General features: G+C 41.2%; 1 protein-coding gene across 1 annotated transcript; it reads left to right on the forward strand.

The window, feature by feature from the left end:
- The first annotated feature begins 2,512 nt into the window (after positions 1-2,512).
- On the forward strand, positions 2,513-35,432 carry Slamf1 (signaling lymphocytic activation molecule family member 1). Its single transcript, XM_048356884.1, has 7 exons — positions 2,513-2,885; positions 10,360-10,698; positions 13,167-13,457; positions 24,231-24,326; positions 27,797-27,870; positions 32,012-32,095; positions 34,429-35,432. Exons 1-7 carry the CDS (start codon positions 2,810-2,812, stop codon positions 34,474-34,476), a joined length of 1,008 nt encoding a protein of 335 aa, XP_048212841.1. The 5' UTR covers positions 2,513-2,809; the 3' UTR covers positions 34,477-35,432.
- Positions 35,433-71,057: the final 35,625 nt, after the last annotated feature.

Below are 71,057 nucleotides of genomic sequence, written 5' to 3' on the forward strand. Positions count from 1 at the left end.
CCTTTACTGAGTTTTAGGTTGAGCTGAATAATAAGTCCCTTAAGCGTAAGGCTCAGAAGCTATCAAGTGTAATGGAAATGACATACTGTTGTGTTTTTTGTTTTTGTTTTTTTTTTAACAGTACTGGAGTTTGAACTCAGAGCCTTGAATTTGGTAAGCTGATGCTCTATCACTTGAGCTCTACTTCTACCAGTGTTTTTCACTGATTATTTTTGAGATAGATTCTCTTGAATTTTTCTGCCTGGATTGGCCTCAAATTGTGATCTTCTTCTATCCAAGTAACTAGAATTATAAGTATGAGCCACCAGCACCTGGCTAAGTACACTGTTTTTTGTCTGTCATGGGGCTTGACCAGAGCCTGGGTGCTGTCCTTGACCTTTCCTGCTCAAGGCTAGCGCTGTACCATTTTGAGCCACAGTACCACTGGTTTTCTGGTGGTTAATTGGAGATAAGAGTCTCACAGAATTTCCTGCCTGGCAAGCTTTGAACTGTGATCCTCAGATTTCAGCCTCCTGAGTAGCTAGGATTACAGGCCTGAGCCACCAGTGCCAGGCAGGGTATAGCACACTTTTTTTTTTTTTTTTTTTTTTGGCCAGTCCTGGGCCTTGGACTCAGGGCCTGAGCACTGTCCCTGGCTTCTTCCCGCTCAAGGCTAGCACTCTGCCACTTGAGCCACAGCGCCGCTTCTGGCCGTTTTCTGTATATGTGGTGCTGGGGAATCGAACCTAGGGCCTCGTGTATCCGAGGCAGGCACTCTTGCCACTAGGCTATATCCCCAGCCTATAGCACACTTTTAAGTTTAATCTACATCAGTACGGGCTTTTGTTCATCACTTTTCCACATTCCAAGCAACCAAGAAAACAATCAATTACAGTTCTGATGTTCAAATTTCCATGCTGATTTAAAATTTCCATGGCTAGTTTCAGACTCCTAGTGCGATGCCACTGAATGTAGAAGTGTGACGAGAGGTGCCACAGCCTTGACAATCTTGTGTTTTATTTCTATCACAGAGATTCAATGATTTAAGAGCATGAGTCAGTAATGCCATCGTATAGTAAAAAATAATGAGATATGTAGTTTCATTTTCTTTTCTTTTGTTCTGGTCATGAAGTTTGAACTTTGTGCCTGGGAACTTTCCTTGAGCTCTTTTGCTCAAGGCTAGTGTTCTACCTCTTTGAGCCACAGCATCACTTCATGCTTTCTGGTAGTTAATTGATGATGAGAATCTCACAGACTTTCCTACCCAGACTGGCTGTAAACCAGGATCCTCAGCTCTCAGCTTCCTGAGTATTTAGGATTATAGGCAGGAGTCACCGGTACTCAACTCATTTTCTTATTTTTAAGTATAATTCAATTGTAATTTATATAAATGCATATAAGTTTAATTTGATATAAATTTATATAACTGAATAATGATACTGTTATTTGATCAGCTCAGAAGATTCTTCAAAATTAACAATTGGGGCTGGGAATATGGCCTAGTGGCAAGAGTGCCTGCCTCGGATACACGAGGCCCTGGGTTCGATTCCCCAGCACCACATATACAGAAAACGGCCAGAAGCGGCGCTGTGGCTCAAGTGGCAGAGTGCTAGCCTTGAGTGGGAAGAAGCCAGGGACAGTGCTCAGGCCCTGAGTCCAAGGCCCAGGACTGGCCAAAAAAAAAAAAAAATTAACAATTGGCTTACATGAGGTACATCCTACTGTGTTATAGTTGGCATGGGGGAGAAAAGAGGGAAACAGTGAGAAAAAAAAGTTCATTCATCTTTACTATCATCTTTATTATCCTAATGCCTTTGGAAAGGCCAAGAGAACGTGTTTGTGATTTGTTACATTGGATGAAAACACTATCCTGAGTTAGGCATGGCAGTGGACATACCTACAATCTCAGCATTTGGGAAACTAAGGCAAGAGGAACAGTGCATTCCATCTGCCTGGGCTATATAAGAGACACTGTCATAAACAAAACAACAAAATAAAAGCAAAAAACACTAGCCTGACCTTTCAAAGTTTCCTTGTGAGGAATAGTCATACATTTTAGCAGAGTCTTTCTTCTACTAACTTCTAACTCACGTTCCTCAATAAATAGATACTCTAAAATAAAAGTACCTCCTCAAAGCTCAGTAAGTGGCTTACACAGTTCTGCTACACTGTTCTTAGTAGGGAAATGGGGTTTTGACCAAGGGTCCTCATTTGCTCTTCCCTTCTCTCCGTGACTGTGTGGTAATAGAACCTGACTGTACATTATGGTATTCTCTGAAATCATAGAATCAATCTAAAGAAGGAGGTCAGGTCTACTATCTCATCAGAAGGTAGTGACCTAAATTCATATTTGAACTCCTAAATTTGTAGATTTCTCTGACTCAAATCCAGCTTTTCTTTAGCATTGTAAGAATAGTGAACAAAGAGAACTGACCAGAGAAGCCGTGACAACCATTTCCTGGAAACAGTTAAGAAAAGAAGGAAGGGAGCAACACTTTAGCACTTTTCTGCCCCAAATCAGAGTTTGACCGAGGTAACTGCACAGCCTCTTTCCCAGCTCTCACTCCTAAAAGCTCCCGGTGCGTAATCATTTCTTGAGAACAACAAAGTGACTGAAGGCTGAGGAGAAATGAGCAATCCTCAAGACACAGGCAGAAAAAGCCCCAGCGTGATAGGAAGCTGCTTCAGAAGTCTATTGGCTCCTGATGGGTAAACTCAACAGCAAAAGCAGCAGAGGCAGCACTGCCTGATCTGAGCTTGATTCTGTTGGTGGACCTGTGAGCAGCTGGCAGGTCCCTGGCCAGGCCCCCTTCCTTCTCCTTTCTGGCTGATGGATCCTAAGTGGCTCCTCTCCTTGAGCCTCTTGCTGTTATTTTCCCTGGGCTTTGAACTGAGCTACGGAACAGGTGAGTGTTGATCTGTCTGAGAGGCAGACTCTTGTGATTAGGTGCCAGGAATGAACATAGCCTCCCAGATGGAGAGAAGACACTGGAGCTGAGGATTAGGGGTCCATTGGCTATTCCTTGGGGACTGGTTCTGAGTTTCTTCTGTTTCTTGTGAAGAGGAAGGAACATTATGAGTTCCTGAGCCTGTGGGTTTCAAGGCTCAGTTCTTTCAATCCTAGTTCTCAAGGAAACTAGGAGTCACAGGCACCTGTTAGACCACCAAAGTATGTCACTAAAGTTCTTGTGGAATGGCTTTCTGGCAAATGGAACTCTAAAAGACTTGTTCTGTGTCCCTGGTCTGGAAGCAGACCCTCATGCACACACCAGATGACAAATCAGAACATTATCCAGTAAAAAGCCAGGGTGGCATTGGGAAGAGAAGGTAAGGGTAAAAACTTCAGGCCTTTGGCTGAGAACAGTCAATAGCTACAGTATGGTCATAGGAATGACTATTTTCTTGGAAGAAAAGGTTCTGAGGCTAAAAAAGGAGGGAGAGGTTGGGATTTCTAGAGCACCAGGTTGGCTACAGAATGTAAGAAATGCAAATCAGGAACTCCCAAGGCCAAAGCAGCTCCTGCATTGGAGCCCAACAGGCAGCAGTGGTTTGGGAGATAGGTTTTGCTCCTGTTTTTCTGGTTCATTTTTCTCCCATAGCAAACCACTGTTTTGATAAGTAATTTCAGAGCGATGAGAAAAAGTATTTGAATGAGAGCACCAAACGAGAAGTGGACATTGGGCTGACTGTGTGAGTAGAGCTAAAAGCTCTCTTGGCTTACATGTCTTGGAACTTTGGTTAGACGGTGGCAGGCAGAGTGGAGTTAAGAGCTGTCATGAAGGGGATGGGGGGAAATCCTGAGGCTCAGGGTGTTTTGGGCTTGGGGTTTTCAAGAGTGTAAATCCATTATGGACTTTTCTATATCTCGGTGAAGCCCTGCAATATGTCAGGGAAATGGTGGTTCTGTATATGGGGGTCTCTCTTTTGCCAGACTCTCAGATAAAGAGGCCCTTGCTCAGCCTCATTTTCCCTCCATCTCAGCAGGCTCATGGCTCTTATTTCCTGAGATCTAGGAGAAAAAGAACTGAATTCAGGGCTTAGAAAGCCAAACGGAACCAGTCAAGTGGTCACAGAGAAAGCTAAGCCTGCTTCTTGTACTGTAAGGTGTGATAGAACTGAAGTAAGAGCTAGGCTTTTTTCTGTCTCTCTGGCTCGCCTGCTGCCCAGCCTCGCTTCTGTCAGGTGCAGCTGACAGCGAGGCCTCAAAAGTATCTGGTTAAAAACAGCTCAGCCACAGAAGGTGTGTCTCCCCAGCTGGTGGCTGCTCCTTCCTCACATTCCATTTTCTGAAATAAGTTCAATTTTTTCAGTGTTTTTGTGTTTAAATACATGCTTCTTTTGTAAAAATCCAATAAAATCGAAATGGAAATGCTTTGTAAATGAGACAGGTCAACCATGACATGTCTGTCCAACCAAGAAGCTTGATGCTTGTGAAATCAGTGCCCACTTCCCTTCTGTCTCTACTCAGCTCAATTTCCAATTTCCAGTCAGAATTATAAAAGTTTAAAAGGCCATATATTCTTTCCCTTGATTCAGCGGATTTTCTATTGACCCTAATCTTAAAAAAACGCCAGGCTTTTAAAACACGTACGGCTATTATAAAGATGACATACAGAGGGTTTACAGTTTAGACTTTACATTTTAGAGCAATTTTAGGTTCATTGCAAAATGTAGTGGAAGGCACAGATATTTCCTATAATCTCTTACTGCCAAAGATGCATAGCCTCCTCCATTATCAATATCCCCTACTACAGCAATACATTTGCTATGATTAATGAGAATTTTTATTAATCCATGCACATCCTCTCCATTTCCTTCACAGAGTAGAGTGAAAGGGTCTAATCATGTATGTCTACTGATGTTGTGTATGACAAATGTCAATCCAGTCACCTCTAGTTCTCAAAAGTGTTGATACTGTGATATGATTCTCTCTAGACAACGAAGTGACACTGAACTGGAGTCAGAATATCAGGGCTCTTTGTTTTTAGTTCATACAATGACTTTTGAGGATTCTATTCAGGGAGAATCTATTAAGAACATACGGTATGGCAGGCACTATGAAAGATGTAGAGGAGGCAAAATGGACCAGTATAGCCTTTGCCCTGCCCCTGACACAGTGTCTGGTATGTGACAGCCCATCTTCACATGTTGGTTGAATGAATAATAGGAGTCTTACTGCATATTGATATAAACCTGGCACTGTACATGCTAAGTGCTTTGTGTGTAACTGTCATTTAATTTTCATGCCTCACATACTCATTTTACTATTATTACCATTACAACTTCATAAACGAGGAGAGGCAAGAGTAGTTTAGTAATTTCTTTGTGCTCCTATGGGTCATCTTTATCCAGTTCCATTTGTGAATCAATGTTCAAGGAGCAAGAGGAATAGTAAAGTCTGTAATAGACTCCATTATAAAAACTAAAGTATGTTGGCTATGATTGAAGTGTACAAATTGAAATTAAAGAACAGAAAATTTTAAAGGTCATACTCATGAAATCATAGAATGTAAAAAGCATGTAAGAAGTGTTTGATTTGAAATTTGGAAAGAAGTTAGAAACTTTGGTCATCAGGCAGGTTTACTCTTAAGCCTTTTATGAACTTATCTGTTTGTTGGAAAAGGATCCCATGTATGTCTCTAAAGCTTCTACAATACTGAAAGGAATGAGTGAAGACTAACCAGTCTTCCACAGCCTTTGCTAAAAGTAACCATTACTACCAGTTTCTTTGTATCTTTCAAATATCTGCAGGCATGCACACACACACACACACACACACACACACACACACACACACACACGTCTGGCAGAGTGAATTCTTATAGAAGCATAAATACAGAACTAACTAAAGTGTTGCAAGTGCTCAGGGAATGGCAAAGAGTATGTTGTACCTGAGATAGAGGGTTAATAGCTAAAGCGCTTCAATCTCTTAATCTGGAAAGTGGGACAGGTCCTCATCATTTCCCCCATATTATACTGTTTATGAATATTATGAAGATAAACTAAAGCAGAATACTTTCTGACTGTAAAAATTGAAAATTTTAGGCTCTGTGTTGTTATTTGTTCATTCACTCATTTGTTTATTCATCCTATTCTAATTTATTTATTTATTTGAGCGTTAAGGATTTCCTAAGTTCCTACCATGTCCCAGATGGGTGTTAGGGATACAACAATGAATTAAACAAAGTTCCTGCTTCTGGAACTTGATAAACTGAGTAAGAATGGCAGACAGTGAACCAGTTAGGAATGCATTAAGTGATACCAGGGAGAGATGCAAAGCCATTGAAAGCATGTGGTAGGAAAACCTAACCTAAGCTAGGAGCCAGTGAAGTCTTCCCTTAGCAAGAGATGCCACAGTGGAAGCATGAAGGAAAGAAGGAATTAGCCAGGCAAGCAAAAGGTGTTATAGGCTTAAAATTTGAGGAATGGCAAGTGCATATAGGCTAAGATACAAAGACCTAGCACTTTTAGTACTATCAAGGAAGAGGATCTTGACTGGTGGTTATGTTTAAAAAAACAACCTTAAATTATCATCCCTTTCTGAGCCAAAATTTACCACAAGAATCATAGGACCGATATGTTCTGCTTCTTATCTACCTGAAAAAATACTGTAGCAAGATGCTGAAAGTACATCAGAAATATCTGGACAAAAAGAAAAAGAGGTAAGGGGAAAAGAGAGAGAATAGGGAGAGGAAAGGAAAGGAAAAAAGGAAAAAGAAAGAGAAAATAAAAGAAGGAAAGAAAGGTTAGTAGATAGAATCCTATGTTGTGAAATGGTTGGCTAAATCCTACACATTCCAGGCTACTGTTAATGGCCCCTGTGAATCACTCTCGTTTCAAATTTGAATTACCCATAAAGGAAAGTGAGTTGGTGTTTGCAGTTCTAAATGTTTCCTCCTAGACTCTTTTGGTAAATAGGGCTGACTGAATCACAAGCCCCTTGGAAAACACTCATCAGAAGGTAGGATGTCTCAGGAGCTGGGACTCCACTTGAAGGGTTTTACAAACCACTTTAAAGCAGCACTCATGTTTCCACTTGTGCTTGGGTAGAATGATCTCAGACACCCCCTCCAGACTCAGTCGTTCACAGGCACTGGCATTACATCAGCATTCTTCATGTGGGTTGTGTTAGGGTCTCTTCCCAATGAAGTTTTGATTCCATTTCCCATTTGTGTAAACCACTCTGCCTGTCCTATCTGCCTCTTTTCTTTTCCTATGCCCCCTTATTTTGTTTTATTTTTTCTTTGATATTTTTTGTATGGCTGTCCCCTATCTTAAATCTCTTTCTCCTTCCCCACCAAGCCCACACTCTGAAAGGAACCACAATATAAATCACCTATAGGATTTATGTTGAGCGATGGGGCGTGTGGAGGCATTTGGGAGAGTAAAGGCTTATAGTCTTAGAATGGGAATACATTCCATTCTGTTTTTGGACTAAATCAGCAGTATCATAATGACTCTTAATTTTTAGATCCCAGAAAAATCTACATACCCTTATCTACATTCTTCTTGTAAGCAAGTTCAAGATCCCATACTTAAACTTAGATAGCTCTCAATTTTCTCTCATTCCTTTACATGTATGGAAGTTTTGGTTCAGAATTGAAGAGGTCACTGCTAGGTATTGTTCATTCCATCACTAGGGAATGAGACCATCAGGATAGTCAAGCATTTCTAAGTATGGCATGTGTTTGCATATATCAATGTACAAATCACCACCCAACAGCCACAATAGCAGGAACATCTCTCGTCTCATCAAGCAAATGGATGAACACCGTTTGGTTTAATACAGTAGCAATATTTAAAAAGAACAAATGTCTAATCACCTTTCTCATTTTCTATAATAAGTATGTTCCTGAACCACACTGATCTTGATTTTAATTTAGGGAGACCACTCAGTCACGGATCTCTAATATCAGTGGGGTATTTACTGGAGTGTGGGGACGGGGTAGATTTCAGGACATTTTTTGGTATCAAGAACATTTTAACCAATTTACCCCATTTTCTAAAAGGTCATCTTCACCTGAGCTGAACTATCTTTTCTAGGTCAACCCATGATTGAGGCAGATGATTTTTTTTTCTACTCTTCTAAATTTCTTATCAACTAGTATAATCTATGTTCTCTGAGGCACAGGCTTCTTTCATGAGCACTGGCTTATGGTTAAATTCAGTTACTTACATCTTAGGTAAAGCCATATAGGAGATTTGTGAAATACAGTATTCACATTTGTAAATTAAATAGGTATTTATTAAAAAATGTCCTATGTGCCAAATGTTTCGTTGAAACCTAGGCCCAGAACAGTAATGGACAAAGTTCTTCCTCTGGAGGGTGTTTGGGTTCCAGTGGGGCAGACAACACTAAAATAAACACCATAACATAAGGCAATGCTAAGAGCACAGAGGTGCTGTTTTACATACATGGGCAGAGACAGCATTTCCGAGGAGATTTTTTTTTTTTAGCAAGAGAGTGAGGGATTGAGGTACCTACTGGGAGAAATGGCAATGCAAATTCTGAGGCAGGCTTGTTCTTTGTGAGTTTAGGGCACCGCCAGAAGCTGATTCTCGGCGAGAGTGCCATGATTTCTGGAGAGAGGGCAGGAAATGGAATTGGAGTGATGCCAGGGATGCCTTAGGAAGAGTCTTGGACTCAATGAAGGAATGTGAGCATTGTTCTATGAGTGCTAGAAAGCCCCAGAAGCTTAGCAGTGGTGGAGACACAACATGGGACATCACTTTAAAGGACCATTCTGCACTGTACTGGATGCTAGGAGATTCATTGGGGATGGGGACATCAGGCCTGTGATCGTAGGGATGAAGAACTGAAGTGCTCAGATGTGAATGAAGCTTACTGTGAAACCAAAGCCAACAGAATTTTTTTTGTTAGGTTGATCGTGGAGTGTGAGAAAGAAACCAGTCAAGGATGTTTCAATGCTTCAATCTGAGAAACTGGGTGAAATGTGATGTTTGCCAAAGGAACTATGCAATGGAGAGCTGACTTCAGTTTGACCATGAACTGCTCTGTGTAGGTAGTTCAGTATGAGTACAGTAAAGGGGTTGCCTGTAAGATCTAGCTGTAAGCATTGCAGAAATAGGTCCAACTGCATAACTGGAAGAAGAGAAGGCAATGGAACACTGAGTACTAGGTACTACAATATTTAAATGTTCCAAAGAAGCCAAAGTTTCCCCAAGGAGATCATGAAGGATAAACCAATAAAATAGAAAGCAAAGTTTGGAAAACTATGGTGATCCAGAGACCAAATGTAGACGGTATTTCTAAAGCAGGGTGTGATGAACCATGAAAAGTGCTCCTTGAATCAAGTGAGATGCCACAGAGCTACAGGGACTTTGGCAAAGGTGGGTAGAGCAAACAATGGCTAAGAACGTGTTTGGAGTATTTGGAACATGTTTGGAAATATTGGGTCAGGGACAGGCACAGAAAACTTTAAAGGCCCTATTAAAAGACCTAGGGTAAAGGATGCTTGTGCATGTTGATGGAACTAATTCAGGTGACGCATAATGCTGGGAAAGAAGAGATTATGGAGGCAAAGCGAAGAAGGTGACACAAGGCACTGATCCAGGTAGGACGGCTGATTTGGGACCATAAGAAATGGACATTCCATTTCTATTTCTTCTATTTTTTTTCACTGAAACCAAAAACAAAGGCAGGAGGGAGAAAAAGCTTCCGTGAAACAAAATGCTAAGGCAAGAGGGAAGAAGGCAAGTTGTGGGTTTTAGCAGGGATGAGGTGTTAAATAGTCAGCAGTAAGATCACTTAAGTGGTTACAGTTATGAGGCTTTTGTGTTCTTTTTCTTATTGACTTAGCTTTTCTTTACAAAGAGAAAAAAAATTATATCATCCTTAACATTAATATGTTTCTCAGATACGTTTAGATGGGTCCGGCTTGAGCACTGGGTTTACTACTTCCCTGAAATCACATTTCTGAGATTGTGCTGTTTCTCATTCCCAGATGTATTCCTGTATGAACTCAGAATCAACTTATGTTGTTCATCACCCTTCATCCTATAAACCCAACAGTGGCAGGAACCCAGGCAGATAGATTCTAGTCCTAACCTGGCCACTTACTCATGTGACTTTAGAGAAGTTGTCTACCTTGTTTGACCTCTCTGTGCCTTAACTACACATCTAGTTGATAGAAACCCAGTGTTCTAGTTGGTCTGAACAGCTCTATTAAGTAATTTTGAGCATTCTGTTGGGATTTTTGAACTACTGGGGACATGGTGGGATCCCACATGGCTGTCCTTTCAGACCACTGAGGACTGCGGAAATAGCACAAGGAGAAGTGTTAGCCTGCCATTTGTAACACAACATGATGTGTTTTACCAAGACCTCTATGGTAAAGAACTCTCTTCTCTTTCCCACAGGTGGAGGTGATATGAACTGCCCGAAGATTTTCCGGGGGTTGGGAAGTAACACATTGCTGCCCCTAACACATGAACGGATAAACAAGAGCATGAACAAAAGCATCCGCATCGTTGTCACAATGGCAAAATCTCGTGAGAGCAGCACCAAGACTATTATTGTATCTCACCACACATCTGATAGGGAATCTCCACTTAACCCGAGAGATGGATATCAGTTTCACCTGGAAAACCTGACCCTGGAGATCTTGAGAAGTAGGAAGGAGAATGAGGGGTGGTACTTTATTACCCTGGAAGAAAGTGTGTCAGTCAAGCAATATTGTGTGGAGCTGAAGCTTTATGGTAATAATGGTGTATTTTTTTTAAGTTTTTTTTTTTTTTTTTGGCCAGTCCTGGGGCTTGGGGACTCAGGACCTGAGCACTGTCCCTGGCTTCTTTTTGCTCAAGGCTAGCACTCTGCCACTTGAGCCACAGCGCCCCTTCTGGCCATTTTCTGTATATGTGGTGCTGGGGAATCGAACCCAGGGCCTCATGTATATGAGGCAGGCACTCTTGCCACTAGGCCATATCCCCAGCCCCTAAGTTTTTCTTTTTTAATTGTTCTATTTATTTATTTTTTTTTCACCATTCCCGGGGGCTTGGACTCAGGCCTGAGCACTGTCCCTGGCTTCTTTTCTCAAGGCTAGCACTCTGCCTCTAAAGCCACAGCGCCACTTCTGGCCATTTTCTGTATATGTGGTGCTGGGGAATTGAACCCAGAACCTCATGTATATGAGGCAAGCACTCTTGCCACTAGGCCATATCCCCAGCCCCCATAATGGGTTTTTTTCTACTCCATACTACAAGGCCAACATGATCTCTTGCCTGGGAATTTAGTCCTTACTCATCAGCAAATGATATTTGGAACTGAAAGCAACTTGAAAGATCATCCAATCCAAGAAGTACTTAAACTATGCTTCATGGAAGGAGTCTTTTCCCCTTCAAGTTACACACTATGGTAGCTGATTAGCTCTAACTACTCATCCTTTCAAAGTAAAGAAGTACAGTTGCCTCACAGGCTGAAGGGAATTGAGCCCCAAGAGTCTCCACTTGAAAATGAGATTTCATTTGGGGGAAAAAGAGAAAAGTTTCCTTGTTTTTAAACAGTCTGAATACCACCTAACCTCTCTTTCATAGGCGAGGGGAGACTGAAATGCAGAGAGAAGTGGTTTGTGCATGTTTAGGCATGTACTTGTGGATGCACTTTTGTGCAGGTGATAGACTGCATTGGGGGTTCTGGGCAGAAAGACCTGAAATTCTACCCACACACCACTCACAAAGCCCCGAAACCTAGCCAAGAATCATACCTATTCAGTGGAAGAACATTTTTTTTTCTTTTTTGTCATTTAAACAAAGGCTCCAGTTACAGTTAGTTAGAATTAGAGTTCTTAGTTCTTAAACTAGAACCTATGTCTGCCTAAGTCCAAGGCCAATGCTTTGTTGAGCTTCTTTAACTGCCACTCCTCCTTGAATACACCCAGCATTTGTGCCTCAGGCCCCAAGGCTCATCTGAATTACCAGGTATTCTGGCAGCCTTATGGAGCTCTCCTGATTTTTCAACGTGACTTCCTTATGTATGGGAATAGAACAGGAAGTTCCATCCACCAGTATGTCTTTAAAATGCTTAGGTATCTACAGGAGGGACAGAAATAATCTCCATGTCCCTCTCCTGTCATAGCTTTTCTATTCCTGCAAATAGGACATACAGAATTCTCACAAACCTCTACCAGGTCCCTAGGAGTCTTGATCACTCTAAGAAACAAGGTTGCTATGAATGTGAAAGCCTCACACCATTTATTTTTTCGAAACAATGTATAAGTCATATATTCTGTCCTTTGGTTCCTACAAGTTTCCTGCCTTTGTCACACCTGTCACACTTTCAAAAGTGTGATGCACATAGCCACAGCTTTCTTCTCAAGTCAAAGAAAGAGGCAAGATTTTTTAGTCAGATGGACTCAGGTTCTGATCTCTGTTCAACCAACTTAGCAGTTATGTAAAACTATGGAAGAATCCCATCTCTCTGAAACTCAGTTTCTTGATCTATAAAGCAGGAATCATTATAACTTCTATTTTTCTGAGATACCAGGTACACAAGTCCAATACTGTGCTTGTCCTATTCAAGTTATAAATAAATAAGACTGTCCCTTTGGAGTTGGAGGAGTGGCTCAGTTAGTAGAGCACTAGCCAATGAGCAAAAGTGTCAAGTATAGAGTTAGAATCTGGGTGTTGGACCTAAAAAGAAATGAAGATTGTCCCTTTTAACTTGTTCATTTCATGACACTATAGTAGGATAGGTGGATGGGTCCTAAGACTATGACTGAAGTCTATCTCTAGAACTTTAAAAGTACACACACACACACACACACACACACACACACACACACACACACACACATTGTAGATGGAATCCTAACACTGAAAACTCTGGCTTTGGAGTCTAGGAGATCATATTTTAAGTCAGTTACAACCCACTTTGCTTCAATGGAATTGAGGAGAACTAGAATGACAACACCAGGAAGGGTAAAGGAGAGTCCTAACAGTACTGACAGAGGGGAAATAGAACATGGAATTTTCTGTGTTCCCTCTTAAGAGGGGCCTGGAAAGGCAGAAGTGAGAGATGGTATGAAACAACAGTTCCCAGCTAAAGATAATTTACATCCAAGCCCCTTCAGGAAGCCCCTTTGGCTGCACTTTGCTTTGGCAGAAAAGATCAAGTGTGAGTTCCACAGGGCACCTTTTGATAATGGCTCCTTTTCTCCTTCTCCTGACAGAGCAGGTCTCCACTCCAGAAATTAGAGTCCTAAATAGAACCTGGGAGAGTGAGAATGGGACCTGTCGCTTGAAGCTAGCCTGCATGGTGGAGAAGGGGGACCATGTGGTTTATAACTGGACTGATGAGGGAGGCACACACCTGGAGAGCCCCAACAACAATTCCCATTTCCTGTACATCACCATTGGCCCTCACCATGCTGACAATATCTACATCTGCAAGGCAAGCAACCCTGTCAGCAATGGCACCAAGGCCTTCAATCCATCGGGTTTGTGCAGGTCAGATTCTTCTGGTGAGTATCCTGGTGGCAGCTAGAGTGCCACACCAATGAGAAAGGGCTTCATCTCTATCCAAGACAATGGCTCTATTTCCATAGCCAATGTCTTCACCTGGGCAACAGCACTTTACATTTCCTTTACAATGCAAAAGTCTCTGGTGAGCATTCAGTGAGTGTGCACTCAGTGATTCTTGTGTTGGCTCTGGGAGGTTTTATATGTTCAGTTCAATTGAAGAACCAAGGGAGAAATGTAGAACCAGACCCAGAGCCCAGATCTCCAAGGTATGATCTTTCCTCTCTTTCCCTGGCTCCAACCTGCAAGAATAGCTGGGTGGAGGGAGTGCAGATGGCAGAACAGACTTCCAACTCCATGTTCTGTGAATGGTGAAATCCCTCTATACCACCAATAAGTATTTATTGATTACCTATGCTGTGTGGAGACTGGGAGTAGATGTGATATGCAATCTCTACTCTTGAGCAATACATAAATATGATAAAAATATGAAACATTTGCTAGATAATGAAACAGAGGAAATAACAAAGAGCTTCATTTTATAGAATCAGTTGTGAATCTCATAACAAGTTCAAGGCAAGAGGAGTCAGAGAGGTAAGACTAAGACTTGGGGTGTGAAATTGGGGGAATAGGGACTATTAATTGTGTCACACTTTATTGTTGGCAAAGCATTTCAAAGTGTGTAAGCTCTTTAGGTTCTCACAACTTTTTGCCACATGGGTGCTTTCATTAGATTCATCTTATAGTTGAGGAACTTGGAAGCTCATGTACTGGACCATGGTCCTCGAGCTTCTTTAACTTGTGGATGATGGAAGTAGCATGGAAGCCTTGATCTTCTCACTGGGATTTTTTTTACACAAAGAAAGTATCATAGTTCTGTTAGAACAGAACTTAAGTAACCGCATCTAACTAGTGAGGAACAGGACAGAACATTACCCACCTGTACCAAAGTTCCCAGTCCCTACTTCAGGCAGGTCTGAGGAAGGAAGGACCAGGGTGCTGAGTCCGTGAGGCATTGTTTATGCTCCAACATCCTCTTCTTTGTATCCACTGGCAAAAAAAATAAGTCACTCCAAGGAGATTTCTGCTCACAGTAGACTTGGTGTTTGTGAGAGACCTTTCTCAGATGACGAGGAATGGAGGAAGGAAGAATTTAGCTGGTTACACCTCAGCATAATGCCTCGTACAGGTGAAACTTTTGGAGGCTTCTCAGATGGGGAACACACCCCCCCCCCAGTTTTGGGCATGCACCTCAGAGTTCTTCTGTGAACCTAATGCATTGGATTAGGTTCCAGTCATTTTATGGCAAGAGTCAACCATTTATCCATTTTCTGAATATCTTGATGCTTACCACAAACCATTTTCAGAGGCTAATCCCAGTCCAGATGCCTCTCCCTGTCCACAAACATTCAGAAAATGCTGGTAGGACCCAGAAAGCGAAGTTGCAAGGTAGGAAAATTTTCAGAAGGCATCCCAGAAGCTTTAAGTCCAGTATTTCCCATTCTAGTCAAAAGGATAACTCATTTAATCTCTCAGACACAGTCTCTCAGAGTTGAATTCTTAGGTACTTATCTATAAATAAGCACACTGTCGGGTCTTGCCATACTGGGGCTTGAACTCAGGGTCCCATGTTTGCTAGACAGGCACTCTACCACTTGAGCTATACCCACAGCTCAAAAACTTGCAGGCCTTGATTGTATACTATATGCTAATTGTATCACATCTTATTTAATTCTCACAGCAGCCAAATGATGTTATTAATACCCTCCATTTTACAGATGAAGAAACAGAAATATAAAATTAAGTGAAAAAATTAAGTGAAAAAAAATTAAGTGAAAAAAAAAGACAGACAGAAAATATGTTATGAAGATCCTGGAATCTTTATAGGCATTAGTAGAAGAGAAAATGTATTTCAAATGCCTTATCAACCATAATGAAAATGTAATTGTTTCCTTCAGGGGAGGCAGAAGTAGCTGTTATCCTAGCATGGCCCTCTTTGTAGCAGCTCAATTAAAGACAAGATACTTAATGTTTTACCTTGGCCTATCCCCAAAATGGGAGGGAAGATTCTTTTTATCCTCCACAAGCATCTAATGTATAACAAGATTGACTCTCGGCATTCTAAGAGAGCACATGAAGACATTTCACCCATGTTATACTTTGAAGACTAAGCAGACACTAGTGTGAACCATACTACTGGGTATGAAGTAAACTCTTCTAAGTGTTGTGAGACAAGAAGCAAGAGAAAAATGATGCTATGGTTAGACCTATGTCAGGACCTCAACCAGTAAGAGAGCTGCTGGAAACCAGGAAGTCATTACCCCCTCTGGCCACTGTTTCATCAGCAACAAGCAAATAAGAGTGAACTATTAAGTTTCCTTCCAGAGGCAATACTGTACAATTCAGTTGATGTCTGTATCAGAAAGAACTTATTCATTAAGGTTGCCATGGAATCTTCATTTGCTAGCTTGCCTGTCAGAAGGCCACAGACAAGATGTCTTAAACTATTGAAGTTTATTGGAGGCTAGAAGTCCAAAATCAAGGTATTACAGATTTAGATTCCTTCCTCCTTCCTTCCCTTCCTTCCTTCCTTCCTTCCTCCCTCCCTTCCTTCTTGCCTGTCTGCCTGCCTTTCCTCCTTCCTTCTTTCTTTCTTTCCTTCTTTCTTTCCTTCCTTCCTTCCTTCCTTTCTTTCTTTTTTCCTTCCTTCCTTCCTTTCTTTTTTCCTTCCTTCCTTCCTTCCTTCCTTCCTTTCTTTCCTTTTTTTTTTTTTTAGCAGTACTGGTGTTTGAACTAAGGGTTAGGTAGGCACCCTACCACTTGAGTTACTTCCTGGCCCTTTCTGTTTTTGTAACTTTTTTGAAGAGGGTCTTACTTTTTGTCAGTACAGCTTAGACCAAGATCTTCCTGTTGATGCTCCCAAAAAGCAGAATGACAGGCATACCATTGTACCCATATTTTTATTAGTTGAGGTGGAGTCTTGCTAACTTTTTGCCTGGGTTGGCCTTTAAATGTGATCATCCCAATCTCAGCCTTTCAAGTAGCTAGGATTACAGGCATGAGCCACTGAGATCAGCACAGATTTAGACTCTTCTAAGTCCTCTCCTTGATTTGCCTAAGCTGCCTTCTCACCCTTTGCTTATGTGGTCTTTCCTTTCTCCATGCACATCCCTGATGTCTCCTTGTGAATCCAGATTTCCTCTTCTTAAAAGGACAGCAGTCAGATTAGATTAGGGCTCACACTAATGAGTTCATCTTAACTTAATTATCTCTAAAAAGACCTTTTCTCCAAATTCAGCCACATTCTGAGTTACTGAGAGTTAGGGCTTCAACATATGAGTTGGGGAGCAGTCACAATGAAACCCATTATACCACCCTGATTAAACTTACTGTAACTTAATTACCTCTGTAAAGACACTATCTCCAAAAGAAGTCCCATACTAGGGCTTTGACATATGGATTCTAAGGGAACACAATTCAATCCATAATACAAGTAGAGATCCTGCCATCTGCCACTCCCAGAGATGGAGGACCATGGCATATCTAAACCAGATCACACACAGCTGTTTGCAACATGTCCTTCCCACTACACCAGGCTGCCTAAATCACTGAAAACAGACAGTTACTTTATTTGTATTTGCAAATAAAGCTACTAATTTTCAAACCACTATGCTTAGTTTGACAAGACATTTACTTAAGTGTTAGTATGTTTCTACATTTCTACCAGATGCTAAATACACATGATCCTTGTTGGTAAGGAAAGCAGTAGTTAGCTCTACAGTTAAATAATTATCCTAGATTACATGGTGGTCTGAGTTGCAAAACAGAAGCATGTACAAGATAATGAAGAGCTAGGAATGAACAATACTATCTCAAGGAATCAGAGTGAGAGTATCACTAGAGTTTGAAGAATAGAAATTATCCAAGCCAACGAAAAACATTCCATATGAAGGGGAAGGAAGACACAGCTGGGGCTTATTCTATATTATCCTGGTGGGTGGTAGGAACAAATAGAAGTTTAGCTAGAAAGGTAAGGCCCTCTGTTTTGCATTTCAAAGGGAATATTCAGTGTTGTGGAGAATAAACTGGGGAAGGGTAGGGAGGAGGCAGAAGACAAAGAAACCAGCTGTGGGAGGGACATAACTACAGTAATCCATCAAGAGATGATTTGGTCTTAGTCAAAGCAGCAACTGTTCCCTTAACAAAGACTTGTTTCATTCTGTATAGAAAGAGAAATCTTAGCCTTGGGATGGAGTGGGGGGATCTGAGAACTCATTAGAGGTTGCTAATAAGCTAGGACATTGACAGCATTGGCTGTCAGTGTAAGAGTCATTAAGGCTAACCCACTCAGGAATATATGTGTATTTTGAAAAAAAAAAGTATAATGGCATTTGTCCAGGCTTTCAGTCATATATTTATCCTTACTTCCACAGCTATTTCAGTGTCTTATAGTAAGCTCCCTTCCATGCCTATCATAATGAAGCATTTATTCCAAAAAGTATCAATTCTTGGGTGCCACAAAATTCTCTATGTAGGTCATGGGAAGCATGTTCATGTAGCTTAATGGTAGACAGTGTATGACCCACAGCTGTCCTTAATTGCTGTTATAAAATAGTCATATTTGTGCTAAGAGAGTTGATAGAAAACCTTAAATTATTCATGTGCTCTGGAAGCTTCTCTTGAAAAGGTGGCCATTTTTAGGAAAATACTGGCTCTGCAAGTCTACCCTGGCTCAATGGAAGAAAAAGCTGATAATTGCCAGACAACTCCGGAGGGTCCCCCTGTCTAACAAGACCATTTCCTCAAACTGTCAGTACCCATTTTTCTAGTCACTTACAAGTTCCACTCTGTGGTCTTTCCAGTTTTGTAATTTTGCCACTCTTTTGTCAGTGGATAGATGCTAGGCACTTTTTGTGGACTTTAGAGCTTTCTCACATGGCCATGCTTGCCACAAGGAAAGCTGAGCAGTATAGTTCTTGGCTGAGAAGCCACGTGACTTGATTGGTATTGTCAAGAAAGAAAGAGAAATGGCCCTTGGTGGGGGTGGGGGGGAGACACAACCAGTGTTCTCTGCAATTCCATCTGTATGGGAAAGGCAGGTACAAAGGTTTGTCCTGAAGCCAAAGATTCTGTAAAAATGTTTATACTAGGATGGTCCCAGTCCTGACATGAATATACCATTTGTAAGTATTCTTTCCTGCCCCTGGGTTTGAGTGGAAACCACCACCACCAAGTAGGTGTCTCTTGTAGCTCGTTGGCATCTTCAAGGAGCTGTGTTCCATGCAGCAATGTTACAAACCACATGAAAGGCAGGAAAGAGATCCGGTATTCTCAGACCGTTATGTGAGCACCTCAGTGTCTCTTGGGGTCAGCTGCATTTGTTTCTCAGATTCTTTTTTATTTTCTTTTTCAAAATCTTTAAAAAAAACTTGACTTTTTAAATGTGGGTTAGGGATTTGAGCAGAGAGCGAAAGAAGCTGTTTTTGTTTCTATGACAACAGTCTTTCAAAGACCAAGAAAAGAGGGGGGAGGGGAAGGGAAGCATCTGACATTTTCCTTGGAGGTCTGGCTATGTGCCATGTTCTCTTGATTAAACCACAAGCAGTAGTGGAGAGAACCACAGGGTGGAGACGCTTCATAAATGGTGCAGGAGTTCTCAGCCCATCTGCTCAGCTACCTCCAAGAGATTCCAGAAAAAGAATCCTAGAACCTTTCACTCAAGTGCATTTGGGTAGCATTTCTTTGTGAATGGAGGGCTTGTGGACCTAAATTCTGAGAATTGCAGTCCTGAGAGGCTTCACTATATAACTGGGCAAAAAAGAGGGAGAACTGAAGCTTCAGTTTGAAAACAGGAGCACAGGTGTGGTATTACACACTTTCCTTCTGGCTCCACTTCCTTGTTACAAAGCGTACACCAAGTAGGTCATTGCTCCTTCCCTTTAACTGCTGCCTTGGGATATTGAGAAGGTAATCCTGCATTCCTTCTGAGACCTTCTTATAATGTAGCAACTGTTAATTTTTAACAAAAGAGTTCATAGCAGACTTCTCCAAGACCCATTCATATGACCTTTAATTTAATTCAAGTTCAGTTACTTTATCAAATATGTATGGAATGTCTTCCTACCCAACATTAGATCATATGGAACAAAGATGCAAAAAAGGAACAAGGCATGGGGCTCCCTTTACAGAACATAATTCCAAGCAGGACTTCTATACTTTATAAGATGGAAAAACATTGTCATATTAAGGAGACTTCTACTAAAATATCTCTTTGACAACCAACAGTAATTATTTCGAATAGTATTTGAATAAATGCTGTAAGGCAGAAAATGAGAGTCCAAGTGAGGATTGGATGGTTGTGAATGAGAAAGGAAGAAGATGTTTCTGACACAGAAATAAGAAGAGAAGGCAGGCAAGGTAGTGCGTTTTTCTAATCTCTACACTTGGGAGATTGAGGCAGGAGGATCACAAATTCAAGACCATCCTGAACTGCATAGTTAGTACCAAGAAGACAAGATAAGACAAAACAAAGTATGAAAAAACATGGGGGTGGGGGAATAGCCTGAGCTCATCAGATGGTAAAGGCTGCCTAACACCCAATAGAGTTGACTCCTTGCCACATAAAGGATCAAAGCTCACAAAATTCTTGGTGGAGGTTTTTTATTTGTTTTTGTTTGCTGTGGAAACCAATGAGGGGACAGAACCTTGTACCCAAGGCAGTACAGGGGAGAGATATGATGATGATGAGGCAAAGACTTAGAGAACCCTGAAGGCATTATTTCCAAAAGTTACAGAATTCACATGCAGCCTGACCCAACAAGCTAGAAAAGCAGCAGCTTGTCCATGCTTATCTCAATTCCTAAGGACACCAAGTCTCTAACATGTAATTCCCACTTAAATACTCAAATTAGAAAATAGTACCAAATGGATAAACAGTATAGAAATATTTGGACCTGATATACAGAGAGGGAGACTAAATTATAAGCAAAGAATAGGATAGGATATGACCATCACATGTCTGGATATCAATAAGGAAACACCTTTGGTATTTGGCATGGGTCCCATCTTCTAGTCCTTCTAATAAACTACCAAGAATTTACCAAAGATCTTTATTTATGTGCCAAAAATTATATGCTAAAATTGCTGCAAAAGGAGCAGTGCCTAAGAGATGGTTTTTGGTCTTCAAGAACTTAGCAACTGTTTGGGGGAATTGAGGAAGTTACGTTTATTGACCAGATAGTGATTCTAGATATTGTTCTGAACACTTTGTGTATGCCTTAGTTCATCAGAACAACACTGTGAATGGAATATTGTTATGCTCATTTCACAGATGAGGAAACTGCAGCCCCAGAAGGTATGGTAGTTCTCCAAGTCACAAAACTATTAGGTGATATATTCAGAATTTGAATCTGTCTTGATCCTAAATACCATCGGTAAGATGGTCTCCATGGCAGCTGGGCATTGATGGTTCACACCTGTCATCTTAGTTCCATGGAAGGCTGAGAACAGGAGGATCATTGTTCAAGGCCAGCCTAGGCAGAGAAGTTTACTAGATCCACACTCTCCCCCCACCCCCCGCCACCAGCCCTGGCCCCCAACACATAGCTGTGTGTGGTTGTGCACATTGGTTAGCCTATAAGTCTAAGATTGGAAGGATAGTGGTAACACACTAATCCTGAGCAGAAAAATTCCACAAGACTGAAGACTCTATCTCATTGGAAGAAGCCGTGCATAGTTTCAAATACCTATGATCTCAGCTATAATAGCAAGACTAAACCAGTGGCTGAGAGTTCCTGGGAACCCTACCTCAAGAAATAAATGCAAAAGGGGACTGGAAATACAATTCAGCATTGGAGTTGCTTACCTAGCAAATCCAAGGTTCTTTAGTTCAAATCCTGGTACTACCCAAAGAAAATTGGCAAAGTTAATGCTTCCAAAACGCAGGTTATAAGATAGACTGCACAAACCACAGTTGCTTCAGAAGAGTAAGAGCTAGGATGGTCAGAAGAAATGTGACACTAAAGAAGAGTAGTCTGAGTGTCAAGGTTGGGCAGGCATGGCAGACAGCTGAATGCATTGGAAAGGAGAGTATGGAGTGACACACCTTTGGTTGGAGGATGGTAGGGATGTATTGGCTGCCTCGAGGGACTTCGACTCCAGGCACCAGAGCCTGTCACTGCTCCTAGTATGGACCTAATGTGGACCTTATCTCCAGAGGGTAAATGACAAATGGCAAAAATCTCTGCCACAGCCACTTTCTAGAACTTAAGTTATACACATACCAGCCTCATTTTTCTCCACATACAATTGAGGAAGTACTACAGGTCCTGTAAGGATTTTTTTTAAGTCTGTGGTTCTGTAACTCAAATTCCCTAGTAGATTTACATCCAAAGACAGAGAGAAGTTAAGAGTTGATGAGATATTCTTCAGAATTATGGCTGGATTGTCTGTCTCTGAGACCTGAATGAACTGACAGAAGCTGGTCATTTATGTCATAGTACCAGGATAGAAGATGGATTTTATCCCCTTTGGAAGAGGGAGAGAACTGGTGTTACTGTGTGGGAGCTGGAGTCGAGTGCCTATCCTTGGCTGGTGTGAGTAGGTGGGCTGCAAAGCTGCTAGCAGCAGGCACCACATGAGAGGAAAAAGGGCAGACCCAGAAGACATCCCTGACACAGGTTTGTCATAGACCACTTTCCAGTTTTAGAATAGCCACCTTGTTTTTCTGTTTTATTATTTTTTTAATGGCAAATGAAATTTGGAGAAAGTATCTTTTTAAACTCATGGCAATGATTGAGACATTTGCTCTCAAATGAACTGCTGGTTTGAAAGTTCCTAAATGAAGGATTAGAAGTATGTGGCTCATGTAGTAGAGCACCTGAGTTCAAACCTCAATACCATACTCCCTTCCAAAAAAGAAGTACCCAAAATAAACATGATCAAAGAAGAAAGAGGAAATGGTTTCGAATTAGTCCGTTTGTTGGACCAGCTCCCTGGGCTGATGAAAGAAGCTGAGGCTGCTAGCTCTGCTTCTTAGCATTGAGAAGTCTTCTTTATGAGTCTATGGCGGCATCAACAGTGAACCTATCAGAAACTCTGTGTGTGTGAGTGTGTCACACCCTCATCCCTGTGTATACAGAGGATCCTCTCTGGCCATCATAAGTGATTCAGAATGAGCAGCTCACAGGCACTCCACCCTCAGCAGCAATTCAGAATACTATCACACTTCATATGAACTCAGAGGCCATCTTAGAATGCTCCGCTTCTCCCTGTTTGTTTTTTATACTGTTTAGGTTGAACTTGAATTCTCAGTCTTCTGCTTCTCCTCCTAAGTGCTGGGATTATAGGCATGGACTACCATATCCATCTCTCTTGCCTTTTTGATCAAGATTATATGACTGTTAATGTACTTGGCAGGGTTAAAACAGGCTTAATTTGTGGAAGAGAATCATTAGTCAAAGTAAGCTCTGTGAGATCCTTATGATGACTTAATGCATGAAAAGTCCAGGTTGAAAAAGAATCTCCTCAAATTCAGAAGGAAACTTCTGGGTAGCCATCAGGCTGGAGACCCACTTGAACCTCGATGGGAGGCCTTTTATCAAGCCAATAAGGTTTGAGTCCATCTTTGGGTCACTTCTACAAACATCTGAATTGTGCCTGCAATTACGCTGTTCCTTTGTACCCCATTTATTCATTATTTTCAATTTCTCCCCCAACAAATCCTCACAAATACAGCTATCAGCAGGCTTTGCTCCACAAACATCCTCACTACTTAGATTAGTGCTGTTAGTTAGAACCCTGGTGCTTCAGGGTTTTTCTTAGCATTCTACCATGTTTCTCCTCTTAGCACAAGCTCTAGTTCTTACAGTTCCCCAAGCCTATTTCCCTACCCATAAAACAGGAATAATGAGAGTATCTGTCTCGTAGGTTGTGAGGATTAAATATACTGGTGTGCTATGTACTAGTATATCAGTACTTTATGCGCCCTACGTTGATGCACTACCAAAATGCCTGGCATGTTTTAAGCACTCAGTAATTAACTATCTTTATCTTGTTGAGCTTTATGTCTTGTTTACTGTAACAGCAGATCTCATTTACTATTTCCCACAGTGTTGTCTCTGGTTAAAAAGATTTGGTAAATGTGTTAAAGGAAAGAAAGTTACAAATGTTGGCTCTCTGAATTTGAGAATGGGTGAGCTTGGCTAATTTTAAATAGGACACTGATTTAGAGGAACTACATGCTTTTCTTTCCATTTAGGTCTGGTAGATTCAACATAGTTATTTACATAGAAGGACAATAATAGCACTGTTATGTTTATTTTGAAAAAAGAAAAGCAGATTACTTCCTCCCAGTGTCTCATGAGAATGCTGTGGAGACCCAGGGACAGCACGTGGAAACCCCATGTTCATTTTATTCAAAATAGATTTAGGGCACACTTAGAATTTAAAAATAGAAGAAGAAGCCAGAGAGATTTGACTTAGGAGATCAAAATTTAAGTTTAATTTTAGTCATGTAATAGCTGAAGTGAACATAAAACATATTTTAATAGAAAAACAAACCTTTATGGAAGTTAGAAGTATGAACATGAAGCATAGGGAGCCAAGCTAGGATAAGAAAACAGAAGACAGAAATCTTCAGTGGTCTAAAGCTGATTTCCAAAATGGTGCAGATGGGTACTTCCCTGGGGAGATGGTGAAGAAGCAGAAGCACTTCTGGGTAACATGGTTTTAAACTCACAGTGCTGATGAGATTGGCTTTTTACTTTCTTTTTCAGAATCAAGACAATGGGCACTGTCTGCTGGGCTGTTCTTAGGAGGCATCGTGAGTTTCATCATAATTCTTATAATGGTGATCCAACTGTTGAGAAGAGGTAGGTGTCTGACAATAACAACTCTTTACTAGATTCCCTGTTGCAAAGCAGAGGAGTTCACACACACACACACACACACACACACACACACACACAGAGAGAGAGAGAGAGAGAGAGAGAGAGAGAGAGAGAGAGAGAGAGAGAGAGAGGCTTGCTCTCATCATTTTAGTTTTCTGCCTGGGACTACCTTTGAGACAAGCACTCTACCACTAGGCCATATTCCCAGCCCCCACCTTTGAAAAATACTAAATAACTCTATCCTGAGTCCTTGTCCAATTAAACGTAATTCAACCTATCTTCATCCTTATGCCAGGCTAAGGGAAGACAGAAAAGAGCCACAGGTGTCTATAGTAGGACACATTATGCAGACTATATCAACTCAGCACCACTGGGGTGCTATGTAGGATACAGAATGGGAGTAGACAAGATACTTAGCAGGATTCTCTTGGGAGGAGACTTCAGAGAATGCCTGAATCTTCTATAAAAAGTCTCCCAGGAAAAACAAAAACCAGTAAGTTTGATGATTTCCCTGTACTTTAGTGTTGTAAGGAAGTATCTTCTCACCTCTCCTTCAAATTGTCCTGTGATTCAATATCTCAGTGCATTGTACCCCCACAGTGACTATCACCTACCCACACTGGAGCCTAAATGTCATGGCTTAAGACCAGGACAAGTCCTGGCTGACCTTCTCAGGGTGAAGGTAAAATTTGCTATACCTAGCACAAAGCCTAGGGCTGATCTTATTCTCAAGTAGACCGATGTTATCCACATATACTCTTCTTAGAAAAGCCCTTACCTCAGCATTCTGATGTTGGTTTTGCTTATATAAGAAAATCTACATCACAGCATAGATGTCTACTCTTATCTCATTCCTTCCATCTAAGAGTTCACCGAGGTGGGGGAGGGAGGAGTAGCTGATTCACATAGAAAGTCTGTTGAGTTAAAGTGGTGAGAGCCAGTCTACCAAGTGTGGAGGTGGGGCTCCCACACTGACCTTCTATTATAAGGAAACAATGAGATACTAAGGGTGAGAAAACCAAGATTAACTCCCCTGCACCACATTAGCCTCACTGGCCACAGTGCTGGGATTCTAAGCTGTGTTCTTTCCTCTGCTACATTCTGCTTAGTACAAGGCTGAGCTCTGAAGGGAGTAGTGGCTCCCTACTGTCACACCCACCACACTTCTCTACACTTCCCCCAAAATATACGAGTGCCCATCCGCATCTCCAGTCACCATTTCTTCCTCAGAAGCCAAACCCTGCCTCAAACCTGGGGCCAAAATCCAATCCACTGAGATGATCTAATTTGCCCAGTGCCATATACCTAATGATGGCTAGAATAAGATACCCTAATGTCAAGACTAAGATTATGTTTCTCCATGAGATCCTAAAACATTGCTGACTTCGAGGGGGGTTCAGTTGGCCCCTGAAAACCTATTCTTGCACTGAAAAAGACAATTAGAGACAAAATGACTTTGATTGAGTGGTCTTGATGAGCCAGCCCTACTATTCAATCTCACTGACCATTTAGGACTGTTCTCCCAATTTTAAATTGCATCGTAAACTGACCTGCAAGATCAAATCAATGTCCTTGAGGACTGGAGTCTTTATTCAGGCCCCAATAGTGCCTAAAAGAATGCTGGGCTGGCACGTCTAACTTTTGCAAACGCTTACGAATTTGAACTGAAAGAGTATATTTCACAGAACTACCAGGCACCCCTCCATCTCCAACTGCTTATGTGTGTACACACACACACACACACTTGGGACTATCCAGCATGCCATGCCCATACCCACTCAGGGATTTCATACTTCTCTAGAATTCCTTGAATTTCTCCAGTGGCTGTTCATCATTTCCTCCCCAAGATTCACACCCCCACGCAGCACATTCCACCGTGCTTGCTACCCACACACTAGGCCTTTCCCTTCCAAGTGTGAATATATTTCTTTTCAGTGCTATTTCTTCAGGGATAAGCTCCCACCTTTTCAGGGCCACATTAATTGTGTTAAAATACATTTACCTTAAAGGCTGTCCTGCCCATTGCCTTTGCCTAGACCTTGCAATAAATCCTTGGATATCCTCCATGCTTCCATCTGTTTGTTTCCCACATCTCCCTGTTGCATAATGTTTGAAAAGGATGCCATGCAATGTGAGAAGGAACAAATAGGTCTACTGCATGAGCACGAAAAATGCCTTGAACCCCTTTTAGATTAGGGGACTGTGTATGAGACACATTTTTGTCAACAAAAACAAAGTCTATGTAAATATAGCAGCTAGAGCCAGATATGGGTAACTATTGAAATTAACTTGAGTTAAATAAAATATGAAATAGTCTCTCGGTTGTGTTAGTCACAGTCTCAGTGCTGGGTTGAACCCCATCTGTGGCTTGTGACAATGTTAGAGTATATGGATATGGAACCTTTCCATTATTTCAGAAATGCTATATTCCACAGAACTGGTCTAAAAAGACATGAGAGTGAAATTGAACTGGATACATTTTATTTTATGATTTTGTGCATTTTTTAGTTTTACACTGGGAATGAATTACCCTTGTAATTAAAGAAAAGAAAACTTTAAAAAAATTGTTAAGATTAAAACATTTTGCAACTTGTGAATTTATGGAGACCTTAGTCTCTAAATGAAAATTTTAGATGGTGAGCAATAAAATAAGATTACAGTTTTATTTTCCAAATAGTCCTAAATATACCACCAACAATCCTAAGATCACACGTGGATCATTCATCCTACACTCCCCCCTCCTCTATACACAAACACACACACACACACACATCAAATCTTCCAGAAATCAAGAGATTAAAGCTTCCAGCTAGGAAATACAAACAAGCTACAAATAACCAGCCCTGCCCCCAAGAACCCAAAATCCCCCTAGGAGATCCAACATGCACATAAAATAATCGAGATTAAGGCTGGCAATGTGGCTTAGCGGTGGAGTGCTTGCCTAGCATGCACGAAGCCCTGGGTTCTATTCCTCGGCACCACATAAACAGAAAAAGCCAGAAGTGGCACTGTGGCTCAAGTGGTAGAGTGCTAGCCTCAGCAAAAAGAAGCCAGGGACAGTGCTCAGGCCTTGAGTCCCAAGCCCCAAGACTGGCAAACAAAACAAAACAAAACAAAAAACAAGATTAAAATAACTCACTGGTACACCAATGAAAATAACACTCAACACATATTGGGCATCTATTATGTGCTAGGCATGGTTCTAAACAGTTTAAAACTGAAACACTGACTTGTGAGACAAGTATTTCTATTTCACAGGTAGGGAGATAGGCCTAGACAGACCAAATAAAACGAACCCCAATGTATAGGGTGCTTGGGACTCGGTGCTTTGCTCCTATAGTCATCTTGTGGAAGTTAGGCATGCAATGGAGGGATGGAGACCTGACAGGTCTGAGCAGGGAGATTATGCTGGGAATCAGAAGGAGATAATCACTATGGTTTCTTTCCTCCAGGTAAAGTGAATCATTTTCAATCGCCAATTACAGAAGAAAATCTTACCATCTATGCCCAAGTCCAGCAACCAGGTGTAAGTTCTATGCTTTCTTTTGAACAAATATAGTGGGTTTCCACAGGATTCCATGGTCCTACATGTCTGAAATGTATGGTTCTGCATGGGCTCTAGAGCAGATGAGATTAGGGAAGCGGGAATCGAGAACAAGAACTCTCCTAAAGGTCACAAACCAGTGTCACGGGGACCGTTGATTATTTGAAATAATGGGAAATACTTGAGCAATCTTCTGGACAACTGGAAGCTATAAACACATGATGTCTGACACTTTCCAGCTCCGGCATTCTAGGAGTTTAAGGTTCCATGTTACTTAATTCCCTTCTCTAGTGAATTTGAGGAGAGAGGGAAAGATGTAGGAAAGCTGTTGTGTGACATGTGCAAAACGCAAAGAAGACAATGGGAGGAGTATCTGCAGAATTCTGACTAGAGTATGGCTGAGATGGAAGATGACATGTACACTGAAGATGGATGAAAGCCATGCTGTAGTAACATGACCCTTAGACTAAGAAGAGTACTAGAGGCCAGGCTCATGTCTATAACCCCAGCTACTCAGGAGGTAGTGATTGGTCATCCTGGTTTTCCACCCCCTTTCTCCTCCTCCCCAAAAGAGAATATAGAGACCTTCATCTCAATAAACAAATTATATATATATATATAATATGTATATTATATATATATATATGTTCACAACTGTAATCTCACCTATACAGGATTGCAGCCTGAGGCCAGGCCTAGGCAAAAAACATGAGGACCTATCCAAATTAAATTTTTTAAAAAAAGCTAAGGATGTACCTCAAATGATAGAAAGCATAAGGTCCTGAATTCAAAACTTCAATACCACCTATAACAAGCAAAAAACAAAACTGAGAGAAACTTGAAACATAATGTCTCTGAGGAGCAGATACATTAGAAATAAGAAATGGGGTGGATGGGCAGGCTGAAAGCATTGCGGCTAGAATGGTGACCTTGTGGTCTGTTGGACATAAAGTTAGTTTTTAGGTGATTTCCAGGTCACAATCTGCCCATTTGAGTCATGGAGAGAGGCAGATTCTCAAGTAAAAGATGTGGAGGTGGTGACAGCTTTGATTAGTACTTTGGATAATTACTTCAGATGGCAAAACATTCATTTCTAAGATTGATTTTTAGACAAAGTTCTCCTTTCTCCTGACTCCTATCTGGGGCTACACAGTGAGACTCTGTTCCAAAAAAGCAACCCAAGATATATGATGGGAATGTTCAGGCTAACAATGACATCCTTGTAAAGTTCCAAACAGAAGGAAAGCTGGTCATACATAGCTCACTGTTATGTGTGATTTTTTTTTTTTTTTTTTTTTTTTTTGCTGAAGGGTTCTTTCGTAGTGACATTTTTACCACATTAAGAATATTGTCAGGGGGGGTATGAGGGACAAGGTAACAAACTGTACAAGAAATGTATCCAGTGCCTAACGTATGAAACAGTAACTTTTCTGTACATCAGTTTGATAATAAAAATTTGAAAAAAAAAAAGAATATTGTCAGGTATCTGGGCCTGTGTGATATTATAGACTACTGCACATTCTTGTGGAAGTCAATAGCAACCAACATATATGACAAATGCAAATGCAGGAGTGTTGCACTTCACAGTAATAGTTACACTTTTATATAGCAACAAAGATTTTGTCTGTAGGTTTTTAGATCACTGTTTGCCTGGAAAATATATTCTTATTCTTGGATTCTATAATGTACCCTGCAAAACAAGAACCAAAAATTACATAAGTTAAAACCCAAAAAAGAATAATAGTAATACTATATTGCCAGGATCTGGGAATTGTAGCTCATTGGTACATTCTGCTAACATGACCAGCAAGCTAAGGAGACACCTAGTTTAATTCTAGTACTGCAGGAAGAAAAAAATCATTTTCTATTCCTGGCTGTTAGACATTTTATCATGCATTGACATTGAGTTATATTAACACTCTTTCTGCATCGGTCCAGAGCATCTTCTGGCTGCTGTTTCTCATCTGTTGGCTGCTACAGTGAACTATATTGATTTGCAAAGTCAGACCTACTTGCTATTCCTGGAATAAAATCAATTTACTCTGGTCCTTTAAAAATATGATTGGATTATTTGTTATTATACAATTTATTGTAGTATCATTTATAGTATAGTATTGTAGTATAGTATTATAGCATAGTACTATTATTTATAGTATTATTGAATTCAGGGCCTGGGCCATGTCCCTTAGCTTTTATCCTCAAAATTAGTGCTCAAGTATTTGAACCACAGCTCCACTTCTGGCTTTTTTTGGTGGTTAATTGGAGATAAAAGTCTCATGGACTTTCCTGTCCAAGCTGGCTTCAAACTAAGATCTTCATATCTCAGCCTCCTGAGTAGCTAGGGATACATGTGTAGGCTACCAGCACCCCAGAGTCTGTGAGGTTTTGATATCAAGATTATGCTAATCTCATACCATGTGTGCATTAGTTAGAGTTAGTTAGGGTTGCCATCATAAACACCATAAACAGATGGCTTAAATCAACAGAAATTTGTTCTCTACCCATTCTGCAGGCCAGAAGTGCAACATCAAAGTGAATTTGATTTGATTTTGCAGTACTGAAGTTTGAACTCAGAGGCTTGCACTTGCTAGCATGTCCCCAGTCCCTCTTTGCCTCTTCCAGCAGCTGGTGGCTCAAGGCAATCTTTGGCATCTCTTGGTTTATGACCAACCACATGCTGTAATTTCTGCCTTGGTCTCTATACAACTTCCCCTGTCTATGCCTCTATGTCATCTCCCTTATCCATATCTAAGTAGAGAAACATTCCTTGCTGGGTTTAGAACCCACCCTAACCCAGGTTGATCTCATTTTGAAGCACTTACCTTAATTACATTTGCTAAGACTTTTATTCCAAATGAAGTCACATTTTGAGACTCTGGGTGGATATATCTTTTGAGGAACACAAGTTGATCCATGACAACATCTATTTTCTTTCTGTAATTCTCTGGAAATGTTGGATAAGAGTGATCAGTATTATTACTCCTCTTACATATTTGGCAAAACTTTACTGCTAAAGGACTTCCAGACTGCTGTCTCTTTGGTGAAGTTTTTTTTGGGGGGGTCGGCCATTGGGCTTGAACTCAGTTGCCTGGGCACTGACCCTGAGTGCTCATTAGTGCTCTATCACTTTGAGCCACAGCTCCACTTCCAGCTTTTGAGTGGTTAACTGAAGATAAGAGGCTCATAGAGTCTTTTCTGTGTGGGCTGGCTTTGAACTGTGTTCCTCAGATCTCAGCCTCCTCAATAGCTACTATTACAGGAATGAGCCACTGATGCCAGGTAATAATTTTTTAATTATGTATTTATTATTCCATTTTATGTTCTATTATATTAATAATTTAATAACTCTTTCCTGATCTTTGACTAGCTACCCTAGAAATTATAAAATGTATCTCTCCTCATACATTATCAGCTAATATTTTCTCCCTTTATACTTTATATTCCACTGTACTATATTCCCTTTATACTATATATTCCATTTATATTCCAGAGTAACTTTACCTTCAGATATGCTGGATTTTATTATTTTAATTTATATGTACTTAAACAGAATTCTTCTTGTTTTATATATCAATAAAACATAAAGTTAACCACATCCTTATAATTCCCTTTGTTTATAGTTAAATGTCTACATAATATGTGAAAGACTGCAACAATTGTTTAAAAATTAGCATTCCTTTGCTCCTCTTCATAGTAGGCATATAATATCCTCATAAGGAATATTGTAACTCGGAAAGTTATTCAAATGTTTACTACCTGCTAGGTTACTGAGGTTAGGTTACTGCCTTCGTTGCTGACTTAGGTTACAGCCTTGCAGAATGGGGTCCCCACATGTAAAAGCAATGCCCCTCCAGTTGTGTGCGTGTGAAAGCACTTTGTTTTTTGAGCTTTAGCTTCTCCATTGGTAAAATGTGAGTTACAACATTTGGCCAGTGGTGGTTGTAAGGCAAGTGAGAAGACATGTTAGGCTGAGGAATAACCAGGATGGCAAAAACCTGGCGAGCTTCTTTCTAGGGAAGGGAAGGGAGAATTCCACGGGAAGAAGGTCGGGACAAATGACTCAAGGAACTAGCTTTTTTGCTAGTTTGGCTGATTGGTTTTATTTTCCTTGCATCCTTTGCAGACGAAACCTGAGTCCCTTCCACATCAGGATCCCTGCACAACAATCTACATGGCTGCCACTGAGCCTGTCCCGGAGTCTGTCCAGGTGAGGGATCTCTCTGTGTCTCTACACTGTCAGATCGGATAGGCAGAGGAAGATTTCGCTATGTTTTTGGTAGGGATAACATGAAACAGACTGATGAGCTCTGGACATGGAAGGTAGTCCATAGCAAGCAGACAGCAAAGGGTGGTGGCCAAACCACAGGTTTGGTTTGGGGCTTCCATCAAACCCACATGCCTGCTCAGAATAAACTGTGGCTTACTCCCTTTGGGCTGGTGTTTCTCTGAGAACTGTCCGGAGACATCAGAATCTACAAGGACTCAACTAAATCAAAACATATATGCAGAGTGCCCGGAGCTCTGCGTACTTCAGCACGGCCTCTGCCAGATTCTGCTGCTGCACACTTAAGTTTGGGGACTTCATTCAAGTGCAGGAGTCCATTCTTCACCTGCTGACCAGAGTTGTTAGCGAGCTTCCTAAAAATGCTCACACTGTACTCCACTAATAGGGATAATTATAACATGCTAATCAAAAATCAGAGTTGTTTTAAAAAATATTCTATAGTTATTTAAAAGTTCTCATGTCTTTTTTTTCGTCCATCATGAGGCTTGAACTCAGGGCCTAGGCACTGTCCCTGAGCTCTTTGCTCAAGGATACTGCTCTACCACTTTGGGCCACAGCCCCACTTCTGGCTTTTGAGTAGTTAATTAGAGATAAGAGTCTCACAGGGACTTATCTGTGAGCTGTTCTCAAACCATGATCCTCAGATCTCAGCCTTCTGAGTAGCTAGGATTACAGGTGTGAGCCACCAGCACCCAGATTCTAGCCCCCATTTAACTAGAAGATTTAAGTGGGGGTGAGGGAGGAGAGCTTCTGCATTTATGTCAAGACCAGAAGAGAAGATGATACACAATCACAAACGAGAAACTCACCTATCTGGCCAGATCGGCATAGACTACATTTACTTCTGACAGAAATTTTTTCGTTTTTTGTTTTTGGTGAAACTGGGGGTTGAACTCAAACCCTCAAGCTTGCCAGGATGGAATGCTATGAATGAGCCATCCTTCCAACCCTGTTTCTCACTGGTTATTTTTAGGATAGAATCTTACTTCCTACAGAGGCATGTGCTTGGGCCACAATCAACCTACCTTGAGCTTCTCACCATCGCTGGGATCACAGACATGTGCCACTGCATCCAGTCTCCCTTCTGTGGAGAAGGAGTCTCATGGACTATTCTGCCTAGGCTGGCCTCTAATTGTGATCCTCTCATTCTCAGCATCCCAAGTACAGACCTGAGCCATAAGCTCCCTAAGTTACTTCTTAGGAATCTTTACTATTTAGGACCAGTAACACATTTTGAACTGAAATCTTGGCTCCATTTGGGCTTTGTTACCAAGCATTCTAGAAGAAAGGTCAGGCTTACAGAGGCATTACAGAGGTTTATAGATCTTTGAAATAACCTCTCTTTCAAAGCTACTCAGATAAGCCTGGGCCAGTGCCCTATTCAAATAGAACTTCACCTTGAGATCTAGTTTCTCAGAACATTGTCATAGTTAACAAAGAACAAAAATATAAATCTGGCTTCAAAAGCTTTTCAAAAAAATAATGTTGATTTTGTTGGTGGTTGGTAGTGGTCATGGGGCTTGAACTCTGGGCCTGGGTGTTCTCCCTGAACATTTCAGCTTAAGGTTCTATCACTTGAGCCACAGCACCGTTTCTGTTTTTCTGGTGGTTAATTGGAAATAAGAGTCTCACAGACTTTTCTGCCTGTGTTGGCTTTGAACCACGATCCTCAATCTGAGCCTCTTGAGTAGCTGGGATTACAGGTGTGAGCCACCAGTGCCCGGCTAATGTTTTAAGTGATGTTTACTTGGAAAGGAAAACTGGACATTTCACATCTGCCACAAATCCACTTTAATTTCCCATTCCCATCCTTTTCTTTTTCCTATTCCTTGATCTATGGAAGGTCTTTACCCACAATCCTCTTCTCCCCTCTCTGCCCAACTTCTTCCCTCTTTTTCCTTTGGGTCTTGCTGGCCCCTTTTAAGCAGAATAATTTAAAACATGCTTGGCTCCTCCAAACTGTCTCCATATCTTTCTTACAAGGGAAAGGAAGAGAAGAAAAGAGGACAAGGAGGAAGGCAAGGGTGTCCTATCTCCCCGATGGCATGTTCATTCTTGAAAGGGAGCTATAGCTCTACTTAAGGAGACCAGAGTTCTGTCAATGGCAATGGCCCATTGGTGATAGGCTCTGAGCAAGTGGCTCTCCTACATGATCTGAGACTCTTTCCTTTTCCTCAGTAATGTTACTTCATTCAAAGCCTGTGAGGCGAGCACCCTGTCCCTCCACTCACAGGTTCTTTCTCCTTTGCCCACAGGAACCCAATCTCATCACAGTGTATGCCAGTGTGACACCAGAGACATAGCCAAGGGACTTTCTGAAGAAAGATGGAGGAATCAAAATAAGCCTTGAACTGGGCCTGGATTCCTAGGTTTTCATGGCAGACATTCTGCTCATCTTATATGCTTCTCAGAGCAACTCCCTGGTGATGCATCTCCACATACAGCTGTGAAATGAGGAAGGCAGTGGGGCTTTCCAAACCTTCCATCTGTCCTTTAGCCAACACAGGCACAGAACAGAGAGTTCCTTGCCTGATACAGCAGTCCATCTTTGCAGTGTCTCAGACGCAATGAATACTTCAGGACATCTCGCTCTTTGCTAGAAGGGATTATGAAGGCCAAAGACAGAAAGCCAAGACATCTCGTGCCTATCTCAGACAGCTGGCCACTGGTCACAAAGTATGGAAATGTTTACATTTTGGCTGTCTGAGCTTTGTTCAGGTAGCTAAGCCTGATCCCCTGTGGACCTAATCAAGGCTCTGTGTCTCAGTTTCTCTCTCTGGACAAGGGTGAAGAGTGAATTGTTTGTTATATGTAAAACGCTCTGATGTTATTCTTTTAAGGAAACTAAGATAATCTGTATTTTATTTGTAAAACTCAGGCTAAATAGTCTATAAATTTAAAATGACATTGGGGTTTGTGAGCTTTGAACAATAGAACGGAAACCATCTTTGAGACGCTCAAAAGTAAAGCTTGGTGCAGAACAGCATTCTGTTTTAAAGTGATAATGCTGTTATAAAGTAATGGGGGAGCCTCAAAGAGTCCCAGAGAGATTTTTCAGTTCTCGAAATGTGTGTTGAATTTTAGTTCTCTGTGGATTCCCTGACTGACAAACCCAGAGTCTTAGATAAGACTCCATTCTGGTTCTGATCCTACTCTATATCCCAAATCTTCTGTGGAGTTATAGGCCAAGGTACTTCTTACTTCTTGCACACTTCTCCTTATAGAACTTATCTTAATGTGAAAAATTAAATTATTTTGATCCAACAGTTTTGAATGATTGAATCACCTAGATTACAAGCTGCAGGTAGAATCTCTTTCAATAAAGTTCTGTTTACTTTCTATCCTATGCTTTTAGAAAGCCTATCTTTCCACTATGCTTTTCTTTTTTTTTTTTTTTTTTTTTTGGTGGGGGGGGGGGTTTGGCCAGTCCTGGGCCTTGGACTCAGGGCCTGAGCACTGTCCCTGGCTTCTTTTTGTTCAAGGCTAGCACTCTGCCACTGAGCCACAGCGCCCCTTCTGGCCATTTTCTATATATGTGGTGCTGGGGAATTGAACCCAGGGCTTCATGTATACAAGGCAAGCACTCTTACCACTACGCCATATCCCCAGCCCTATGTTCTTCTTTTTAATTGTTCTTATGTAACTTCAGTGAATACTCTGGGAAATAACTATCGTATCATTGCCTAACAGGAATACCAATTCTCCAGCTCACAATCTGTAGTCCTGTCACCTTGTATCTTCCCTCTGTTTAGCCAGTTCACATTTTTAGGTTCTGCATCTCATGTCTAGTACCAACTTCTGTGACAGGAGTCCTATTTGTAACCAATAAATCTGCCTTTGCATATTTTAATGCACAATGAGAACTCACCAAAAAGATATCAGTTCTTTCAACTGTTTTCTACAAAAACATCATTGAAAAGGAGCAAGATAAGGGAAGAATAGGCTGTGATTAGGACCACAGCCAAGTTACAAAGCCAATCTGAGGGTGATGATCCTGGTACCACAGTTGCATGGCCACTATCCCCATTTGTAGGCACACACACCTCCACTGCCTCACTTGCCTCTGCTGGACTTGCAAACATCATTACTATTGCTGTTGCATTGCCTGCCACCAAAACAAAGTACTCCAAGGCCCTTTTTTCATCTTTTTATCTCTGACTTCTAAGGTCTGAGACTTGAGAGTGACCAATTATATACATCAATGTCCTACATCCAAGGAATGCTAGGAATGGGCTATCTGACATAGTTCCACTTTTGTAGTAGTTGGTGGTCTCTGCCTTTTATGAATCAGAGATTTCCTCAGACAGAAAAAGTGATGGTTAGGGTTCAGGTGCTAGGTAGGAAAAAGAAAAAGTCTACACCATTATTCTTGTTTAACCTTCAGTTCATTAGCTGTCTAACCTTTTATTATTGTTGTTGTTGTCATCATGGATCTTGAACTCAGGGCCTAGGAATTGTCCCTGAGATTTTTTGCTCAAAGCTAGCACTCTACCACTTGAGCTTCAGCCACATAACCACTTCCAGTTAATTGGAGATGATAGTCTCATGGATGTTCCTGCCCGGGCTGGCTTCAACCATGATCCTCAGATCTCAGCCACAGCTAGGATTATAGGCATGAGCCACAGGCACCCAGCTTAGCTTTCTAATTCCTAAAACTGTGGGGCATCGGACAGGGACTTGTAAATCCTGGGCTATAAGTGCTCATTCCTTTACTACGTTTAGGTCTCTAGAAACTCAGCTTCTGACGCAGTGACTTGTTTTTCCTCTTTTTATTTTTGGTTGTTTTTGCTTTGTTCTTGGTACCAGTACTGGGGCTTGAACTCAGGGTTTCATGCTCTTTCTTGGCTTTTTCACTCATGGATGGTACTCTGTCATTGGAGCCACAACACCATTTCTGGCTTTTTGCTGGTTTATTGAAGATAAGAGTCTCTCAGATTTGTCTATCTGGGCCAGCTTCAAACCTTGATCCCCAGATATCAGCCTCATTAAGTAGCTAGGATTTCAACTGTGAGTGACCAGAAGCCAGAACAACTGAGTTATTTTCTGAGGCTGAGTTCTATTACATGGAAGTACTGAAACAAAGGAAAAGGGGAAGCTACTCCCCCAAATTTCCTGAATCCCCTAGGCTCCAGACCCTCTTGGGGAAGGATGGTTGTGTCTTAGAAGGAGTATTTGGGGCTATTTATCCAACAATACTTGCATGAGGCTACAACCCCAGGCCTGGGTCATAGGTAAGAATGTAACAAACCCCTTTCAAAGATATTCTTGCCCTTCTCCAGTCTTTGCCATAATCCCCTGCGTGAGTCACAACTTACTTTTTCCTCCAGCTGAAAAGATAAGGAACAAAGCTGAGAATTTAGAGTCAGAATTCCCCGTGTTGCTATGTACACGTTGTTTTCTTTTGACCATGCCCATCTGAATTCTGGAGAAGTGAGGAGGAACCAGCCTACTCTCAGTTTTAAGGGATTTATGTTGTGAAATACACCTATGCAAAGTCCCAGGCTTTTCTACTTGTCACATAGTGAGTATGTGATGATTATACTATGCACATGTTGACTGAGAAGCTACTGAGAATAAATTTTCTGAAGCTTATATGTCTACCTTTTTTCTTTTTTAAGACAGGCTCTTATTTTGTAGCCACAGGCTGCCCTTGAACTTGTGATCTTCCTCCTTCAGCCTCTCAAGTACTGGCATTCAAGATGTGTGCCACCACACCTATATAACTCTACCTTTTGGAAACAAATAAAATACAGTCAATTCACTAAGAAAATGGCACTTCAGTCTTATATTTCCCAGCTGATTTGTGACAGAGAAGCATGGCTGTTTCATGGCCTATGTCTTCATTGCTTCGGTTATGAGCACTGAGGGGGGTTCCATTCATTGAGTAACTTGTGAGTTTTGTCTTTCATAGGGGATGAACAAGAGCTAACTCATGCCCATTCCACCAGCTCAGGAATCACTCTCTTACAGAGCATAGAATTGTGTTTAAAGAGTATTTAATTCTGTCATTGCCAGAGTAATCCCCATCTCTAAACAACCCCAAATTCCACTCATGGAGCAATTCAGAACCAGGTTTGTCAACAGTGGCTGAATACATTTTTGTCCTGAGGGGTGGTTCTGCTTACTGAAAAATATTTAGCAGAATCCTTGGTCTCCAGCTCCCATATACAAAGTAACACATCTCCTATCACTGAACATGGCAATGAAAAGTGCCTTTGTGGGCCGGGGGTATAGCTTGATGAGAGCTAGCATGTTCAAGGCCTGGAGTTCAGTTCTTAGCACTGGGGGAAAATGTGTCTCTACGTGTTGCAAAATGTTCTCTGGCAGGCAAAGTGTTCCTCATGTAAGAACCACCATCTTGATCCCTTCACCAGCTTTGATTAGACTAGATACACATCTATGTACCAAGAAGTAGATCTTTATAAAATCATATTTTGGAAGCTACCACTTAGGTCCCTTAAGAATGGCTCAAACTGCCAAGTGCTGGTGGCTCACACCTGCAATCCTAGCAATTCAGGAGGCTGAGTCCATGAGACCCTAGCAGGAAAGTCTCTGAGACTCTGATCTCCAAAAATCCACCAAAAAGCCAGAAGTAGAGCTGTGGCTCAGGTGGTAAGCCAAGAAAAGCTCAGGGACAGTGCCCAAGCTCTGGGACAAGCCTCGGGCTGGAACACACACACACACACACACACACACACACACACACACACACACAGAGAGAGAGAGAGAGAGAGAGAGAGAGAGAGAGAGAGAGAGAGAGAGGGCTCAAACTGCCATTATCCCAAAGTTATCTAAATACTAGGATAACCTTAGAGGCTTTTAAAAAATGTTATCTAGCCCCTAAATGAATTCCACACAATAGCCACAAGAGGGTGGTGTGACAATATGATCTACCCTTCCTCAACATTGCCACAAGTGTCCCTTGTATCTGAAGGATGTAAACTTAGCCATGTACTCCTAAAACAGCAATTATATTCCCATCCACTCAGGACACTGTCAGACCAGAGAGAGAGGTGCTCCTAGATAAGAAGGCCTGATATGAATTGGAGACCGGCTCTAATCACAGTTAAGTGAAATAACATTTTTTCACCTTGAAATTCAACAAGTAGTTTTGAAGTTCCTATGAAGTGTTAGAACTTGTTACCCCATGGGAATTATAAAGACATGGGTAATTAAAATACAGTCATGTGCCACTTAACAATGAAGGTAAGTCCTTCAAAAATGCAGTTAGGCCATTTTACCAGTGTATAGCCATTACAGGGTATAGTCATACAAGCCTAGATGGCATGGCTGACTAAATGTCTAGACTGTATAATATATCTGTAGAGGTACACATACATACATAGATATATGTTTGTGTATATATATATGTGTAGCATGTATGAATGTATTGATGTATTCATATATGTTTGTGTGTATAATATATTGCTCCATGCTGAACAAAACAACAGGAGATTAAAATCAAGCACAAGATAAATGATGCAATCAAGAGACATAGAAGGCAGGAGATGTATATATAATATACATGCTGTTTTTCAGCAAACATTTTTTAGTAAATAAAAGTGAACCATCTAAAATAGTGATTTAAAAGCAAATAAGCTAGTGACATAGTCATTAATTACCATTATCAAGTATTACACACTATATATAATTTTACTGCTATATTTATACATATATCACCACAAATGTGTGATTTACCCATTATGCTACTGCTTAGGACTGCTAATCCTCATTAGATGACAGGAAACTTTTTCAGCTGTTACAGTCTTAAGGAGCCACTATTGTGTGTGCAGTCTGCTGTTGACTCAAACTTCATTCTGTAGTGCATATCTGGATTATAAGTAGGTCACTATGTGCTCTACTAAGATCCACTTGCAAAAGCAAATGTTATTCATAATTACACTGGGATAATGACAAGAATGTGTAGTCACTTCAAAGATAGAGGAAGAGGAAATGAGAGGTCCTCAATACACAGAGGAGGTGCAACCACCTTATACTTCAGGCATAAGGGAGGTAAGTTTATTAGAACAAAGTGTGAAGTAGCAAGGAAACCAGAGTAGAAAATTTCTGTGAGGTCATCAAAGATGAGACAGTGTGGGTCAGAATTAAAATAGACTTTATATATGAGCAATACCTTCACTGAAGTCACACTTTGAAGGTGAAATTAGGAAGAGAGGGAAAAAGGCAGGCCACAGATGTTACACCCACATTGAGAATGGGTTCATAAATTAACTGATCTAAAAGTAGGTGAGGGTGTTAATACATTTTTATATAAAAATAAATTTTATGTAGTGAAATCTAAAAAAAAAAGGCAGAAAAAAATTTAAAGCATGCAAATAACATCAGTTAGTGTCACCGAGTACAAGAGCAGAAATTCTAACGAAAATACAGCAATCATCTACATCACACACTGTTGTGAAAGAGAGCTCGGGAAGAGCCAGAGAATTTGGCAGCAAGAGAGAGAAGGGGATTGTGTAAAGGGATTTAGAAAATGAGGAAATGAAACAAGAGACCTAAAAGCCAACAAAGATTGTTAAGTGTAATGTGCAGTGGTGCTGTTTTCATTACCCTTTTTTGTCCTCCCCTAATCTTTTGGGGTCATAAATCAGACACTTACTATTCATAATAGGTGAATAGCTTGTGTTGGATGAGATCGAGATGGCAGTCAGTGCAGTCCATACATTGGTCAAATTCCTGGATCTCTACTACCTCATCATGGTCCATGTGTCACAGTCTCCGGGGATAGGGAAATGCTGAGTCTCCTAACAACCCAGAATGCATCTTGGTTGTATAACCAAATACAATGGCTTTACCTCTTGAGGAATGAAAAGCCAACGAGCATGCCAGATGATAAAAGACTAGAAAGTGGTTTACTATTAACAAGAGCATTTACTTGCCAGAGATAATTCTTTTATTTGGAGAAGCTTTGACATGTCCATGTAGGAAAGACATATCACAAGTGAGCACATTTCTAAGCATGCTGCTTGAGGTCATATATAACATATTCCAAAGAAAATGGTAGACACAAATGCCTCTAGGTAGAGCATTTAGTATTATAACAAGCATATTTTTCTCTAGATTATCTAAATAGAATGACCTGAAATGACTAGCTATTTTGGTTACTTCTTTTAAGTTTCTTTGAAGGGCTTTATCTCACACAGACAAATGACTAAAATAAAAACAACTCTGAAGACACAATAAGAAACTTTTTTAGGGCTGAGGATATGGCCTAGTGGCAAGAGTGCTTGCCTTGTATACATGAGGCCCTGGGTTCAATTCCCCAGCACCACATATACAGAAAATGGCCAGAAGGGGCGCTGTGGCTCAAGTAGCAGAGTGCTAGCCTTGAGCGGGAAGAAGCCAGGGACAGTGCTCAGGCCCTGAGTCCAAGCCCCAGGACTGGCCAAAAAAAAAAAAAGAAAGAAGCTTTTTTAGTGCCGATCCTAGGCTTGAACTTAGGGCCTGGAGGCATTTCCTGAGCTATTTTTCCCTCAAGGCTAGCATGCTATCTCTTAATAGAGTGTTATCACAATCTCCATTTTCAGCTTTTTGGTGATTAATTGAGGGTGGAGAGGTTCACATACTTTCCTCCTCGGGCTGGCTTTGAACTGTGATCCTCAGATCTCAGCTTCTTGAATAGGTAGGGTTACAGTTGTGAGCCACCAGCACCTGGCACAATAAGAGACTTTAAATGGAGCAGTATCACACACACACACACACACACACACACACACACACACACACACACACACACACAGGTGATTGCGCCTAGAAGAACATGCCTAGTGGCTACCAATTGTCTAAAAGTTCTTTAAATGGATTAAGCACCCATCCTTCTATTCTTCTCTATACTCACCCCTTGCATCAGTGAAAGACTCAAAAAGACTCAGTTTCTCCAACAATTCATGCCCAACACAAACCACTTCTGTAAACTCTCAAGGTGTGAGGATTCATCCCTACTGAGAAGCAAATGAATAGTCACAGTGGGCCCTAAATAGGCATCCTCTAATTAACTAAATTCCAACACTATATACCTAGAAACAGCACCACAGATTGAGGGTTTCGTCCCTAAAATTATGCCCCCCCCCCCAACACACACACACTAGATGCCAACTAAAAGCCCCAGGATATCTTACCTACACTTCTGATGAACTGGCTATAAGCCAATCCCTTCATATCTTCAAATAATTTACTTGAGCAGATGGTGAAACTCAGAGAAATACACTTACCAGTCTATTGTAAAAATATTATAATGGATGAAAATGAAAAGATAGAGGTATGAGGGAAAGGCAGAGAACTCCCATACCTTTTCTGTGAGCACCACTGGCAATGCTGAACCCCTACATGCCTTTGGTATTACTGTGGAGCCCTCAATGCTAGGCAAGCTTGAAGCATAAACAACTATGAAGACATGTTACTAGACACAATGTTTAGGATCTAGTCCTAATAGACCACGTGAACAAACACAAAAGTCCTATTTAAATTTTTCTTTAGTTTCCTGTGCAGCATTCCTTCTCATGGGAAAGGGCAGAACCTCTTCTAAAATGGTCTAGGTCAGACAAGGTAGATTCTGCCGAGCCAGCCAGCAGCGAAAAGGGAATCCTGAATGAGGGGGGCGGGAATTAAAGAAAAGGAAAAATACAAGACAAGAGAAAAAAGACAAGAGGCAAAGATGGGGTATGGGAGGTCTGCATCTTGAGATTGTAACTCAAGACTGCAGCCAAATTTATTCTTAACTTCCAACTTATATGCAGTTTTGGAACCAGGGAATAGCATAGGATTGCTAAAATTCAAGAACACAAAGAGGCTTTGAAGTTCGAAACATTTGATTACAGTAAACACAGGATGAGGTTGATTAACATAGGAATGTACTCCAGTGGACATAGCAAGGCTCGGAGATAGCAAAGCAATTCCGGATAGTGGCTGTGAACAAATGTCCTTGTATCTAGCATATCCTGGTGATAACAGCACAGCCAGAGGTCAGAATGAATTTTAGCTGTAAGTTTGGCTCCTGACAATAGATCAGCGAGCTTCTTTCTGGCTCCAAGGAAACAGAAAATTAAGAGTTTTAGTTTCTATGACTCATTTGGAGGAAGAGAAATTCTGGCTACTCTGGTGTGACTTGGAGGGAATTTATTGAATAGAGCTATGATAATAACACAAATTGACACATTCCTGTCTTTCCACAATGTCAGAATGCATTGAGCAACTTGACCAAGTACTTCTAGTTTCACTTGGTAGACATGACCGATGGTCACAAGTATTCTATTCAATTCCAGTCTTGATTACTAATATCTACAACATTCAGATCACACATAATACTTTACAAAATTACTTATAGATCATAGAAGGGCTGAGAAAGAATAAAGACAACAATTTACAGAGGAAGTACAGACAGCAAAAACAAAGATACAGAATCATTTATGAGATTCAAAGTAGAAGGTCAAGAGGGCTTTGAAGTAAGCTTCATTATGGCAGAAAAATGGTATTGAAAGTGTGGTCTATATACACAATGGACTTCTATGCTTCCATAAGAAGGAATGACCTTGCCACATTCATAAGGAAATGGAAAGACTTGGAAAAAATGACATTAAGCAAAGTAAGCCAGATCCAAAGAAACACAGGCTGCATGGTTTCTCTCACTTGTAATAACTAGAATAGTCTATAAATCTACAAGTTAATCCAATGGATAGTAAAAGACAAATAATTACACCTGGACATGATTAAACAGCACTCTAAGCATCATGCAGTGAAAACAAAGGAGGATATTCTTAAGGAAAGGATCACAATGGCTCAATAGCAATGTGTATATGGCCATATAAAATGATGTCTATGAAAATGAACTCCAAGAAACAGAAGCAAGAGTATTTTTTTTATTGTACTGCTTGCAGTTGTTTCTTTTTTTCTTTCTTTTTCTCCCCTTTGGTTTATTCCCTGTTGTCACCATTTTTTATTGCTGTATCCTTTGTCTTGTATATAAGTTTATCTGATTCGAGGAAGGGAAGGAGAATCACAGAAATGGCAGGACAAAAGGTGAACCAATGTAACAGTGATACTCACTGGACATTATGTTTACAAACTTGGGGGGTCAGGAGGTGTGTGGGGGAGTGGGAGAAAATGAGGAGGGGTGACGTTCAAAAAGAAATGTACTCACTATTTTACCTATGTAACTGTAATCCCTCTGTACATCACCTTTACAATAAAATTTAAATTAAATAAGTGGTATGGAGCTGAATGAATATAGGGAAAGAGTCAGAAGTTTATCACTGTGGTGGCCTCCTGCGTAGAAGTTATGATATATATACTGGATGGCCTAGGATAAAATGAAGAGTTGATTGTCTTACTTAGCTCTACTTTTTCAGGTGAATGGTTTGCACCATTCATTGGTCTGTTGTTTTCTATAAGCTCTCAGGCTTACAGAAGTCATATCTTTGATATGGTCTTAATGAGACCATAGGCCTATGTACTCCTGATTTAATTCAGTAACTTCATAGGTGGTAATTTTATTAGCATGAATAAGTTATTTATCAGCCTGTGTATTCCAATTGTTCTGTATAGCCAGTGGTTGTTCTTTTTCTATAAATTCTATATTGTCAGCATATGGAGATTATGTACTTGTCCAGACAAGACACTAAATCATTCTGCCTTAGCACTTGAACTGAAAATCGAGTATCCCAAGGAACACTGCTGTTTTATAAAATAGAGTAACCCATGGAAAGTCACAGGATGAAATCTGATCTTCTATACAATATAGAATAAGTTAGGGTAGGAAAGATCCTGCTCTCTACAGAGGAAAAGTAGCAAGTAAAGGAAGAAAGGCAAGAGAAGGTCATGGAATTGGAAAAACCTGGCTTTCTGTGTTCTGATTCTGAGTGCTAAAGCACTCCAAGATTATGGGAAACACCAGGTCAAAACCAATGGAAAAGAATCACAACCTCTCACATGCACTAGACTCATCCTTCTCTTTGAAGTTGAGTAAAATAAAATTTAACCTATCTTAAAAGTCTTTGAACATTTGAAGACATTGGTTCCATAATTTCTATTCCTAATAATTCTGTAATTATCTGATCATCTTTATAAAAAACAAAATTCTCCTCTTTTTAATTTTTACCATTTATTTTGCCAGACATTTGTATGTAAATTAGGATTAGAGGAATTCTGCCACTGCTTAACAGAAAAAACAGGTAAAGTGAGGTGCAGTTTTAAAGTAGAAGATTTTGTTGCTGTGCTCTTCCATCTCGGCATAGAATCTATTGAATGTCTGTATATAATGACTTTCCCACACATTCATACAGTGTCCTCCATTGCTCTTACTTCCTTCTTCCTCCCCTCTTTTCCCTTTCCCTTCTACCTCCCTAGTAGTCTCCCTTAATTGCTCTACCTTTGAGACCTTTTCTTCTCTCTCTTTCTCTCTCAATCTCTTAGCTGCCACAAATGAGAGAAAATATGCAATTCTTCCTGACTCATTTCATTTAATAGGATGTTCTCTCATTCCCTCTATTTTCCAACAAACAACATAATTTCATTCTTCTTAATGACGGAGTAAAACTCTATTGTGTATACAGACATTTTCTTTATTTATCCACTGATGGATACCCAGGCTATCTCCATAATTGGTTCTGATCAATAGTGCCAGAATAAAATGAGTATCCAGGTATCTCTATAGTAAGCTGACTTTGATTCTTTTGGGTATGTTCCCAGAAGTAGTATTACCAGATCATTTGAGAGCTCTATTTTTTTTTTTAAGGAGCCCCCATAGTGGCTGTACTAGTTTATATTTCTAACATCCCTGTGTCCTTTCCCTTCTCTTTTTGCCAGCATTCAGTGTTGTTTGTTTGTTTGTTTTGATGATAGCCATTCTAACTGGAGTTTGAATTTCACAGTAGGGTGGTTTTCCCCAAGAACAGGAGTTTATATGCATACATATCCACATATTTCATTTGGGAACTTTAGATCTATTTCTTTTTTTATTACAAATAGATAAAAATTGCCTAAGGGTATACAAAACAAATAACACCAACTTTAAGCACTTTTACACAAATGAAAATATAGGGAAATTTAAAGTATGGCTTTATGTTTTTAAATATTATTGTGAATCTATCTGGTGTTGAAACTTTACAGTATATGAAAATCTGTATCTGAGCCAACAACTTGTTAGAACTATGGTGGACAAAACTGATGGAATCCTAATCAACAGCCTATAACAAGACTTATAAAATTCATGTAAGCTTCAACTAAGTACTCTTGCTATAACTTTCTGCTTATTAAAACTTCTGAGGAACAAACCAGACTTTACCACTATTTCAACAAAGAATTAATAAACATTTATTTAATCTTCAAAATCAACTGTGGAAGCGTAAAGCTCTAAGTATTTCTGCTACTCTGAAACTATTTTTGGTTATGCCTAACTTTTAAAACTTATTAAAGACAATCAATGTAAGTTAAGGTGGTTTTTCTCTTCAAAGCACTGGTGTTTTTCATCCCTGTAGCAAAGCAATAAGGAAGGTCAGAGGAGTTGCAGAGGGGCGGAGCTTTTGTTTTTGTCTCCCTTCCTCTGCCATGCCATTTCTACCCAGATCATGTTCAGAAGTTTTTATCTTGCCAATTGTCATTCCACTCTCCAGTATTCTCTTTTCTTTCTGATCACCACTGAAACGTGTGTGTGTGTGTGTGTGTGTGTGTGTGTGTGTGTGTGTGTGTGTGTGTTTGGGGGTTGTTTTTTCCTTTCTCTCATCTCAAGCTCCCACCCCTTTGCCTTTCAATGTGCTCTGCCAGGCTGAACACTGCCTGCCACTAGCTATCCACCAGTGTTTCCTCTATGAAGCCACCACCATCCTATGGTTCTAGCTATTTGCTACAGAAATTAAGGACGTCCCACCCTCACCCACGTTGAAAATTGGCTGTGCCTCACACCCTTCCTGGTCATTTCCCCAGAGATACTAGGAATGTGTGGATATGATCTATCTGCCTTCTTAATTTATTCCTCTCCCTTCTTTCACTATGTGAATGTGTATGTGTGTGAATGCACACACAAGAACCTTACTGTTCTCATAGCTTTCTCCAAGTAACTGGAGAACATATTAAGTCAGCCTTATCTGTTGTTACATATTCTTTCTAGTCAACAGTTAAGAACACAACCTTTTTTTGTCTTCTCATACTCCAAATAGGTTTCCACAGGTTGATATTTTTTAATGCTTATTTCCTTCAATTCTGCTTGCATGCTGAGGTCAAAATTGTTGTAGAGTTTTTCCCTTTCTCCACTGATATTAATCTTTTTGGGTTACCCTCATGACGTTGCTGATGGTATTTTAAAGCCAGCCAGAAAACCACCATCTATTAGATAAGTAATGCCTAAGCTCATGGCCCTGCAACTGGGTATTTGGCAGGATTTCATAAGAAGTAAACAGAATTTAAAATTTCAATCACATGGTGAGAAATTCCTATCATAACACACATATCAAAGGTCCATGCAGTCTTAGACTCCCCTGTCTTTTGTAAAATGAATACAGTAAGAGAGGAAAATCATGTGAAACTGAAATCTGCTTCCTGGAACACCAATCCTTGTGACTTGTGGAGACCTTGATTCATAGCTGCTGCATTCCAGTCTCTGGTCCTAATTATTATATTGTCCCTTTGCTGCCTTCATCCCAGACCCTTCACCAGGTTTTCTCTTTCCATAGCTAACCATCACCAATTCCTTAAACAATTTCTCATTCAGAAATGTTTAATATAGTCCTGAAAATGAACTTGTGCACTCAACAGATGATAAGGATCATGTGTCTCTTGTGTTCCATGCCTGATCCTTTATCATAACTTAACACTTTTCCAGATCTTCAGTATTTAAATGTTATCACAGGTTACTCACTTATTAGTAACAATAATGTTTAAAAAAAACAAAACCTAACATTATTGAAAGTACTTCAGACATTCTTGCTGAGTCTTCAAAACAAACCTAAGAAGGTATTTTGGTGATCTTTATTTTATAGATGAAGAAAATGAGACTTAGAGCACTTAAGAAATCTGAGTAGGGTGAGACAACTGAGGGTGGAGACAGAGCTCTCCATAGTTGCTTCTATGTCTTCATCTACTTGCATCATACACAAGTATAATGCTCTCTTAGAATGTTTCCTTGCTTCCCTTATAGATTGTGGCTTCCTCATTTCACGTTCCTCTTGACAGTTTTATGGTGAACTTCAACAAAATGGTCACATAGGTAAAATTTTGGAGTCTCTTTATGCTATTTGGTTTGGGGTTGATTGCTTACTGTAAACCTAATTTTTGCTTAGCACTATAAAAACTGTAAAAACTCTTGTTTCCCTTTTGATTATTTGCAGAATTTAAAATGTTTCAGGATTCCTCTCTTACTAGACTCTTCCGTGTTTGGAGTTCATGATATCCTCTCCTGTGCTTTAACAATTCCTCTTTGTTTGTTTTTCTTTCACTCACAGTTACTGCCCACAGGGTTTTGTCTTTAATTTTTTTTAATACATGTACACTTTCTGCAGTGTAGAGAATTCTTCAATGTAGAATTAGAGATGTTTGACAGGTGCACTCCACACAGCAACACCCGCTCTGACAGGCACACTCCACACAGATGGGCGAGCCACCCCTGGGCAGCAACACTCACTCTGAGAGGCGAGCTCTCCTGACCCACAGCAACTATCAGGGAAGGAAACAAAAGAGAGAAGTCTCCACGCCACGCTGAATCAGCAACCCACAAACCCCCAACAGGGGCTCACAAGGGTCAGAACAGCATAGCGGCAGAACATGGACCTGCAGAGAAAGCCACAGAACCTACCCACCCACCAGGCCCCCAAAAGGAAGTGCAGGAGGGAATCAAGAATCCATAATTGCTTCATCCCAGATGCATAAATCACAAAGAAATATTGCAAATTTTATGTAAGGTCAAGCCAACTCGCCAGCTCCAAAAAGCAGTACAACTGAAGAGGAGATGGAGAATAAAAGAAAAAAAAAAAAACTTGAGGCTAAGATAGCAGAAATGATCGAAAGCCTCAGGAACAAATTCAAAAATCAATTCCAGGAATTTTGATTGGAAGTCTCGAAGGATCTTCAGGAAGTCAAGAAAGAAATGGAAACAAAAATAGAGTCTACTCCTCCTTTAAAGAAGACCTTAGCATCCTGAGAAATGAAATGCATGAAAAAAATAGATTCAAAATACAACTCACTAAAAGAAGAAAGTACCACAATGAGAGCTGACCTGGCAACCATAAACAGCTCACTTGCCTCAATGCAAACCACACTCAAAGCCACATCACAAAGAATTGATAATCTTCTGGTCCTTATCGCACTCCAAGAAGCTGTCAAACTTCAGGGCAGACTAATCTAGGAGATGGTGGACAGGGAGAAGAGATATTATCTGAGTATAATCAGAATAGAAGAAGGAGAGGAGTATGGACACATATTCAATAGAATTATTACAGAGAATTTCCCCAATCTCAAAAAGGAAAACCTTACCAAAATAACAGAAGCATATAGAACACCTGGCAGACAGGACCCTAGAAGAAACACTCCCAGACACATCATAGTCAAGGCCTCAGATTTCAACAACAAGGAACAGATTCTGAATGCAGTCAAAACAAAGAGACTATACTACAACGGAAAAAAAAAAAAAAAAGATCAGAATCATGGCACAACTCTCCACACAAACTTACAATGCACAAAGAGCCTGGAAGAACACCATCCAAGTCCTGCAGGCCAACAATTGCCAACCCAGACTTAGATACCCAGCAAAATTAGAATTTACTTTCTAGGGAAAAACCAAATCTTTCCATAGCAAAGAGAAACTAAAGGAATATGTTTTAAAAAAAACAACAGACTTACAGAGAATTCTAAGAGAAGAAACCCACCCAACAGAAAACCTACAAGAAACTACAATAGCCAGAGCCCAACAGGAAGAGCAGCTCAGTAAAGACAAGAAAGAAGGGAGAGGAAGAAGGCAAGACACAGCCTAACAGGAAAATGGAAGGGAAAAAAACCACACCTATCCTTGATCTCTTTAAATAGAAATGGTTTAAACTCTCCGATAAAGAGAAGATTAGAGGAGTGCATTCGCAGACAAAATATTGCTATCTGTTGTCTTCAAGAGACCCATCTTACAGCCAGGGACAAAAACAGGCTCCGAATGAAAAGATGGAGCAAGATCTTCCAAGAAAATTCACCTACCAAAACAGCAGGGGTAGCCATCCTGATTTCAGATAAGCTAGACTTCTCATTAAAATCAATTAAAAAAGATAAAGAAGAACACTACATTTTAATACAAGGAAAAATCCAGAAACAAGATATCACAGTGATAAATTTATACTCAATGAACAAAAGAGGCCCTAAATATGTCAAACAAATTCTTTCAGAACTACAGAAGAAGATAGACCCAAATACAATCATAGTGGGAGATTTTAATACTCCACTTTCTCCAAAAGACAGATCCAACATACAGAGGATTAGCAAGGAAGCTGAAGACCTAAGTAACACCATATCCCACATGGATCTGACAGATTTGTATAGAGTTTTTCACCCTACAGACAAAATATGCATTCTTCTCAGCAGCCCATGGAACATATTCCAAAATAGATCATATCATAGTCCACACAAAGAACCTCAGCAAATACAAGAGTATTGACATTATCCCATGTATTCTATCTGATCACAGTGGAATCAAGGTAGCCCTCAATAACAAAGGATACCACAGAAACTATACAAATACTTGGAGGCTAAACCCCTCCGTGTTATCTAACATTTGGGTCACAGAGCAAATTAAGGATGAAATTAACGAGCTCATAAGCCACAAGACAATAAAAATACATCACAAAGAAACCTATGGGATACAGAAAAGGCAGTGCTGAGGGGCAAGATCATTGCCCTCAGCGCACACATTAAAAGAATGGAATCAGAACAGATAAATAACCTCATGATGCAGTTAAAACGACTGGAGAAACAAGAAAAAAATGAATCTAAAATGACTAGGAGGAGAGAAATCACAAAGATAAATCTGATTGAGAATAGAAAGACCATTCCACAAATAAATAAAACTAAAAGCTGGTTCTTTGAGAAAATAAATAAAATTGACAGACCCTTTGTAAGACTTACAAAAAAATGGAAGAGATTCATATCCGTAAGATCAGGGACTCCACTGGAAAAATAACAAACACACAGGATATTCAAACAACTATAAGGAACTCTTTCCAGAACCTTTACTCACTAAAGAATGAAAATTTTACAGAAATGGATCAATTCTTAGAGAAATATAAACTGCCCAAACTGAATCAAGAAGAAATAAATCAACTAAATAAACCAATAACCTACAGCAAGATACAGGATGTAATCAAGAGCTTTCCAACAAAGAAAAGCCCAGGCCTGGTTGGATTCACCAATGAATTCTATAAAACAGACCAACTGCTAATATCATATTAAATGGGGAGAAACTAAAACCATTTCCCCTAAACTCAGGAACAAAACAAGGATGCCCACTCTCCCCGCTTCTATTCAACATAGTGCTGGAATCCCTAGCCATAGCAATAAAGTAAGAGGAGGACATCAAAGGGATCCACATTGGCAAGGAAGAAATCAAACTATCCCTATTCACAGATGACATGATCTTATATCTGAAGGACCCAAAAAACTCAGTCCCCAAACTCCTAGAACTAATAAACCATTTTGGCAAAGTAGCAGGATACAAAATCAACCCACAAAAATCAGCAGTTTTTCTGTACACCAGCAATGTACAAGCAGAAAAGGAAATTATGGAAATAATACCATTTGCAATAGCTAAAAAAGAATAAATTACCCAGGGATTTAACCTAACTAAAGACATGAATGACCTATTTAATTAGAACTATAAAAATTTAAAAAGGGAAATCAAAGAGGACGCAAGGAGATGGAAAGACCTCCCATGCTCATGGGTAGGCAGAATCAATATAGTGAAAATAGCCATATAGTTCAAAATGTTATACAAATTCAGTGCAATCCCCATCAAGATCCCAGCTACATTCTTCGCTGAAATAGAGAAAACAACTCATAAATTCATATGGAACAGCAAAAGACCTAGAATAGCCAAAGCAATTCTAAGCAAAAGAAGCAGCGCAGGAGGAATCACAACACCAGATTTCAAGCTCTATATAGAGTCATCATAACAAAAACAGCCTGGTATTGGTATAAAAACAGACCTGAAGACCAATGGAATAGAAAAGAAGACCCAGAAATAAAGCCGCATTCTTACAGTCAGCTGATATTCGTCAAAGGAGCTAAAGACATACAATGGAAAAAACATAGCCTCTTCAATTACTGGTGCTGGGAAAACTGGGCAGCCACATTTAGAAAACTCAAAGTAGACCCTAGCCTATCACCATGCACCAAGATCAACTCAAAATAGCATAAGGACCTCAACATCAGACCTGAATCCTTGAAACTACTAAAGGACAGAGTAGGAAAGATGCTAGAACTTACAGGCACAGGTAAAAACTTCCTGAACATAGTTCCAGGGGCACAACAGGTAGGGAAAGTCGCGACAAATGGGACTACCACAAAATGAAAAGTTTCTGCACAGCTAAAGACATAGCCACCAAACTAGCAAGACAGCCAACCATATGGGAAAGGATCTTCACCAGCACAGCAACAAAGGCTTAATATCCATCATATACAGAGAACTCAAAAAACTAACCCCCTCCAAACCCAGTAAACCAATTATTAAATGGGCAAAGGAGTTAAAGAGAGACTTCACAGGAGATGAGATAAAAATGGCAAAGAAACATATGAGGAAATGTTCAATATCCCTGGCAGTAAAGGAAATGCAAGTAAAAACAACCCTGAGATACTACCTCACTCTAGTTAGAATGTCCTATACTCTGAACTCAGGCAACAACAAATGCTGGAGGGGATGCAGGGAAAGAGGAACCCTTCTCCATTGTTGGTGGGAGTGCAAATTAGTACAACCACTTTGGAGAACAGTATATAGGTTCCTCAAAAAGCTCAGCATAGACATACCCTATGACCCAGCCATACCACTCCTAGGCATCTATCCTGAACAACAATGTCTCAGAATACCATAAAGACATCTGCATATTCATGTTTATCGCTGCACAATTCACAATAGCCAAAATATGGAAACAACCCAGATGCCCACTACAGATGAATGGATACAAAAAATGTGGTACCTATACACAAAGAAATACTACATAGCGATTAGAAGTGATAAAATATTGGTATTTTCTCAGGGAAATGGTCAGAGCTTGAACAAATAAAGTTGAGCGAGACAAGCCTAGAACACAGAGAACAAAGAGGCATGGTCTTCTTGATACATGACTATTAGGGGTGAGGGGAACAGTAGAGACCAGGTCTGCAAAGCAACAAACTTCTTTTCAAATGGTATTTCCACGTTTGGGTCAGCAACTTTACATTATGTATCTAAAATCAAACAAATACTAAACATAAAAACATCTAGAATAGACCTATCAGTGGATCACAATAGCTCAACAGCTATGTACACATGATGATATAAGACAAGGATAAGCAAAAACAACTCCAAGAGAAGGACACAGGAGGATTGTATTGTTGACGTTACATGTAAAGTTCTAGGTGAATTTCCTTTGGCGTACCCTACATGATTACTGTATATGATTTTGGTACACTGGATATTGTATATATGCCTACCTGATCTAGAGAAGGGAAAGAAAAATGAGGGAGTAAGATATCATAAGAAATGTACCCACTGCCTTGTTATGTAACTGTACCCCTTTTGCACAACACCTTGTCAATAAAATTTAATTTTAAAAAAATAATTAAAGATGTTCACAAAACAAGAATCAGATGCAACTGAAAGAATGAAGAGAAGACCTGAAAATAAAAACATAATACCAACATTTAAAATTCCGGCAAAAAGCTTAAAAAAAAAAAAAAAAAGCATGAGGGCATACCTGAAAGACCATGTTAAGAAGGCAACATAAGAAATTCCAATCCCATATGGAATTTCATAAAGAATTCTATCCAAATGCAAAGCAAAAATAAAAAAAAATTAAAAGAAACAGTTAAATTTGGGAGGTGTTAATTCAGCAGTGCAGAGCATTAGCAATTAAAATTTAATTTAAATTAAAGAAATTAAATTAAAATTCTTAGAATTTCCAGCTGAACAAGATTCCAGCAAAGAAGCAAGAATCAACGAAATGGAAGAAATTTTGATGTGCCAAAGACACACTCAGACCACCTGATTGCAAATAAAGAAAATGCAGGAATATTTAAAGAAAGCACATCAAGATGAATCCTGGTAAAAAGAAAATAATAAATGCTTCCTGACCGAAAGATTAAACAATAGGAATCAAGCTGGTACATATTTTCTTGTTTGTAAGTCTAAATACTAAAAGATAAAGATACAGCTAAATTACCTTTATATAAGAATGTTGGGGGCTGTCCTTCCCCCAGCCCTGGGACAATGGGAAGGAGCCCCTCCCACCTTCCGGCCTCAAAGGGAAGAGAAAGCCTCTGCCCCTTGGGAGGTGAACACGTGCGTGCCACCATGATGGGGTTGTCCTGCCCACAAAGGAAGTTTCGTGATGTCACTTGATGGACATGGTCCTTAGCCTATGACTGGCCCTTTGGCCAGCCCCCTTTCCTTCCCGCCATTACTTCTATATAAGTGCCTTTCCATATTAAAATTTTTTGAGACGCATCCCACCACCGCAGCGTGTCCCTGATGCCTTCCTTTTCGCCCCCGCTCTTGGTAACATGGGAGGGGACTGGGGGGAGGGGAGGCTTCAGCAACCTTTCCTCAACTTAGCGCAGGTCCATGTGAGTGCGCCTTTGGCCTTCCACTGGCGGAGGGCAAGGCCGAGTGCTCTTTCATAGTTTTTCGGGGTTCACCATTCTCCCCATGGGGTCGGGGAGAAGGGGATCATTCAGATCCCGACATCCGACATAAGAAAACTTATTTTCATGAACATACTCATATTTTCATGAATTCAGATGTTCACCAGTCAGGTATATTTTTTAAAAATTTCCTTGAGGGGAACTTCTTCTCAAGGGCCTCTCAAATGTTCTGGGATTTTATTATTATTACTATTGTTATTATCTTAAGATGATGTCTCTCTTTCCTGGGCATATACAGCAAAAGGGTATATAATCAATCCCATTTGAATAGTTTGTTTCTTGTCATGCCAATATGATTGTGCCCAAGTTCTTAACTGAAACTATGAATAAACACAGCTATAAAAGAAGCCTAGTAGATTGACTTTACTATTGGTTTACACTGGGAATATAAAATAAAAGTAAAAATCAAGCCTGGTACCAGTGGGCTCACTAACTACTCCAGATCTGCTGAGGTATGAGGATCCAGTTTCAAAGCCAGTCCAGCCAGGCAGGAATGTTTGTGAGACTTTTCTCTCCAATTAAATGCAAAGGTTTCTCCCTGGAGCATTTTCCATGCCTCTCCATAGGTGGTAATGTCAGGTCCTCCAGTGCTGGATTACTTTTTGCCAAACTGCATCAGGATGCCACCTTCCTAATTTCCACCTCCTGAGTAGCCCTTGTCAGCAACCTTTCCAATGGAACCCTCCCATTTAGAAGTAAACCAGCTGCTCACCTTGAGCAGCTTCTGAGGGTTTCACAGCCAGTATCATATGAATTCTGAGCCTCCAGGTATGATCTCCTCTGCTTTGTTTTCTGGCTCTGTCTCCTGCAGAATTCAGGCTGAGGCAGACCACAAGGCAGAGGTACACCTGGGCTTCCACTCATTCTCAAGCAGGGGTAGGAAGTGATACTCAAGCGACAGATTCTCTTGTTCTATCCTTGAATACACAAGGTGCTGGGCCTCCTCCCCTCATATTCCTCCCCTCCCCAGTTCCAGTGTCACTGTGGTCAGGAAGCATCCCCAACTCAGTGTACCACTGCAGGAGAACCAGGAGGATAAAGAGAATAAGTACTGTGCCCCAGGGCATGGGGAATGGCTGCCTTCTGCTGAGCCTGAGCTCAGGGGGCGGCTCTGTGGCCAAGGACAGGAAGTGTTTCTGTTTCTTTATTTTTACTTTATTGTTATTGTAGAGTTGATATACAGAGGGGTTACAGTTACATGAATCAGGTAATGAGCCCAATTCTTTTTGAACCATGTCTCCCATTCCCTCACTCTCTCCCAGTTTTTCCCTCCCATCCCCACTCACAAGAGTGAGTGACTCCACATAGAATCTAGGGAGTACCACTCTTATATTTGTTCACGCTTCGTTTCACCTTTTCTGTGCCCCCTCTTACCATCCCAAATACAAACAGATAAGACAAAAGGAAAAGAAAACGTTAAAAACAGCAACAACGGAGATGAGGAGAAAGATGGCGCCGAGACAATAGGGAGGCACCCCGACTCGCACCAACTGAATAGCGAGCTGGGAACTCCAACACCCAACACTCCACCAAGAACCCAGCAAAACCAGCATCCAGAAGCAGTGGAGAAACGCAGGAAAACAAAAAGGAGCAAAAAAGAAGAACCGAAAACCTACACGGAGCCGGAGATTAATCGGGGCACCCTCCCCCCACCAGCCGGCCCCGGCCCAAACAGGGTCAGGCTGGGAAAGGGAAACCCGGCGATCGGCAGACAGGTTGCCAGGAGCGCAGAATCCATATAGCGGGAGACCCCACGGACACAAAGCAGGGTGCGGACCAAGACACACCCAGCAGCGACGAGAAGTTCGGGTCCACACCGGATTCGGACAAGGGAACCCAGCGCGGCAGAAAGAGGGAACGGGGGAGCCACCACGACACTTCGCCAACCCCTGAAGGGCCAACGGCGGTGCGGGACACGCACACAAAGCAGCAAAAGTGAGTCCCCCATAATCCCTTCCCCCAACGGGAGACCCAAGCCCGACAAAGACGATATATCTCCCTCCCTCCCCCTCCCCACTCCCGTGGGAACAAAGATTCCCCAAATCAGGCGGGAAGCTCCCAGCAGGCACTGGGAAGCCAGTCTAGCAGGGGAAGGGCGGAACAGCCCCAAGCCCCCAAAGGTTCCTGAACTGGCAGAACCGGCCCCGTCCCCTTCCCAACAGGGGCCAGGGACGGCCGGCAGGGCAAGCCCCACCCGAGGCGCCTAGACCTTGCGGACTCTTACAACTAAAATCACAGGCGCTGGTGGGCAATACCAGCCCAGCAGGGTCACCTGAGCCTGATCTCGTTCCCCCTCCTCGAAGCGGAGGCGAGGTCTGAGGGTGCCAAGCCACACCCGGACAGTCGATCCCACTGGGCCCCACACATACTGCTTCCCCCCCCCAACGGACTCGCGGGAGGGCGCAAGCACAACCCAACAACCCAGGGCTCGCTCTGGGAGGCAGACCCCACTTAAGTGCCTGTTGTAGGGGACTCACAGTGCACAGGAGGGCGGGGCCCCGGCGAAAGCGCCCGCTCTGATAGGCGTGCCCTGCACTGGTGGGCGGGGCCACAGCGACAGCACCTGCTGACGCAGACACGCCTACACAGAAGGGAGGGAAGAACTACACAGACTTCCAGATGCGCAAATCACAAAGAAACATAACTCAGTTCATCAAAGGACAAGCCAACTCGCCAGCTCCAAAAAGCAGCACGACTGGAGAGGAGATGGAGAATAAAAAAGCAAATGAGGACATGTTAACAGGAATGATCGAAACCGTCAGAAATGAAATCAGAAAACAATTCCAGGAGTTTAGAGCGGAAATCTGGAAGGACACCCAGGAAGCCAAGAAAGAAATGGAAGCAAAACTGGATACAATGCAAGCCTCGTTTAAAGAAATGGAAGCAAAAATGGATACAATGCAAGCCGCCTTTAAAGAAAATCTCCACACCCTGAGAATTGAAATGCATGAAAAAATAGATTTAAAATACAACTCTTTAAAGGAAGAAATTTCCACGATCAGAGCTGATATGACAACCATGAATAGCTCTCTGACATCCATAAACTCCGCAATTGAAACCATAACACAAAGAGTGGACCATATGGAATCCAGAATCTCTCGCCTGGACGATGAAGCAGCTGACAACAACCAGAAAATGACCACACTCCAAGAAAAGGTGAAGCTTCAGGGAAGATTACTCCAGGAACTAATGGACAAAGACAAGAGATATAATCTGCGTATAATTGGAATAGAAGAAGGAGCCGAATATCAGAGCAGAGGGCTTAATCATGTTCTCAATAAAGTTATTGCAGAAAACTTCCCCAATCTCACAGGGGACCCCATCCAGGTAACCGAAGCCTATAGGACACCTGGCAGGCCAGACCCCAGGAAAACCACCCCAAGGCACATAATATTCAAGACTACAGACCTCAAGATTAAAGAGCAAATTCTGAATTCAGCCAAAGCGAAGAAGGAAACTTTTTTCAATGGGAAGAGGATTCGAATAACATCCGACTTATCCACACAAACTTACCAAGCTCGAAGTGAGTGGAAGAACACCATCCAAGTACTTCAGAATAACAATTTACAACCTCGGATCAAATATCCAGCGAAACTGGAGTTCACATTCGAAGGGAGAACCAGATCTTTCCACACCAAAGAGGAGCTAAAGGAGTATGTGAATAAAAAACCAGCCCTACAGCGAATATTAAGAGGGGAAGCCCACCCAACAGAGATCGTAAAAGACACACAGACAGATTCAGAAAGAAACTTCAATAGCCAAAGTCCAGCAGAAACACAAGCTCACTAAAGACAAGAAGAAAAAAAAAAAAACAACAGGAAAAAACAGCCCAACAAGAAAATGGAAGGAGAAAAAACACCCTTATCCTTGATCTCTTTAAATATAAATGGCTTAAACTCCCCGATCAAGAGGAGCAGACTGGCAGAATGGATCCGCAAGCAAAAAGTTGACATCTGTTGTCTACAAGAGACCCACCTTACAGCAAGGGACAAAAACAGGCTTCGAATGAAAGGATGGAGCAAGATCTACCAAGCAAATGCACCCACCAAAACGGCAGGTGTAGCCATCCTGATCTCAGACAAGCTGGATTTCTCTTTAAAGTCCACTCAAAAAGACAAAGAAGGACACTACATATTGATACAAGGAAAAATCCAGAATCAAGACATCACGGTGATAAATGTATACTCACCGAACAAAAGAGGCCCGACATATGTCAAGCAAATTCTCACAGAATTACAGAGCAAGATAGATGCAAACACAATCATAGTGGGTGACTTTAATACTCCTCTCTCTCCAAGAGACAGATCCAACACCCAGAGGATTAGTAAGGGAGCTGAGGACCTAAATAACACCATTGCCCAAATGGATCTAACAGACCTATATAGAACCTTCCACCCTACAGAGACCCAATACACCTTCTTTTCAGCAGCCCATGGATCATATTCCAAAATAGACCACGTCATAGCCCACACAAAGAACCTCAGCAAATACAAAAGAATTGACATCATCCCATGTATTATATCTGATCACAGTGGATTAAAGGTAACCCTCAACAACAAAGGATACCACAGAGCCTATACACACTCTTGGAGGCTAAACCCCACGCTGCTATCCAACACTTGGGCCACAGATCAAATTAAAGATGAAATCAACGAATTCATAAGCCACAATGACAAAGAAAACACATCACAAAGAAACCTATGGGACACAGCTAAGGCAGTACTGAGGGGCAAGATCATTGCACTCAGTACCCACATTAAAAGAATGGAAGCAGAGCAGGTGAATACCCTCACGATGAAACTAAAACAACTGGAGAAACAAGAAATGACAGAATCTAAAACGACTAGGAGGGGAGAGATTACAAAGATTAAAGAAGAGATAAATCTGATTGAAAATAGAAAGACCATTCAACAAATAAATAAGACTAAAAGCTGGTTCTTTGAGAAAATAAACAAAATTGACAGACCCCTTGCAAGACTCACAAAAAAAAGAAGAGAAGAGACTCATATACGTAAAATCAGGGACTCCACAGGAAAAATTACAACAAATACACACGATATTCAAACAATCATAAGGAGCTATTTCCAAAACCTCTACTCAACAAAAAACAATAATTTTACAGAAATGGATCAATTCTTAGAGAAGTACAAACTGCCCAAACTGAACCAAGAAGAAATAAATCAACTAAATAAACCAATAACTTACGGTGAGATACAGGAGGTAATCAAGAACCTCCCTACTAAGAAAAGCCCAGGCCCAGATGGATTCACCAATGAATTCTACAAAACCTTTAGTGAGGAGCTAATTCCAATACTCCTCAAACTCTTCCGCGAAATAGAAACGGAGGGAAAAATCCCGAACTCATTCTACGAAGCTAATATCATACTCATCCCCAAACCAGGCAAAGATCCAACAAAAAAAGAGAACTACAGACCAATATCACTAATGAACACAGATGCAAAGCTCCTCAATAAAATATTAGCTAACAGGATCCAGAAAGTGATCAAGAATATCATACATCATGACCAAGTAGGCTTCATCCCTCAGTCACAAGGATGGTTCAACATCCGTAAATCAATCAATGTAATTCACCACATAAACAGAACTAAAATCAAGAATCACATTGTTATCTCAGTCGATGCCCAAAAAGCCTTTGACAAAATACAACATCCATACCTATTAAAAGCTTTGGAGAGAACAGGAATAGATGGAACATTCCTCAAAACAATAAAAGCCATATACAACAGACCAACTGCTAATATCATATTAAATGGAGAGAAACTTAAATCATTCCCCCTAAACACAGGAACAAGACAAGGATGCCCACTCTCCCCACTTCTGTTCAACATAGTACTGGAATCCCTAGCCATAGCAATAAGGCAAGAGGAGGACATCAAAGGGATCCACATCGGCAAGGAAGAAATCAAGTTATCCCTATTCGCAGACGACATGATCTTATATCTCAAGGACCCAAAAAACTCAGTACCCAAACTCCTACATCTAATAAACCAATTTGGCAAAGTAGCAGGATACAAAATCAATCCACAAAAGTCAGCAGCTTTTCTGTACACCAGCAATAGACAAACAGAAAAGGAAATTATGGAAACGATTCCATTTACAGTAGCCAAAAAAAGAATAAAGTACCTAGGGATCAACTTAACCAAGGACGTGACGGACCTATTCAATGAAAACTACAAAAATCTAATAAGGGAAATCAAAGAAGACACAAGGAGATGGAAAGACCTCCCATGCTCATGGGTAGGCAGAATCAATATAGTGAAAATGGCCATACTGCCCAAATTGTTATACAAATTCAATGCAATACCTATCAAAATCCCAGCCACATTCTTCACTGAAATAGAGAAACCAATCCATAAGTTCATATGGAACAGCAAAAAACCTAGAATAGCCAAAGCAATTCTAGGCAAAAAACATAGTGCAGGAGGTATCACCATACCAGACTTCAAGCTCTACTACAAGGCCATCATAACAAAAACAGCATGGTATTGGTATAAAAACAGATCGGAAGACCAGTGGATTAGAATTGAAGACCCAGAAATAAAACCGCACTCTTACAGCCAACTGATATTCGACAAAGGAGCTAAAGACATACAATGGAATAAACATAGCCTCTTCAACTACTGGTGCTGGGAGAACTGGGCAGCCATATGCAGAAAACTCAAAGTAGACCCAAGCCTATCACCATGCACCAAGATCAACTCAAAATGGATCAAGGACCTCAACATCAGACCTGAATCCTTGAAACTACTGAAGGACAGAGTAGGAAAGACACTAGAACTTATAGGCACAGGAAGGAACTTCCTGAATAGAGTCCCAGGCGCACAACAAATAGGGGAAAGACTCAACAAATGGGACTACTACAAATTAAAAAGTTTCTGCACAGCTAAGGTCATAGCCACCAAAATAGAAAGACAGCCAACGATATGGGAAAGGATATTTACCAGCACAGCAACAGACAAAGGCCTGATATCTGTCATCTACAGAGAACTCAAAAAACTAAGCCCCTCCAAGCCCAATAAACCTATTAGGAAATGGGCAAAAGAGCTAAAGAGAGACTTCACAAGAGAAGATATAAAAATGGCAAAGAAACACATGAGGAAATGCTCAACATCCCTGCTAGTAAAGGAAATGCAAATAAAAACAACCCTGAGATACCACCTCACCCCAGTTAGAATGGCCTATACTCTGAACTCAGGAAACAACAAATGCTGGAGGGGCTGTGGGGAAAGAGGAACCCTTCTCCATTGTTGGTGGGAGTGCAAATTAGTACAGCCACTTTGGAGAACAGTATGGAGGTTTCTCAAAAAGCTCAATATAGACCTACCCTATGACCCAGCCATACCACTCCTAGGCATCTATCCTAAACAGCAAAACCCAAGATATCAAAAGGACATTTGTACTTCCATGTTTATCGCAGCACAATTCACAATAGCCAAAATTTGGAAACAACCCAGATGCCCCTCCACAGATGAATGGATCCAAAAAATATGGTACTTATACACAATGGAATACTACATAGCGATTAGGAATGGTGAAATATTGTTATTTGCAGGGAAATGGTCAGAACTCGAACAAATAATGTTGAGTGAGACAAGCCTAGAACACAGAAAACAAAGGGGCATGATCTCCCTGATATATGACTGTTAACAAAGGGAGATGGAGAGACAGTAGAGACCAAGTCTGTGAACACTGTATATGTGCTTGATACATTGTATACTGCATATGGGTCTACCTGACCTAGACAAGGGATGGGAAAACAGGTTGTAAGATATCACAAGAAATGTACACAATGCCCTACTATGTAACTGCACCCTCTTTGCACAGCACCTTGTAAAAAAAAAAAAATTTATGTTCAATTGATAATAAAAAAAAAATAAAAAATAAATAAAAAAAATAAATAAATAAATAAATAAATAAAAAAAAAAAACAGCAACAACCGCAACTAAAAAAAATTCTCTTGTTTCCTTTTCCTGGAGTTCATTTCATAAAATACTATTTTATATGATTGTTTGCACATAGCTATTGAGCCTTTGTCAACCATTCCTATGCATATCTTCCTTTAGTCCTCAGTGTATGAATGTCTAGAGTCCTATATAATTTATCATGTCCGTGTGTGTGTGTGTGTGTGTGTGATACATGAGATTGCATCACACTGAAGAGCTTCTGCATGGCAAAGGACATAGCTAGAAAGATCAATAGAATGCCCACTGAATGGGAGATCTTCACCAGCTATGCATCAGACAAAAAATTAGGCCCCTCAAAAATAAACCCTCATGAGAGGAGGAAGATGGCGCCACCACAGTAGAGAGGCACCCCAACTCACTCCAACTGAATAGCGAGCTCGGAACTCCAGCACCCAACACCCCATCAAGAACCCAGCAAAACCAGCAGCCAGAAGCAATAGAGAAACGCAGGAAATGAAAAAGAACAAAAAAAGAAGAGCCTATAACCTGCACGGAGCCGCCGGAAAATCTCCGAGGTACCCTCCCCCAACCCACCGACCCTGGCCCGAACAGGGCCAGGCTGGGAAAGGGGACCCGGTGAAAAACAACCCGACTGCTGAGAAGTCACGCCAGGAGCGCAGAGTCCAGACAGCAGGACTCCACGGAACCCAGGGGAGCGCGGACCGATCGAGACAGACGGCAGCGACGGGAAGTTTGGGACCGCACGGCCGGGATCGGACGTGAGTGGCAGGGAAACCGAGTGGTGCAGAAGGGGAGAACCGGGGCCGCCACCACCAAACGACTGCCCAGCACCCCACCCCCGAAGGGCCAACAGCAGTGCGGGACACACACACACAATCCAGGACCAGTAAGTTCCCCATTTACCCCCTCCAAAACAGGAGACCAGCTATCAGAGACCCAAACCCTACAAAGAAGCTAGAACTCCCTCCCTCCCCCTCACCACCCCGAGGGAACAAAGAACCCCCAAATCAGGCCGCAAAAGGTCCTTTCAGACTCTGGGAGGACACAGGAGCTAGCAGGGGAGGGGCGGAGTAGCACCAAGGCAGCAGAGGAGCCTGAACCGGCTGCACGAGCCCCGCTCCCCTTCCCAACAGGGGCCCGGGGATGGCAGGCATTGGAAGCCCCACCTGAGGCGCCTGGGCCTCGCGGACTTTTTCAACAAAAGTCACAGGCGCGCTGGTGGGCAATACCAGCCCAGCAGGGACACCTGGGCTCGATCACACGCCCCCTTCGCAGCGGAGGCACAGTCTGTGGGCGCTAACCCGCGCCTGGACACTTGATCCCACTGGGGCCCACACATACTGCCACCCACAGAAAACTTGAGGGAGGGCACAAGCACACCCCAACAAACCGGGGCGCGCTCTGGTAGGCGTACCCCGTACAGATAGGCAGGGCCCCCCAGCGGCAGCGCCCGCTGTGGTAGGCACACATCACACAGGTGGGCAGGGCCCCCCCCTCCCCCGGCGGACTCTGATAGGCGCACCTGCACAAGAGGGCAGAGCCCCCCCAGCGGCAGCGCCCACTCAGTTTGGCACATTTCACATAACTAGGTGGGCTGCCTCTCAACAACACCAGCCCAGGAGCAATCCACACAGGAGAACGAACCACCTGAGAGGTGAGCTCCTCTGACCAAGATACAGAGTGGGGAAAAAAGAACCAAAGAAGAGAAAAGCCTCCACGCCATGCTGAATCAGCGACCAGCACACCCCCACCAGGGGCACGCTAGGGTCAGCACAACACAGCGGCAGGACACTATCCCATAGAGAAAGACACAGAACCTAACCACCCCGAAGTGGAGAACAGTATGGAGGTTTCTCAAAAAGCTCAATATAGACCTACCCTATGACCCAGCCATACCACTCCTAGGCATCTATCCTAAACAGCAAATCCCAAGATATCAAAAAGACATTTGCACTTCCATGTTTATCGCGGCACAATTCACAATAGCCAAAATATGGAAACAACCCAAATGCCCCTCCACAGATGAATGGATCCAAAAAATATGGTACCTATACACAATTGAATACTACATAGCGATTAGGAATGGTGAAATATTGGTATTCGCAGGGAAATGGTCAGAACTTGAACAAATAATGTTGAGTGAGACAAGCCTAGAACACAGAAAACAAAGGGGCATGATCTCCCTGATATATGACTGTTAAGATGGGGTGTCGGAGAGACAGTAGAGACCAGGTCTGTGAAGCCAAAAACTGCTTGTCAAATGGTATTTCCCACAGGATTGGGGCAGTGACCCAACAGCATGTAACTAAAACCAAACAACTACTCAACATATAAAGGTCAAAAATTGACCTCTCAGTGGAATACAATAGCTCAAAATCTATGTATGTACGTTCATATAAGACTAATGTCAACATAGTGTCTAATGTCGACATTACATTTAAAGCCCTAGGCGAATTTTCTTGGGCATAGGCCACGTGGCTACTGTATATGTTCTTGGTACATTGTGTATTGTATATATGTCTACCTGACCTAGGGAAGAGAAAGAAAAACAGGGTGTAAGATATCACAAGAAATGTACACACTGCCCTACTATGTAACTATACCCCTTTTGCACAACACCTTGTCAAAAAATTATTGTTTAATTAATAAATACATTACCAAAAAATAAATAAATCCTCAAAAACTCAACAACCCAATCAAGAAATTAAGTAAAGACTTTGAGAGGGACTTGTCAGAAGGAGGAGGAAGAATGACTAATAGACATATGGAGAAATGTTCAACATCTCTGGCCATAACAGAAATGTAAATCAAAACATTGTGATTTCACTTCACCCCAGTTAGAATGGCCATTATCAAGAAAACTGTAACAAATGCTGATGGGGATGTGACCAAAAGGGAACTCTGTTACACTGCTGGAGGGAATGTGAACTTGTTCAACTGCTCTGGAAAGCAGTGTGAAGGTTCCTCAAAAGACTAAGCAAAGAGTTTCCCTATAACCCAGCAGTTCCACTCCTTGGCATTTTTCCAATAGAACACAAACAATGCTACACTAAAGCTACCAACTCAGCCATGTTCATTGCAGAATTGTTTCCCATAGCTATGATATGAAGTCAACCCAGATGCTATTTGGTGGATGAATGTAACAAGAATGTGAGATATATATATATATATATATATATATATGTATATGTATATATATATACACAAAATGAAATATATATACACAATGAAATATATATACACAATGGAATTCCATCCAAGAAAAGATATTGTACCATTAGTAAGGAAATGAAAAGACAGGAAAATTATATTAAGTGAGGTAAGCCAGAGGCAAAGAAACATAGGCTGTGGTAACTAAATGTGCCCATAAATCTACAAGTAAACACTTGAGCTCCCTTTTGCTCAAGGCTAGCACTCTACCACTTGGGCCACAGCACCACTTCCAGTTTTTTCTGTGATTAATTGGAGATAAGAATCTCAGATTTCCTGCCTGGGCTGGGTTCAAACCATGATCCTCAGATCTCAACCTCCTGTGTAGCTAGGATTACAGGCATGAGCCACCTGCACCCAGCATGAATTTCTTTTATTTACTTATTTTTCAGCAGTATTGGAGTTTGAAGTCAGAGCCTTGCACTTGGTAAGCAGACACTCCACCAACACCTTTTTGTGTTGGTTATTTTCAAGATAAATACAGACTTGCTTTATGCCAGTTCAGACAAGATTATGATCCTCCCATTTGTGCTTCCCTTTGTCATTAGGATGACAGACACACACCACAAAGTGCTTATTCCATAACTTGGGATGACAGGCATACACTATTCTGTCTAACCATTAATTGAGATGAAATTTTGCAAATGTTAATGTCTCAGCAGCCCTCAAACTCAATCCCACATCTCAACCTACCACATAACTAGTGATCACAGGCTTGAGCCACCATCACTACCTCTAGTTGTGGATTGCTAAAAACATAAACAAAAGATGCATGGAAAGATGAGAAGGTACAATCCAGCAGGGAAGGGAGAGGAAAGAAACTGGATACAAAATCAGCTTTTCAATTTCTACACCTTCACATTCTTCCCTCTTCCTTCTGTATGCAGCTAATACAAAATAAATGCATGGTTTTGTACATATAGACATATATTTCAAGAAGATATGCTTGCTAATAATATGAAAATAACATGATTTATTCTTGTGAAACACAATATGATTAACTTGGGAAACTGCATTTTTATTTTCAGGCATTCTTTAGTCTCAAACAGCTGCCCCGTTCACTATGTCAATCTGTCTTCACTATGTTTAATAGTAAGCAACCATATACGGGAAATGATGGGCAGGATTGTTGAGTGAAAAGCTGTTGAGACTTGGATTGCCTAAAAACAAGTTAACTGGTAAAAATTATCTCTCAGTGGAAAGAGCTTTATTAAACCTGACTTTGCACAGGTCTCAGGAGCAAAGTGTCACCTGTGTTAGCCTGCTTTCTGTGCTTGTGACTATGTACCTGGGAGAAATCATCTTAACAGAGGAAAGGCTTGTTTTGACTTGTAGTTTTAGAGCCTTGAATGTAAGGTCAGCTGGCCCATAGCCTTAGGCTGAGGCAAGGCAGAGAATATCATGAAGGTGACAATGTGTGGCACCAAGAGAGGAGTAGGGGAGACAGGAGAGAGAAAAAAGAAAGAGAGGCTGAAGAGGAGGAGGAGAAGTAGCAGCCAGGAATGAGACAGACCCTTAAAAGGGGTACCCCCAGAGACCTACTTTCACCACTAATAACCCATTTAGACAGAAATCCCCTCTTTCAATAGTGCCACCAGCTGGGGAACCTCTGAAAAGTGTGTGTGTGTGTGTGTGTGTGTGTGTGTGTGTGTGTGTGTGTGTGTGTATTTGCTTGCTTGCTTGCTTACTTACTTTTGGTAGTACTGGAGTTTAAACTCAGGGCCTTCATGTGCAACTGTAGCTTCTATTGTTGATGATCCTCTTGTTCCCCCTTCCTGTGGTTGTACCCGCACTGTATCTTATCTGAGTACACTGGATACTATATATACTGATATTAGAACTAGGGAAGTGAAAGAGAATATCAAAATCGAGACAAAGGATAAAAAGAGAAACGACCCCAAAAGCAATATTTGCAAAACCATTTGGTGTAAACCAACTGAACAACTCATGTGGGGAGAGGGAAAAAGGGAGGGGGGAGGGGGGAATGAGGGAGGAGGTAACAAACAGTACAAGAAATGTACCCAAGGCCTAACATATGAAACTATAACCTCTCTGTACATCACTTTGACAATAAATAAGGAAAAGAAAAAACTCAAGGTCTTGTGCTTGCTAGGGAACATTGTTCTACCACTTCAGTTTGCCACTCCAGTCCAAGATTTTGTATGCAGATCGTAACACCAATCTTTCTAATACTATACAAATCTGTTGAGCCCAAGTACAAATTGCTTGCTTTCTGGCCCCATTCGTTGTTCTCATTGCTACTCCCTGCTATATACCTCATTTACAAGGCTACTTTTACTCTCCTAACCAGGATGGGGATCACCTACTAAAGAACAGTACTATGTTATATCTAACTCAGTCATGTCTAAGCTTGCCTCTTTAGGCTTACTGTCTCTCATCTTCATGAGTTTTGGTCTACACCAGTGTTGACATCTGCCAGCTTTTACCCCAGAGTTCATGAATCACTGTAGAATCTTGGGAAAAATCACTTCTGCTTTGCTGAGCTTGACTCATATCTGCAAAATAGACTGGGTAGTCTAAAAGTCCATTTTAACTTCAAATTTTATCAAATACTTATTATGTCCCTAATTAAAGGTCTAATTATAATTGTAATATTTAATTATAAAAATATACATAAAATAATTATATAGGCCAAGCACTGGTGGCTCACACCTGTAATCCTAGCTCTTCAGGAGGCTGCGATCTGAGGATCACAGTTTACAGCCCCCAGGCAGGAAAGTTAGTGAGACTCTTATCTGTAATAGGGAGGCCAGATCTGCCCAGTGCCATCATTAGCTGTGGAGGGACTTCAGGTTGACTCCAGCTCAGATAAGAGCAGAAGCCAACTCCATCACCACTAAGCCCTCCCCCACCCTATTCAGGGAAGCTCCCCTTTACTATGTTATGTAGATTGACTACCAGAGGCCTGGGAGCTTCAAGGGAACCTGCTATGAGTAGGCGTATCCACCTGCATCATGTGAGCCCCGCCAAATCCATGAGTCAATTCTAACTAGAATGATAGGTTAGTTCAAATAGATATTAAGAGAGACAGACTGTAACTCTATTGGCCACCTGCGTGTGGCCTAGCATGCTCTGTAAGTGTTGTATCTTCATTGGTCACCTGCGAGTGACAAGTTTGTCTGTGATGTTTACCTTCTAACCAGGCTGGAAGGCCACACGGACACACGGTCACAGCTCCCAAGTCTGGGCTGCACAGGTGTACGCGGTCCCAGCTCCTGAGTCTGGGCTGCACAGGTGTATGCGGTCCCAGCTCCCGAGTTTGGGCTGCACACGTGCGGGCGGCTCCAGCTCCTGAGTCTGGGCCCTAATCCTGCACACGTGGTCTGCAGTTTCGGCTCCCGAGTCCGGGCTGCGACCAAGGCCCGTCGGTTCACTTTTTGTTCACTTTTTACTTCCCCAATAAAACTGTCTTTTTGTCACCTTGTAGCTGGAGACTGTGTGGTGGACTCTTGGGGGAACCAGGAATCCCCTCCCTTGGGGGGGAACCCCGTTTCATTGTAGCGAACCCCCACTCTACTTCATTATCTCCAAATAATTACTAGAAAATCGGAAGTGGAGCTGAGCTCAGGGTCAGTGCTCAGGTCCTGAGTTCAAGTATTATGACTGACAAAAATGAAAATAATGATTATTGTTATATAATGTAATTAGTTACCTATAGATTTACGTATGTAGTAACCATGTGCAGAATTATATAATTCTTAGTGTATGTTTCATAAGATGATATATAATATATATTAATGTAATTATATCATTAATAATTGCATTAGCCTATAAATGCCTTCATGGTTATGATACAATATATAATTATGTAACTCAATTATTTTGTCTATATAACTATAATTATATAATAATTGCTACCCTTTATTTTTTTTCTTTTTTTTTCTATATATGTGGTGCTGAGGAATCGAACCCAGGGCTTCATGTATATGAGGCGAGCACTCTACCACTAGTCCATACTCCCAGCCCTTGCTACCCTTTATTAAACTTGTATTATGTGTCAAGATATTCCGAGTCTTTCCTGTCCTCTACCATCTTTTGCTTAATAATGCTAATTCACTCTGTAGATCTGCCTCAGCTTTTTTTGAGTTCCTTTCAGGAAACCTCCAATTCACACTTGCCTGGGTTAGAGGCCTTACTCTCAGAGTTCCCTGTATTTCTTCCTACTGAAACACATAGCACATTATATTGGAATTTCCTATGTAATTGGTGATCATTCTTAAAAGAATATAAACTCCACGGAAGATAGGAAATTACGTATTGCACTAGCTATTACCAGCAGCTCCAGGCATAGAGCCAGGCACACTTTAGACACAGTAAATATTCATCAAATGAATAATTCACTCTTGCTAAGTGCTTGATGCTGTAATGGCGTCCAAAGGGGGGCGGGGGATCCCCCATCCCTCCAAGAGTCCACCACTCAAGAGACAGTCTCAAGTAAAAAGATGGATTTATTGGGGAAGTTCCGGATGGACCGGTCCCAGGTTTCAGAAAAACGTATAACACAAAACAGGACAGTGGCACAGAGACTTATTTCCAGAGGATTTCCAAGTTACCAACAAACCAATTCAGCTCCAATGGAGAGAATTGGGGCGCCATGGGGAAGACAGACACAAGACTCAAACATGTGGCATGGCATAATGGCACCTGAACTGGCCTGCCCCTAAATAGGGTCAGGTTAGGGGGGCAGGGTCACAGGAAACTCCCAGTTCCAAGCACTTGACAGACAGGCTCAGTAACCTATAGGCCTTGTGTCTGCCCTTGTCTCTTGGGACTCAGGAACTCCCATTACCTGGGGATAGGGCTTCCCTGGGACTTCCCTTCCAGTAGGAATCCAG

Source organism: Perognathus longimembris, chromosome 11, assembly GCF_023159225.1.
Source record: "Perognathus longimembris pacificus isolate PPM17 chromosome 11, ASM2315922v1, whole genome shotgun sequence".
Classification (NCBI taxonomy): Eukaryota; Metazoa; Chordata; class Mammalia; order Rodentia; family Heteromyidae; genus Perognathus; species Perognathus longimembris.

Excerpts from the sequence above, each read along its gene's own strand:
- Slamf1 (XM_048356884.1), top strand. The coding sequence starts at position 2,810 with ATGGATCCTAAGTGGCTCCTCTCCTTGAGCCTCTTGCTGTTATTTTCC. Across the intron at positions 10,699-13,166 it reads TGTGGAGCTGAAGCTTTATG|AGCAGGTCTCCACTCCAGAA; the intron begins GTAATAATGGTG and ends TTCTCCTGACAG. Across the intron at positions 32,096-34,428 it reads CTGTCCCGGAGTCTGTCCAG|GAACCCAATCTCATCACAGT; the intron begins GTGAGGGATCTC and ends CTTTGCCCACAG.